Consider the following 72089-nt stretch of genomic DNA (forward strand, 5'->3'; position numbering starts at 1 on the left):
GGTTCAAATGTTGTTATTCATTCGTCATTAACTAGTGGAGGGTTTCATGACAAGAAAGAGTTATGGGATTTGAGGTCAAGGCGTTATGAATGCATTTAGGATGTTTCAGATGTGTATAATGAAATTTGTAGAAAATAAAGGATAAAAATGCACGTGAGCGTTGATTTGTTATTGGGTTTTTGGGGAAGGACTGATGTCAAAACAACTTACTTGGTTGGTATAAAATTTCTTTATAGGAAGAATAGTAAAAACATAGGTATAAACCTTTTAGAAACTTTAACAGAGAAAACTCATTTTGAGGTGGGGTTTCCTACTATTGATACTAGTAGTAGTGAGGAAACAACTGTAGAGATCTTCGATTATCATCTGACTCGTGATAAGGCAATGAGGGGGGTTGTAGCATCTCAAAGGGACGGTTATGCTTTGAATGTGGTTGAAGGGTTGTAAAATATTGAATCAAGGACTTTCAGAGACGCGTTCAAAGGCATGTGGAGTCGACGATGGTTGAACAATCATACTTGTGAGCTTGTTATATTGCCTAGGAAGAAAAAGGTGATTGGAAACAAGTGGATGCAAGTGGCGAGATCAAGGTTCAAGAGTGTCTTGAACTTGATCAAGATTATTATTTAGAGTTTCAACATGGTAGAGAGCAACATGTTAATTGATTGTTAAATTGGCATCCCCGTTGTTTCAAGCCAAGGTCGATATTGTTGAAGTGTGCCTTGAAACCTTAAGCGGTAAGAGAAAGAAAACATGTTTTGAGATTTCCAAAATTCAAGAAGCTAAAAAGGAGCAATAATGACTGGTTCGAGCAGTTCACAGATATTAGGTTTGGTCGGTTCGATTTCTGGATTCGTTTATTTAATGTTATAATATTGAATATATATTAATTTAGAAATAGTTTTAATTAATATAAAAGATATTTGTAATATTTTTATTCTAAAATTAATAGGTTTTATTTTGGGCTTTGTTGTGGATTTGTTGGGTTTTGTCAATTATAAATATGTATCTTTTCACTGTTTACAGTGTGAAAACTTTATAGCTTTAGAGAAAAAGGGATAAATATGGGTTTATAAATCAAGAGAATTCTTGTAGAGTTATCTTGAAGGACCAGACAATACTTCTTGATATCTTGGATTTGAGTGATCCATATATTAAGAGTTTGAGAGGCTGGGAAATACTTCTCGATACCTTGGATTTGTTCTTGGGCGCCTTCGGGGTTTGTTCCTGGGAACTTTAAAGGCGGAGGTTATTTTCTTGTAACTCATTTGTAATCTATTGTAACAACTTTATGAGTGCACTGATTTAGAGAGTTGCTCTCTCCCCCAAACGTAAATCTTTTGATCGAACTGGGTAAGCAAACATTATGCATTTTCTCGCCTTACTCTGTTATATTTTATGTTTATTGATTATTATTGCAGAAGACCATTTATTTTGGTTGCTACTATTATTTACCTCACATATCAAAGTGTTTATTGGAATTAAACCATGTCATTATCACAACAAAACCAAACGCCCCATTTCAAACCAATCGTTTGGGTTACACGCGATCAACATTTTCATTAATCTTTTAATGCCTTTTACTAGTATTAGATATATGTGTTTTACATTACATAAATGACTCATCTTTCAATGTTATTTATTAGTAACATTTCAATGCAATGTATAGTTCATTTGGAATGTGCAAGTTTCATGTGTTATCGATAAAGGCTTTAATTTAATTTAGTACGATAAACAATATTTATCATCTTTTATCTATAAATAATATATCATATCAACAACACATTGCATTTATTTTTTTGTTTTTCTAAACACAACTGGTGTTTTTAAAAATATTTCTCAAAATTACTTTATAACCCTCATCCAACTAAATTTCTCAAATGTCTAATAACAGGTTCGTATTCTGCTATTAATATCTGCAAATGTATTACTGTGTTTTTATAAATTTTTATTGATACACATATCTTTCATAGTTTTTCAAATTTCCTTTTATGGGAACTTCATCTTATCTCAATTCAAGTTTTGAGGATGATACTTGACTCCATCATTAACTAAATGCACTGTTAAGAAAAATAATGTTTTGGTGAAAAAAGTTAATTTTCATCTTGCTATTTTTTTTTACATTCTAACAAAAATACAACTAATTTTCATTTATAAATCTTTTTGCAGCATGTCTCAAGATCAGTTGCAAAATGTTGTTTCACCCTTGATGTTCACGAGATCATTATGATAAATGATGATGATCTTCCAATTTGGAAGACATGCAAAGTCATTCATGCCAAAAGAGATGAACATAAAAATGAGATTTACATTGATGCTGGTTGGTGCGAGTTCAAGAAAGAATGCAATATGAAAAAGGGAAACTTTGTTTTTTCCAAGTCACAAATTCACCTCACTCTATCAATGTAAAAATCTTTTGTACCTGTAACTAAGTAACTATTTCTATATGTATTTTAAGGTGTACTAATTGTATGTTTGATGTTTAAGTAAAAGACGTTGGAACAAACCGGTAGCCCATGACTTGATGAAACCGAATAAAACATTATATGAAAGCAACTTGAACAATGTTACTACCTAATCAAACAAACATAAAACATGTTAATTTAAACTATACAGTTATCTTCCTCCCACAACTTTTCCAACCATCCACCTCTTCACCTTCTACTACCACTATCAACAATTTAACATACATCGTTTCTTAAGGAAAACAAAATATAAAGCCCAACAGATCACCTTTTTTGAGTCTCTTCTCTTTCACATAATCATACCATCCATTTCCTACAAACATCTCATGTTTGTTTCGCTTTGCTATGTGTATGTCACATTCATACTTATTTCCATTATCAACATCTACAAACTCTATTCCAGTTTGGTGGATAAACACACGTTTCTTTGAAATCATTATGGGGAGTTTCTACAAAATATTACTTCAAATTATTAAACATACATCAATATTCTTGAAAAAAATCTTCTTACACTATTATCATATAACTCTTTACCAACATATTTTCTCTGGCCATAAGTCCTGAACTAATTTATCTTTCCCATTAAAACTCTTCATCATTGTTATTATCATCTTCTTCATCGGATTCAGACTCACTTATTTCTATGTCAATATTGCGTGGTTCTATTTCAGCTCTCATTAATGCAAGTATGTGATTGATGTCTTCAATATGACCATCACAACCTTCATATGCACTACAATCGGAATATTTGACAACAAATTACCAGTAATGAACTCTGACACGCAACAAAAACTTAACAATAGATTAAATATTGCTTGACAAATTAAAATTTAACAAGAATAAGAACACATTTACTTGTAGCTAGATGAAATCAATATATCAAAACCCTCGTGTTTCTCTTTGGCTTTCATTCCAAAAATGACAAAACAAACTAAACCTTACTACATTTTATACTCATTCTTCATTATTCTTATTGTGCCCAGTTGCATGTTGGAAATACAAAGCCCAATAAATATATATTCCACACATGTGACCGTGTTTCTTTCATTTTATCTATCTAATCTATTACCTATTCCATGCAAAATATTATTTTCTTATATATTTCTTACAAAAATATTTCTTTTTAAAAAACTTTTTTAACCTACCATTATAATTATGTCTTAATGCAAAATTCTATCATAATTGCACATATATTTTTTACTAAATAATTTATTATATCTATTATTCCCAAAATATATACTAATATGACCATAGAATTCTATCCATATTCACCTAATTTTTTTCTATAACTACATCTTATTACTTTATACTTTTGCATTCAACTATTAATAATATTTAGATTTTATGTTTTTGTTTTCACCATCATAAATCTGTCTATTGCTCTTTCTTAAACCATGATAATAGTTTTATTTTGATTAACAAATGCGCATACCAAATCAATACTCGTGCGTAGACACATGTTTGTTACTAGTTTGAAAATAAAAGTTAAGATTCATTATAATTTTTGTGTGCAAATAAAATAATTATTATGGGATAGATATATTCTATATATGATAAAAAAAACTAACTAGGACAAAAGTATCTCGTACAACTAAATCCTTACATAAATATAGTCTAATTTATAAATAGTGAGAAAAACCCAAGTTTCACATTGGTTAATAATAAACCCCACAAATAGTTTATATAGAGTGACATCTCTCACCTTACAAGCCGATTTTGTAGGGATGAATTAGACCAAACTATAATTCTATCATGGTATCACGAGCCTATCGATTTAGACCACCCACCATTTATTTGCGCATCAAGCCCAGTAGTGTTGGGCAAGTCTCACATATCAATAATTCGGGCCACCCACTGTTTATATCCACTCACCAAGCCCTGAGGGGTGTATTGAGAAAAAAAAATCAAGTCTCACATTGGTTAAAGATAGAGCCCATAAATAGTTTATATAGAGTGACACCCTCCACCTTACAAGCCAATTTTGTAGAAATGAGTTAGATCAAACTCTAATTCTATCAATAAAAAAATTATTTTTAATATATTTAATATTTTATGTATTTAAATAATATATAGACTAAACATATTAATTTTCAATAAATCTAAAAAAACATTTTGTTAATAATTAGAATCGAGGATGTTGTATTAATCATATGTTGTGATATTTTTTTATCACTCACTCACTTTTATCAGCATGATTCGGCTTGTCTCCTACAAAAGTACGTGAGAAAAAAATAAATATATTATATACACCTTATTCATTGAATTTTGAAAATATGATTCTTTTTTTACGATATAATTAATTTTGCCCACAAAGGATACCGTGCTTTTAAAAAAATATATTTATCAAAGTAATAATTAATTTTATTGAGATAAATTTAAAATTTGAGACTTTTTCAACTTAAATTTGTTTCTTTGGTGGGGGCTTTAGCCCCTTTATGATACACATGCATCCCCTACTATACAAAATATATAGGGCATTTCAATTTAGATGAGGTAAAATAATCACCCATAATACCATGAGTGGTATGAGTAAATTTGTGAATTTGATTGGGTTGAATAGTAGGTTATCCAATTTTATTTTATCTCCCTTTATATAATTATGGGTTAAATATACAAAACCCCCTATAATATTAGTGAGTTTTGATTTTAGACCCTGTAAAAGTTTTTTTTTTTAAATCCCCCTAACTTATCTAGATTCCCTCACCAAATGCCACTTTTCATCTAGATTCTCCATTTTTTCCAATGTGGCTTATTTGTTTTAAAAGTTTCCACCGTGGCAGTGACAACATGTTATAATATGCAATTATATTACTGTGCCTCCGTCGTTCCCCTTCTTGTTTGTGAATCTAGGGTTCTTCGTCCCCTTTCTCTCTTCATCCAGCAGTGGAACGAAAGTTTGCTAGGATTCATCGTTCCCAGTTTGTCTCTTCAACCAGCTTGTGTTCTTCGTCTTAATCATGGGTGGTAGCAACGTATTATCTGTTGGTAACTTTATTGGACAGAGCTTGCCAACATGTGGCTATAATGAGGCGATAAAGACGTGGCTATCAAACACCATTGATAACCCAAATCAATTTTTTTGGAAATGTAGAAATTTATTGGTAAGTGTTTCTTTTTGTTTGTAGCCGTATACTATTTGCAGTGATGTGTTTATGTATAAATTCTTGAAATGTATTTATTTGTTAATCATATTTGCATAATGGATGTGGATTGTTCTTGTGGGATGATGAGATGTGCGAGGTTTAGAGGAATGAATTGAATCCCTCAAGATGCTGTGAGACGACATAGGAGATTTTGAAGGACATTGTTAAGGAGAATTGGGAAGTAGAAGGCAGTTCACAGAAGATTGTAAAATTGAATAAAATGCTAGTAATGGAGAAGAAAAGGAATTATAAGTAGATGCTTGCACTTGTTTTCTCTTGGATGTTGTTTATAATAGTGTTTTCAATTGTGTTTAAGTTTATGTAATTTAGGGTTATGATTTCAAAAGTATATCAGTTAATGTAATGAAAGGTGATTTCAAAAGTGTACCTGCTAATGTAATGAAGTGTATCAACATTTTGTTTTAATAAAAAGACAATTTATGTTCTATTTTATTTAGTGCATCTTCATCAATAGTGTTTTTATGATTCCATGTTTCTATGTTGCAGTGGTATAAACAAGTTCCATAAATATGAGATTACACAGGTACACAATAAAAAAGATAGGTATGTTATATCGGTACAAACACAAACTTATCAGCATAGCTTTATCACAAGAATAAAATGACATTATCTCTGATACATCGGTACAACATTATATGTCTGTTAAAAGCATTACTAGCACTAGCACTTCTTACTAGCATAAAATAAAACATAAGTCAATACAAAAGGACATTATAGGTCTCTTACATTATAGGTCTTCAACATCAGTACAAGCATTACTTACAAGCACAAAATAAAACATAACTCCATTACAACTACTTAATCTCTGATTGTTTTATTCTTCCAAGACTTAAACACCTAGTGGACACTCCAAGCCTATAATCTTGAGCACTTGTTATTTCTTCAGGTTCTGGTATTGTAATTGGTTGTTCACCTGATCCTTGGCCTATAGTTGGCTTTTTAAGCCAGCTCAACTTTACTTTTTCACTCCTCCTCCTTGATGCAGGTACTGGTTTCTTTGCTTTCTTCTTTTTGGCTTGCTGCTGACTTGTACATCACATTTGAGGCATCACAATTACATCGTAAAACAAATCATACGCATGCTCACACACACACACACACACACACACACACACACACACACACACACACACACACACATATATATATATATATATATATATAGATATAGATACATTGCAAGTAAATATGGAGGAAACTCACATCTATTCAACATCAATGCTCAAATAGTCATAATATCGCAGCGGAACAACATCAACAACATAATCCAAGTCATACATGCCAAACGTGGGCGACTAAAAATCCAAGTTAAGTGTAATATTCAGAAATGTATTTTCAGATTAGGGTTTACTCTGTGTTAGAGCTTCCTTTGAACCTCGCCGCTCCGCCTCCATGATTCTTCACCATCATCCTCTCATCGTTCCAAGCTCTAAGCTACCATCATCATCATCGTCGTCACCTCTCACCATCTATCTCTTGGCGGTAAGTCTTGCTCTCTCTCCCACTAACTATTTTCTCTCTCTCTCTCTCTCTCATCGTCATCTCTCACCACCACAATATATAAATATAGTTTTGATTGTTGTGGTTTTTGTGTAAATTTCTGAAAGGACTTGTAGAATGCAAGGAGCTGGAAATTTCTGAAAGGATTTTTTTTTGAAGATATGCAAGGACTTGGAGAGATGCAAGGAGATGGAAAATTTCAAAATAACAGTAACTATATTATGATTCTGAACTTGTTGTATCATGTATTCTGAGTTATAGAACATGTATTTGTGGTATTGAGTTATGGAACATGTATCTGAACATGTTGTATCATGTATTTTGTTTTTGTAGTTTTTACTCAAAATATTACAACTAAAAGAGATAGTTAGCAAGAAGCTAACGGTGTAACCTTGCAAGGACTAAGTGGTAAACTAAACTTTCCAGTAGCACCAAGACATTGCATAAATCTCTCGATTATATTACCGTTTGTTTCTTCTAGTAAACGCTTCCTACCAAACGACAACAAATCCCTATGAAACACGGACACCTCTAAGCAGTGTTTTAAAAATCGGACAGGTCATCAAATCGGTGAGGGTACTGGGTCACTGGTTGAACCACTGGATCACTAGTCGAACCGCATGACTAAATCGAATTAGACCAGATAACTCGGTTGAATAAACCAGTCTCTATTGCAATACTATATATTTATTAAATCGGTCGAACCAGATGACTTAGTCTCTAAAAAATATCAAAACACCTACAAAATTTTACAATTTTAAAATATCATAATTTCACATGTTTATTTTTTACATTCAAATTATAAATATAATAATCACTCACAACAAAATAATACAAAATATATATTTAAATAAATTTTAACCCAAATCTAATGGCTAACAGTAACAGGGGAATAAGTTGTTACAAATAAGGTTTTAATAAAGTCTAATTATATTTTAATTATGTTTTTTATAAAAAAAATCATGAAAACAACGACGTTTTGTGCGGAGAAAAAGAGTATGCATTTGAACCGCCGGTTTTCTATTACCGCTGGTTCACCGGTTTTTTCCAGTTTTGGCTGGTTCTCACCGGTTCAATAGCATATTTGGTCTAGCAATCAGATCAGACCGGTGACCGCTCCGGTTCCTGGTCTGACCGGTTCGACTGATCGGTTCGGTCCGGTTTTAAAACATTGCCTCTAAGAGTAGGCGTGTCGCGGTGTCCGACACTTGTATGACACCCGTACGACTGGTGTCGGAAAAGTCATACAAGTGTCAGGAAAGTCAGAGAAGTGTCACCTAAAAAAAATATATTTTTCATTGTTTTGACATTGTTTAAATCGGTGTCGACACTCGTATACACTCATACAACACTTGTAGAACAGTTTAGACAAGTTTTTCCAAAAAAATAGTTTTCAACATACCTTACACATATTTTGGACATGTATTGAATTAATATTATCAATGAAAAATTGAAGACATTAGTTTTCATTAGAATATTTTTAACTCTTTCATTAATAGATAGATAAATGAAGCTTATATACTATCGTATATGTAGCGGTGTCGATGTCTTATGTTTTTGATATTATCGGTGTCGCAGTGTCGCAGTGTCCGTGTCGTGTCGTAGTGTCCGTGTCAGAGTCCGTGCTTCATAGACAACTCTTACACTCTCTCCTTCAAAACATCCATTTCATCCCAACTTCCTTTTTCTCCTAAACCATACGCTTGCACAAAAACATACCATTAATTAACACTGTTAAAAATAAAATTAATCAGTTTCAGTTACATTTCCTTTTCTGGTTCCTCTAATTAGTTCTTTTTAGAGAACCAAGCAGTGCAGAAAGAAAAATAATCATTGTTGTAGTACCTGAATTTTGGTGTAGTCAGTATGGTTTCAATAAATTAGGTGTATACGTTTTTGTTATACAAATTTATGTTATGTGATATCTTTCAATAATAATTACTCATTGTTAATCTTTACTTGTTAATTGTTTAATTGGTTTCTCATTTGTTAATCTTTCAATAATAATTGATTACTCATTGCTTCAGTTATGGAGCAAGACAATATAACAACAATAACACCTATTGAACCAATCACAAATCTTCCTCCTATTGGCCAAAAGAAAAGACGAGCTAATGCAAATGCTATTAGAAACAGGTTTGAGGTATAAGACCACTTTAACCTTATTCCTAATAGTGATCCCGCTACTGCGGCATGTAAGTATTGTCATTAAAAGTACATGAGTGATTCTAAGAAACATGGAACATCAAACTTAAAGAGTCATATGAAAACATGTCCTAAGTATCTGTTGAACCTGTCAACTGACCCTACCCAAACCATATTGACATTTTCAACAACTCGAGGAGTTGGATTGGTACCAACAAGTTATAGGTTTGATCCTTTAAGTTGTAGAAAGGGGTTGGCCTTTTTATCATTTTAGATGAAAAGCCATTTATTATAGTTGAATGAGAGGGATTCAAGTACTTTTGTAGGCAAATGCAATCCCAATTTACTATACCGTCAAGGAGAACAATAGCTAGAGATTATTTTCAATAATATCTTGATGAGAAAGTAAGGTTGAAAGTGTTATTTAAGTCTGATTGTAGTAGGGTGGCAATTACAACAGATTGTTGAAATTTCATTCAAAGTCTAAACTACTTGACCCTCACTGCCCATTTTATAGATATGGATTGGCAATACCAAAAAAGAATAATTAGCTTTATAGTTATCCCAAATCACTGAGGTAAAACATATGGTAAGAAGGTTGAGGATGTGTTGAAGGAGTGGGGACTGAGAAATGTTTCAACCATCACGGTAGATAATGCGACATCAAATGGCGTTACTATTAAATATTTATAGCAGAAAATAAGAAACATGAATGGACTTTTGTTGGATGGTTTTGGGTTTCACATGAGGTGATGTGCTCATATTCTGAATTTGGTTGTGCGAGATGGATTAAAAGTAGCCAGCACCTCAATTTTAAGTGTTAGAAATGCAATCAGGTTTGTAAGATCTTCACCCCCATATAACTTTAAAGTTCAAGGAATGTTTGGAATATGTCGGAATTACATGCAAGAAGTCACTATGTCTTGATGTTTCAACTAGATGGAACTCGACATATTTGATGTTAGATGCGGCTGAGAAGTTTGAATCCGCTTTGATAAGCTATAACATGAGGATGAAGACTATTAGGGTTTCTTTGAAGGTGATTCTCCCTAGTAGTAAAGATTGGGATAATGTTAGGGTTTTTATTAAGTTTTTGAAGAATTATTATGAAGTAGCAAAAGTTTTTTCTATTTCCACCAAAGCAAGCTTGCATACAACTTTTCCGTACTTGGCTGCAATTTACATTGAGCTTAAGCAATTAAACATGAACCTTAATGGATTGTTTGCTAATGTGGCTAGGGAGGGACATGTTTAATAAGTTTAAGAAATATTGGATTGATATCACTAAGATGAACCAACTCATTTATTTGGGTGTTATATTTGATCCCCGGTATAAGTTAAGATTTGTGGAATGGTCCTTTGATGATATGTATGGAAAAACTTATTAGTGGTTGAAGTTTTTCCATACATATCATCAAAGTACCATTCCACAAATCTTAAGTGTAATTCTTTAATTTATTTTGTAATATGTTGCTAATTGTTTTCTTAAAATGTTCTATAGGATTTACCGAAACTTCAACTGGGAGTAGAGCCCCGTCATCCTCTTTGGCTCAGTCACAGCCTTCTGGTTGTGCCTGAAACAAATCAAGGTTAATTATATTGTGTTTTTTACTCAATTTTTTAAAAGAAAATATGTATTATAATGTTTTCTTTTGGATTTGCAGCAACCACTTTTTTGGAGTCATGAATGACTCGTAATTTTGAATCCATGAATAACACAACCAACCACTTTTTGATAGAATATCGAGAGACTTTTGATCCAAACTTTTGAAACAATATTGTTTGTCTATGGTGAGTTTATTGTTCTGAATGCTCTTGTTTAGATTTGTTGGTAAATCTGTTGGAAGAATTCTAGTGTGCCCAGAAACAGGTTGGTTTATATTCTGGTGTGCATTTGTATTGCAGATTCTGGTGTGCCTATATGAAAACTATGTAACTTCATTTAATGCATTTGCATTGCAGTTTCTGTATCATGATTTATTATTACTTTATAATTTATATATACACCAAACTAATTATTCATCTTATCTCCAAAACAAGCGTTTCAATATCAACACATTGATTGGCCACATTCCAGTATCTCTAACAAATGTTTCTACGCTACAACTTCTGTGAGTGTTACTTCTCGATTTAGATTCTTCGGCTGATGTTTTATCCTTGAGTGTTTTTTGGTAAGTTTCTTTCACAGTGTTTTGCAAATTAAATTCAACCTTATTCTTTCAGAAAACTATTCATTCTATAGAAAGAACACGCTGCAGTATTTTTTTTATTGTACCCGAGTGTGTTTGATTTGCGAGTAGTATTGAAAGTAACATAGAATAACATAGTTTATTCATGTTTATACTAGAATAATTATTTCCATGAAATTTTGCTAATGCCATGTGTTTCACTTTACAGTTATCAAAATAATCCTCGCTTGAAACAACCGATACACACTGTGGCGAGCTGTAATTTCAAATAGAAGTTGAAATGATCAGTATGATCGTGCATAGCAATTTTGAGGCCTCACTATGCCACATATGCCATTGTTACATATGCCTCATTTAGAGGATGAGATTCAGAGGCATCAGCATCCCAATTAGCAGGACTAGAATATCTGTCTTCCTTTTTTGCATTCTGACTGGTTTTGGATATTGGTATGGATTATAACTTAATTGTCATGGCATGTTGTTTTATGGATACTATTTGAAATGCTGAATGCATTTTCTATTTGAACCATTGCATATAGCTTATTTGTGCAAGTTTGCAAGTGCCAGTTCTTTGTTCCTTAGATTTGGCATGAAGAAGTCATGGATAGGTAGCAAGGTTCGTGGCATGGCATAGTGCAACAACAACTTGAAAATATATATAAGTAGGTAGCAAAGTTCTTAGTTTATAATTTATATAGGGGAATTGAATCCTTCTTTTTTGCTGATTAATTTCTCTTAATTGCATTATATTGATTAACTTCTTGCTGAATATATATGTTGCAGGAATGAAAAAGAAATTGGAGATCTAGGAGAAAAAGAAATTGAATAACTATGATTGGTTGTGTTGTAATATTAAAGTTATATTGGTTGTACTAAATTCGAGCAAATATTTATAGGCTCAAAAACTAATATTTTGTATGGTTCTTGGATAACTTATGCTATATAAGATTTTAGTTCAATTTTAAACTGAAAATTGAATGAGCTCTAATAAACTCATGATTCAGCTCATATTTAAATTATTCTGTTTTTTTTTTTTTATAAAAATAATCAAGTATTTAGTCCCAATATTAAGCCCATTTAACAATAAACAAAAAAAAATAGGTATGTAAAAAAATATGAAAATCTTTTAAAATTGGCCCATTAGGGCCCAATACATAACAAAAAAAATGGATTTGGTCCAACAATATCTGACCTCTATACCCGAACTCGAAATTAACCGAACCCGTGAAATCCGAAGACTTAACCGGATTGAATAGGGCCATGTTCTCTCACCCGAGGGTTGGCCCGGTTTGGAGTTTTGGGCCCGAACCGGCCGAAACCGATGCCCACCCCTACTCCATATAACTTTTAAATCTTCACTGGTCTTTAATTCAAAGTTTTTGAACTTCACATTTGCTATGTTATCAATCGATGGTGAGTAATGCTTGATTTTAACCACCTTTTTGTTTTCTGGTCAGCGCAAGAGATTATATTTTATAACATTAAGAGGGGTGTTTGCTGTGAGCCTAAATTTAATTGGAGGTTTCATGCTGTTGAAATATACAAATGTGAGATACCAAAACTGAGATATTATGAGATATTTTTGTTAACAACATATGTGGCATATTTATACATTTTTAAAATCATAATAGACCACACAAAACTATCGATGCAATCACAATCCTACAAAAGTGTCGGCACAATCATAGCCATTCAAAAATAACATTATCTAATTTTTAAGGGGTGTACAAAAATATCCGATATACCCAGAATTTTAAAAACCAATTATAAATCTTTTAATACGCACCAAATATTTCAAAAATCCAATAGAAACCTATACCAATTTTTTTGTATCAACTATTATATTTTTGCGACTCAGAGAAAATTTTGTAACATGATATTAATTTTTTTTTGACACATGAAATTAATTTTAAAAAATAAAAATAAAATATTTTTGATATTACGAAAATATGTGAGAGTCTCATGTCTAATTAAATGGGTGTTAGTGATTTCTCCCAAATAAGGTCACTTAAATTGAAAGCCCAAATATTAAACTAAGGCCCTAACATTTTTCAGTCAAAGTTCTTATATTCCAATTTTTTTAAAAGTTATTTTGTCAAGATTTTTTTCCTTTAAAAAAATTATTTTAAAAACTCATTTTTATTGATAATTTTTTTAAAAAGTTTTAAAAATAGCTTTATGTTAAAAAATATTTTTAAAAAATATTTTAAAAAATTAAAATATTTTGTTATAAACAATTTTTTTAAAAATAAAACCTTAAAGCTCTTTATTATGCTCCATTATACATAAATAATTTTTTTTACACAGATAATAAATATTAAGAGCTAAATATATGTGATTGTTATATCCTTAAATTACCAATAAGACAATGTTATATTAGTGTTGAATTCTAACAAATTCTCTAATGGCAAATTTATCTAGGATATTTCTTATAACCATTATGATAGTTGTTATTCTTTTATAACATTCGTTTTTTTATATAAGACACAATTCACCTTTTAGATTTATTAGATAATTAATATATCTAGTATGTATATTGACTAGATACATTAATTGTTCAACGAATCTAGAAAAATGAATTATCTCTTATATATAGGAATGAAGGTAGTAGCATTTTTCAGCACCAATGTCGGTCTGCTTCCTTCATAAAACCACCATGCATGAACCATGGATGTATCGCTGGTTTGCAGAATAATTTATGATTAAGTTCATCTTTTCATCATAGTTTTCATCGAAAAGTCAGTTTGAGTTCAACAAATTTAAATTCAATATTTATTTTCATGCAATTTTACTTAAATAATACTATTTTTTATTGGATTTTCAAAGTAAGATTGGAAGATAGAGATCCAAGACATTACAGTTACTTTCAACGTTGCAATGATGGTGAAATTACAAGACTTGTTCCAGGAAGTACTAATCCACATCCACTTCATAACCTTAAATAAAATCTTGTAATCTAACTCTATTTGGATTTTGACTAGTTTGTGCGTAAAATTTTTTTTGGTTCTTGTGGCACTCATAATTGTAATTGTAATGTGAATTTTTAATCTATTAAATTTTTAGCTCCGACTCTAAAAGAGTTTTGTTGAAATATTATTGAGATTGATATATTATTGAGATATTAGATATAATATCAAATATAATATAATCTATAAATAATCACAGTCTGTATTATTATTTACACACACCATTATAATTTGTTGGTGCAACAATCGGGGGAGGGTCGAGCGAGCAACATTCTTACTTTTGTGGGATATGGGAGACTCACCACCAAAGCCGTCTCAAGTTTTTGGAGGCCCTGTGTAGATTCGCCGCAATTTAATCATAAAAAAAACTATTAGAGGTCCTATGTACTCACGATTTAACCTACCTGATATTTTATGAGACCCTATTTAACTATAATTTAACTCTAGAAAACTTGAGGCCCTGTGCGGTAGTCCGCTTTGCACGCCCTCAAAGACGGCCCTGCTCACCACTTGTCCATCTAAAGACTTAAGGTGACAAGTGAGTTAGTTCTCTCACTTATAAAGAGTTCAATCTTTCATTTTCTAATTAATGTGAGACTTCTTCCTCACACTTGATTCTCAACACCCCCTCAAGTGCGAGTCTATACATAATGCTCTCTCTCTCTCTCTCTCTCATGTGGAAGCTATACAAGTAAGTCGGTCCCTTTACTCGAACCAAAGACACTGATACCATTTGTTGGCGCAACAATCAGGGAAGGATTGAGCGAGGAGCATTCTTACTTTTGTGGGAGTTTCCTTTGAGCAGCACACTTTTGTGGGAGATACACCACTTGTCCACCTAAAACCTTAAGGTAACAGATGAGTGGGTTCTCCCATTTATAAAGTGTTCAATCTTCCATTTTCTAACCAATGTGAGATTTCTTCCTCACACTTGATTCTCAACACAATTTAAGTGAATATAAATCCATGTTTCCTTATTTTCTCTCTTTCTCTCCTCTCACTAAAAGTGTCTCACGCACTAACAAATTGGTATCCAGAGTTTCCGATTATTGTTCTTGATTAGGTTTTGAAGAAATTTGCATCAGAGGTCGTGTTTCCAAGGTAAGTGAATCAGCTGTTGTGAAGATGACTAGTGATAAGAGCATTGTGATTTCTATTCCAATGCTTGACAACAAAAATTAGATCCGATGGAAAAAACAAATGCAATCTTTGTTTGACTTCCATGATACCCTAGAAGTGGTTACCGAAAGTGTTCCTACGCTAGCTGCAAATGCAACTGAAGTACAGAAAACTGCCTGCAACGAAGTCAAGAAGAAAGATTGCAAGACTGCTTATTGCATTCAGACGACGATTGATGCTGCTAACTTCGATAGAATCTCTCATGCCGAAACGGTGAAGAGGCATGGGATATTCTGGTCAAGTATTATGAAGGAGGTAAGAAAGTCAAGGTTTTCATGTTGTAGACCTTGCATCGATAATATGAATTGTTGTCGATGGAAGAACACGAAAAAGTTGCAGAATATGTGTTGAAGGTCCAAAAACGCGTTCATCTCATGAAGGGTTGTGGTGAAACCATAAATGATAAGATGATAGTTGAGAAGGTAATATGAATGTTGACCTCTCACTTTGATCACATTATCATAGCTATTCAAGAATCCAATCAACTTGAAACCCTAAAATTGGAAGATTTGGTTTGTTTGTTGGAAGCACATGAAATTAGGATTATCGAAAGGAGTTCAAGAATCGATACAAGCTCTGCAGGCCCAGTCATGGAAAAAGAATGGTGGTTCCAACAAATTCAAAGGCAAATCCAACAAGACTCGGTGCAAACATTGGAAGATTTGGTTTGTTTGTTGGAAGCACATGTACCTTTTTTTAGTGATGTTTCTTACTCTTAGTATCAATGGTGAAAACATCTTCAAGTTGTATTTTATATTGTCCTCAGGCTCATTTGTTAATTTTAGCTTACCGAGAGATAATGATCATGTTGTTTGAATCTTCTTTAAAGGATTGTCTTGTTCTGACTCCATCATAAATATTTCCAATAATTTGATCTTGAGGATGATATTTGATAATTTTCCGACTCTTTGGAGGATCTTGAGAGGATGGAGTTTGTATAACCTCACTATTTTTGTTTATATCAAAATTATAGTGTTGTTCATCTTCATCATCATTTCCTTTCTTTTATCATCAAAGTCATTAAATTCATCAAAAATAACATGCACATTTTCTTCTACACTTTGATTTTTGAGATTGTATACCCTATATTTTTTGGAGGATGTAGAATATCCTAAAAATATACCTTTGAATGATTTTGAGTCAAACTTCTTCATACTTTCTTTATTTTTAAAAATATAACAATTGCATCCAAAAATATGAAAGTATGATATGTTTGGTTTTCTATTTTTCCAAAGTTCATATGGAGTTTTATTCAAGATATCTCTAATTGAAACATGATTCAAAATATAACAAGCAGTGTTAATGGCTTCGGCCCAAAATTGTTTTTCAACATTTGATTCAAATAAAAAAATTCTAGCCATTTCTTGCAAAGATCTATTTTTTCCTTCAACAATTCCATTTTGTTTAGAACTTCTTGGGGAAGAAAAATTATGAGTGATTCCATTTTGATCAAAGAAAGATTTAAAGGATGAATTTTCAAATTCTTTCCCATGATCACTTCTTACAGAAATAATGTATAAACTTTTTTCACGTTGAACCCTTTTGCAAAAAAATTTAAATGCATCCAAAGAATCATCTTTTTGTTTTAGAAATAAAACCCAAGTAAACCTAGAGAAATCATCAACTATTACAAGACCATATTTATTTCCATTAAGACTTGTAGTTTTGATAGGACCAAAAATATCAATATGAAGAAGTTCAAGAGGTTTATTTGTAAAAATTGTATTTTCGGATTGAAAACTACTCTTTACTTGTTTTTCTTTGATGCAAACTTCACATAATTTTTCTTTATCAAAATTGAATTTAGGAAGACCTTTAACTAGATCAAGAATGAATAATTTGGAAATAATCTTCATACTTATATGACCAACTCGTCTATGCCAGATCCATCTTTCTTTTTCAATGGATATAAAACATGAATTAATTGAGAGTTCATCTAAGTCTAATAAATACAAATTTTTCTTTCTTGATCCAAAGAAAATGGTTTTTCCCGAGGATGATTGTTTTACTTCACACATGTTAGGTTTGAAAATAACTTCAAAGCCACTATCACATAGTTGACTTATACTTAGCAAATTATATTTCAAATCTTCCACGTATTGAACATCCTCAATCTTAATAGAATAAATCTTACCAATGATACCAATACCTTTGATTTTGGATTTGACATTGTTTTCAAAAGTTACTAATCCACCATCTTTTTCTTTGAATGATAAGAAGCATTTTCTATCTCCAGTCATATGTCTTGAGCAGCCACTGTCCAAGTACCAAAGTTTTTTCTTGTTTGCCAGAAGATATTCCTGTATCACAAGTTAGTAGTGATTTTGGTACCCATAATGATTTGGGTCCTTGATGGTTAATGCCTTTATGAAATATTTTCTTACTATAACACTTTGATTCATGATGACCATGATTGTTACAAAAAGAACATCTTTTCTTAATTTTGTCAAAAGATTTATAATAACACTTTGATTCATGATGGTTAGGCTTGCCACAATGAGAACATCCCTTTTTGAAATTTCCAACTTTTTTCTTATGATAGCAATCTAACACAACATGTCCAATTTTTTTACCGTAAGAGCATATCTTTTTGAACTTTAAATCTTCCTTTTTAGGTACAAATTTTTTTTCATAAAGCTTTTGTTTTTGTGAGGTTCTAAAACCTATTCCAGCTTTGTCAAATATTCCAACTTGAGATCCCATAATTTTTTGAAATGTCTCAGTGGATTCCACAAAGCTAGTAAGATCATTTGTTAGTTCTTCAACTTTTGTTTTCAAAGAATTGTTCTCTTTTTGAGTTTCACAAAGACTTTGAGGATGAACCTCACTTATCCTCTCATTGAGGATCTTATGTTGTTCAGAATTGTTACACTGAGTCAGTTGCATATTTTGAATGATTTTAAGATACTCATCATTCTTAATTTGCAAATTTTCTTTTTCTTTATTTATCTCATAAAGTTGATTTTTTAGAGATAAACATATTTTAGACAAAGTGTTTGAGTCATTTAAAAGATTATCAAACTCTATTTCAAGATGTTTACATAAAGAGCAAGATTGAGAAACATCTACCTCTTCGATATATGAGTTTGTCATTAGACACATGTTGGCTTCTTTCTTTTCTAATTTTGAGGATGGTCTTTTATGCATTTGTTGAATTTCTTTTGAACTCACTAACTCGCCTTCATCCTCAACGTGTTGAGTGTAACGTTGATGCTCTGTCTTTCTATTTCTTTGGGAGTGTTTTTTATTCTTAACCATTTCATTCGAAAATGATGGTCTACTTGAGGTTCCAACTACATGTACACACTTTGTTGGTTTTGACATTTCTTCCTGGATCTTTTCCTCTTACACGGTTAAGTGCTTAAACTTAGAGTCAGAGCTCTGATACCAATTGAAGTAAATAGAAATGTCACGAGAAGGGGGGGTTGAATTGTGACCCTTTTAAAATCTAGCTTTACTTTAATAAAAAACACAACCTCTCAAGGAATCCTTGGAGAAGAATGGTTATAGTAAATATCATATAATATTTAGTGTAGTGTGTGTAACAATGTGATTAACAGTATATAATAAATAAATAGAGTAGAGTTTAAGAGAGATCACACAAGAGATTTATCCTGGTTCACCAATGTGGTTAGTCCAGTCCCCACACCTTGTGAGATTATCCTTTATTGAATCTTCCTACAACAACTTTTTCTTCTATGTATTCTTAGCCTCACCAGGCTTACACTTCTGAATGGTATAGCTTACAGACAGCTTACACAATAATTGGTTTTGTATATCTTTGTTGTGATATACTTTGTGATCTCAGGATGTTTACAATAAGTTTCTAGATACTCTCTATATGGCAGTGAGTATATGAACTGAGATTTAGAATGATAACTCTAAAATTTATGTGTTCACTATTTGGTAGTGAGTATTGAAAGTAATTTGTAGAGTGAATGATAATGTTGGCTTTATGATTTTGGCTTTCTTTGTGTGCTTCAACAAATCGGTAGTGTGAAAATAGAATGTGTCTTCTATTTATAGAGTCAAAGCTTGAGTGCAAGTACCATAATAACCCTTGAAATATTTGTATGAGAAGTACTGAGAATTACTTGAGTAATGCTGGGAGCTTTGTCTTATTCTGGCAGGACTTAGTCTTATGCTGGCAAGACTTGGTCTTTATTCTGAGTAATGCTGGCATCTGGTAATTCTGACCTTTGACCCATTCTTCAAGGACTAATTATGAGAAAGTAATTCTGGGAGAGTAACTCTGGGGCAAAAACTCTAGGACAGTAATTCTGAGAGAGTAACTCTGGGACGGTAACTCTGGGACGGTAACTCTGGGAGAAAGTAACTCTGGGATAGAAACTCTGGGATGGTAACTCTGGGAGAGTAACTCTGGGACGGTGACTCTGGGAGAGTAACTCTGGGACAGAAACTCTGGGACAGTAACTCTGGGACAGAAACTCTGGGACGGTAACTTTGGGACGGTAACTCTTGGAGAGTAACTCTGGGACAGAAACTCTGGGACAGTAATTCTGAGAGAGTAACTCTGGGACGGTAACTCTGGAAGAGTAACTCTAGGACGGTAACTCTGGGACAGATGCTGAGAATTACTCTTAGTAACTCTGAGAGAGTAACTCTTGACTTGTTCTGAGATTTATTCTTGGTAATGCTGAGAGTAACTCTTGACTTGTTCTGAGATTTATTCTTGGTAATGTTAAGAGTAACTCTTGACTTTTCATAATGTTATTCTTTTAAGGATCATAGTATAATATCTTGAGTGAGAATGAATGAACCTGTCTTATTTATTTCCACTAAAAAGCACACGTCAAATAACAAATAAGATCATAATCTTAATTATATTTACACAAGAATTTGTTATCTTCAAAACATCAAAAAGGATTTTTCCTCAACACTTATGGTTTAAAGCAGTGACTCGAGAAGAGAGTGGATTACGGATTCAGGTTGCACTTGGCACATGACTCCAAACAAAGACTTGTTCGAGGAATTATGTGATCAAGATGGTTGATCAGTATTGCTGGGAAACAACAAGGTTTGCAAGATTGCAGGTATTGGATCTGTGAGATTCAAACTCCATGATGAGTCAATAAGGTTGTTGACTGAAGTCAGGTATGTTCCTGATTTGAAGAGAAATCTACTTTCTCTTGGTGAATTCGACAAGAAAGGATATGTTTTCCAAGGAGAGAAAAATATCCTAAGAGTCATGAAGGGTTCGAAGGAAGTCTTGAGAGGCGTGAAAAAACAAGGCTTGTATACCCTCGAGGCTGAAGTTGTAAGTGGTTCGACAAATGTTGCATCCACGAAACCTTTGTCGAAGACAGAAATCTGGCACATGAGATTGGGCCATGTCAGTGAAAGGGGTCTGGTCGAATTAGGGAAACAAAATCTGCTTGGTGGAGACAAAGTCGAAAAGCTGAAGTTTTGTGAACCCCGTGTACTTGGAAAATCTTGCAGAGTGAAGTTCACCAAAGGCAAACAAAGAACACATGGATCCCTTGATTACATCCATGTTGATCTTTGGGGGCCTGCAAGGTGTCCATCACATTTAGGAGCAAGGTATTTTCTATCCATAGTAGATGATTATTCCAGAAAATTATGGGTATTTATCCAGAAGACTAAGGATGAAACTTTTGAGAATTTCAAAAGTTGGAAGACTCTAGTTGAAAATCAGACTGGCAGAAAGGTCAAGAGGTTGAGAACCGACAATGGCCTTGAATTTTGCAATGAGGCATTTGACAATTTTTGTGCTGCCTCTGGTATTGCAAGGCATAGAACTACTGCAGGTACTCCACAACAAAATGGTTTGGCTGAAAGGTTTAATCGAACTATTTTTGAGAGAGTCAGATGCATGTTGACTAGTGCCGGTTTAAAGAAGGTGTTTTGGGCTGAGGCTGTTTCGACAACAACATATCTAATAAACAAATGTCCTTCGACAACGTTAGATATGAAGACACCTGAAGAAGTTTGGTCGGGACATCCACCAGATCTCGACAAACTGAGAGTATTTGGCTGCGTAGCCTATGCTCACATTAGGTAAGACAAGGTCGAACCTAGAACTCTGAAATGCATGTTCATGGGATACCCTGAAGGAGTCAAAGCTTATAGGCTATGGTGCCTAAAACAGGTCACTGGAGGTGTATCACCAGTCGAGATGTAGTTTTCAATGAAGCTGAAATGGCTTTCAAGAAAACTGATGATGATGATGATGGTCGAAGTGCAGAAGAGCTGGAACAGGTAGAGATTCCTGTTGAGGTGGAGCATGTTGATGTTGAATTGCATATCCCTGATGAAGTCGAAGAAGCAGAAGATGCTGAGGAAGTTGAGGAAACTGACGATGACTACCTATTGTCGAGAGATAGGTCGATAAGAGTCATCAAGGCACCTCAGAGACTTGGGTATGCAGATCTTATAGCTTATGCCTTAATCTCTGCAAGTGAAGTTCTAGATGAAGAACCTAGATACTACAAGGAAGTTATGAGGAGTCAAAATAAGTCTAAATGGCTGAAGTCCATGGATGATGAGATGAAATCTCTTCATGATAATCACACTTGGGAACTGATCAAGAAACCTGCTGGGGCAAGGTTAGTCAGCTGTAAATGGATTTTCAAAGTTAAGGAGGGAATTGAAGGAGTGACGTCGAAAAGATACAAGGCAATGTTAGTTGCAAGGGGTTTCACTCAGAAAGAAGGTGTCGACTTCAATGATGTGTTTTCTCCTGTTGTGAAGCATAGGTCCATTCAAATGTTGCTTGCTATGGTGGCACAATTCGATATTGAACTGGAACAGATGGATGTGAAGACTGCATTCTTATATGGTGATCTAGATGAAACGATCCTGATGAGGCAACCTGAAGGGCATGTCGAAAAGGGGAAGGAAGATTGTGTGTTCAAGTTAAAGAGATCTTTGTATGGGCTGAAATAATCTCCTCGATAGTGGAATAAGAGATTCGACAAGTTCATGGCACGCATAAGTTTCATTAGAAGTCAGTTCGACCACTGCGTTTACTTCATATTTCGACCTGGTAATTCATTTGTTATTTTGTTGCTTTATGTGGATGATATTCTCATAGCAAGCAACAATGTTGAAGATGTGACGAGGGTGAAAGTTGAACTCAATAAGGAGTTCGATATGAAGGATCTGGGAGCTGCTTCCAGGATTCTTGGAATTGACATTCGAAGATATAGAAAGAAGTCGAAGTTATGCTTATCTCAAGAGGCATATCTACAGAAGATTCTAGAAAAGTTTGGTATGTCGAATTCGAAGCCAGTTGTGACTCCAACAAACCCTCAATTCAAGCTGAGTATTGATCAGTGTCCCAGTACTGATGTCGAAAGAGCCTATATGAATAGCATCCCATATGCTAATATAGTTGGTTCTTTGATGTATGCTATGGTCTGTACTAGACCCGACATAGCATATGCAGTAAGTCTTGTAAGAAGGTACACAGCGAACCCTGGAAAGGCTCATTGGCAAGCATTGAAGTGGATTTTAAGGTACATAAATGGGTCTCTGAATAGAGTCCTAATTTATGGTGGAGCTTTGGGTGAAGATAGTAAAGCAGTAATAGAAGGATATGTCGACTCTGATTATGTAGGTTGTATGGATTCCAGAAAATCTATTTCTGGATATGTTTTCACTATGTTTGGCACTACAATTAGTTAGAAAGCAACACTTTAGAAGGTTCTTGCTCTATCATCCACTGAAGCGGAGTATATTGCCCTAACTGAAGCTGTGAAAGAAGCATTGTGGATTGAAGGTTTTGCGAAGGAGCTGAAACTTCAAGGTCGAGGTATCACTGTTAAATGTGATAGTCAAAGTGCAATACACCTGTCGAAGAATTCAGCCTATCATGAGCGAACTAAGCACATTGATGTGAGGCTGCATTTCGTCAGAGGAGTAATCGAGCGTGGAGAAGTCCAAGTGCTGAAGGTTTCGACTGAAGACAGTGTTGCTGATACGATCACCAAGACATTGCCGAGTTGCAAGTTTTTCCACTGTATGCAGTTGATAAAGCTGCATGAAGAAAGCTAGTTTGTTCCTTTGATGTTGTAGAGTTAGATCCAAGGTGGAGATTTGTGAGATATTGGATCGAACTCTAGTATGGCCGAAGGGTAGCTTCTTGGTTCGACAGGATTAAGCATGAAGTCGAAGGTTGTTCACATGCTTGTGTCGAAGATGCTAGGGTCGTTAGCATGTTAAATTAGGTTTTAGTGTTTAAACCCTAATTTGTTAAGTTAGCTTGTTTATTAAGTTGACTTGTGTAATGGGTCTTGTGGAAAAAGCCCATTAGTTAGTATTTTAGGTTTTATTACAAATAACATACTAGTCTTTCATCACTGCCAAGCTGCAAATCCTAATTTAGGGTGAGAGAGGTTATTTTTTATTCTTGTAAACTTGTAATTTTGTTTTAAGAAAAAGTAAAAGAATAGCAGTTATAACCAATTCTTGTGTTCTTCTCATCTTCCCTAATTATTATATTTTGTTCTTGACATCGTTTTTCACAACATAAACTTTTGCATGAGTTGTATTCATTAAGCATTTGTTTCATGCCTTCAACGATTGATGAGTTCAATTCTGAAATATCTTTATTCATTCTATAGGAAAAAATAAAAAACAAATAAAAATATATTTGCTGTCAGAAAGTTTAAAAAAATAGTATATTTATTATTAACTATTAGTAAGGTATAAAAAATTAAAAAGAAATTTACATGACGACTTACATTCGATTTTTATTGTCGGTGTCATATATATATATATATTTACATGACAAATTACACCCGAATAGTTACACCATGAGTTACACTCGCTCATAACTTTATCTCAGATAATTATTTTTTAAAATCAACCGTTGGATTGAAACATACCATCTGATAGATCATACGTATAAAGTTTGACATTAATCTAATGAAGTTTGATTAAATATCTATATTCCAAATAAATCACAGATTTGAAATTTGGAAGAGAACATTTGTAGTTTTGGAAGCAAATAGAAAAAAGATAGTCTCAAATAAGCAATAATTTAAATTCTGAATGGAGAAGATATCCACGTGGCCTATTGAAGAGCAAGAGAGGTATTTTGATATTTGAGAGAATATTTAATTTTCTTATATATTGTAGATAAGACCATAAACTCTTTGTTAGACTCCATATAAAAATAATAATATTAAGAGCTTAAGAAAATAATTATTTAATTTGAGCTACAAAATATGGATAAATTATAAGGCCTAATTAATGAAGTGGGGTTTTTTTTGACATCATAGATAAGTCTTTTTTTAATATTCATTTAGCTAACCAATGTTGTACATTAAAGTCGTCATTAATTGCAACCGATTTATATATATAAATCATTTTTATATCCAAAAAGAGATGTGATATTTTTACACTCTTTTTATACACCTGGTGTATCCTACACCGTATAAAATTGCAAAGCAAAATATACTTGCACAAAAACCAAAGCATGATAAATTATTAAAAAATAAAATTGGTATCATGTATATATACTACTATAGGAATATATTAGTAGGGGGTGTTCATGGGTGCGGGTCAACCCACGAACCTGCTAACCCTAACAAACCAACCCATAAATTATTCGAATCCGTTCATTTACGAGTATATCCAACCCAACCCACAACAATTCATATAGTTTTTGTTTGGGTATCGGATTTGAGTTTTGCAACCCGCGAACTCGTTAACCCAACCCATTGATGTGATATTAGTAGTTTTTTATTAATATTTAAAATAGAAATAAAAAATTATCATATCAGTACTAACCATAATTTTTTTAAAAAAGCTTTATTCTCCACCAATAATACTACTAGATCAATGAATTTACGTAATTCTAAAACTAAATGTTGTTTCTTATTTTCTTTTGAATCTTTTCCAACTTACGTATTTTATAAAAATAATGTGTCTTATGAAATTTTATAATATTATCCAGTGTTATATGATTTGCTTCATCCATTTTGTTTATTAGAAATGAGTATAAATGTATTGAATTGTGTTACAATATTTTTAAATTATTATTTTTTAATTTAAAACACAACCCACAAACCCAGCCTATAAATAAATGGGTCGGTTCGGATCGGTTTTGATAATAAAATTGCGGGTTAGACGACGAACCCAATTCATTAAAATTTGAACAGATTGGATAACGGATTAGGCCAAATCCGATCCAACCCAACCAATATACACTCCTATATATTAGGGTTGAATTCCAATTGATTCTCCCAAATGGCAAATTTGCCTAAGATATTTCCTCTAATTATCATACTCGTTACTCTTTTAGCATTTTCTGCTTCCTTCATAAAAGCTCAAACAAATGAGTATTCACTTCAGAAATCAACATGCATAAAACATGCATGTATCAAGAATTTGCTGAATCATCTAAGATTAAGTTCATCTCTTCCTCGTAGTTTTCATCGAAAAGCCAGGTTGAGTCCAACAAATTTAAATTCTATATTTTCTATATGTAATTTTAATTTAATAATACTAATTTTTGTTGGATTTTCAGAGTAAGATTGGAAGATATAGATCCAAGACATTCCAGTTCCTTCCAACGTTATAATTATGGTGAAATTACAAGACTTGTTCCAGGAGGTCCTAATCCACTTCATAACCTTTAATAAAATCTTGTAAGCCAATTCTATTTGGATTTGGACTATTTTGTGTGTAATTTTCTTGTTGTTCCCATGGCATTCATAATTGTAATGTGCTTCTTATTTTCTTTTTTGTGTACACCTTGTCTTAGAATTGAATTTTTAATTGTTAAAATTTTAGCTCTTAAAAAGAAGAGTTTTACTTTCCAAAAATCATGGTATATGTGCCCTAATTTTAACTCTTAAAAAGAAGAGATCATTACATTCCAAAAATCATGGTCTATATGCCATAATTTTAACTCTTAAAAAGAAAAGTGCTTTACATTCCAAAAACCATGGTCTGTATACCCTAATATGGAATTATGGATGATGAGAATAAGGATTAAATAACAGTCACGGTGCCGATGCGATTTTGTAATTTAAGTTGATATAAGTGTTATAATATTAACTATGGTTGTTATCAGAGGTCATAAAATGGGCGTGATCCGTCTGACAGGCCCACACATCCGTAAAAAAAAGGTGGATTGAATTGGAATTTTGAGTCCGCCGCCCATCAAAGTTCATTCCGCCAAAGTGCGTCATCCACCAAAACTCGCTTCGTCAAAATCTGTCGTCCGTCAAAACTCGTTCTCTATTCGTTCAGACCGTTCCACCTTAACTCTGTCTTTTTTAATTAATTTTAATAATTCTAAATCTTGATAGTTTTATTTTATACATTTATAATTTTTATAAAATAAAATTTGTTAAAAATAAGTGAAAATTAACTGAAAAGTAAAAAAATGATTAATCTATAAAAAATAAATAAATAAATAGACTATCTGCCAACTTGTCATCTTAGTGGGATGAATCATATTTTATGCACATTTTTACTTTGCGGTCTTGTCCGTCCTGCTCTTTTTTTGATAGATTTAAGGTGGGGCGAACTTGAGGCAGAATGAACGGTCCATTTTGTCACCCCTAATTATTATGATATAAATTAACAAATATTTTTTCTTTTAACATAAAAGCAATGAAATAACGGTATCGATAGTTTTTTCAGAGAGACTATTTTTATAAAAACCTTTAATATACTAAAGTTTAAAGAAAATGGATCATAATACTAGATGGTCTAATAAGGATGATGACTCTAAAGTTAAAAGAAAAAGAATAATAATACTTCTCTTCATTTTTTATTCATGAAAAAGGCAAATAAGACAAATAAAATTAAAAAAATGATATAATAATTTTTTTCATTTTTGTTCAAAAAAAAAATGAAGAAGACAAATAAAAAAAAATGATCATACGTTTCTCTTTTTTCTTATTCATGAAAAAGGTGAATAAGACAAATAAATTATTTTTATGATTTGTTTTGATCCATTTCTTTTTATAAAAAATAATACATCAAAAATTAGGTGAGACAATTGCAGGTTAAAATAAATATATATATATATATATATATATATATATATATATATATATATATATATATATATATATATATATATATATATATATATATATATATATATATATATATATATATAATTCTCTAAATGTAAATTTTATTATTTATCGATAAAAATATGACAATTATACTATTTTTTCATATATTTAAAAAATATTTAACTAATACTTATTATATTTTCCATAAAAAATAATATAAATCACACTTACGAAATTGTATTTAAATTTTTTTCTATTTTTTTACCATAACAATTATAACACTCGTAGAACAATTTTGTAAGAAAGAGTTTTATTCTTAAGATTCAGTGCAGTGTTAATTGAGTTTTATTTTAATACCATGTGCACCGCACACATCGTAATAAATTGCATCATTATATTTTTAATGGAGGTGTTGGCGGATTGAGTTCCGTTTAATTTGATTAAATTTAATATTAGATTTAATCAATATTCTTTGGTTTAAGTTAATGTTTAATCTGTACTTCTAAGACTAAATTTGAATCAAATTAACCCATTTATCAATGAGTTAGGTTGGATTGGGTTCGTGGGTCACCCACTCATAAAATTTTGTATTTAATTTGAATAAAATTTATTATTTAATATTTAAAAATTCTTTTACGATTCAAATCAAGTAAAAAAATATATAAATGATGTAAAATATAATTTAAAAATTAAAATATATCTCTCTTCAAATAAATAAATTTGATCTCTCAAATATGATTTAGACTTAGACTTCTACAATTAATAAAAACTGTAATTATGTTTTAAAAAAAAAATGCATTGTAAGATTTATGCTAGATAATTTATAACTAGAATAAAATAGCAATAGTGATATAATGGGTTGGGACCGCTAATTCGTAGGTTTAAAACTTCAAACATGATACCCAAACTAAATACTAATAGGTTGGTTCAGATTGGACCCATGTATGATTGAGTTGAATAAATATAAGGGTTGAGTTGGGTGAGCGGGTTGACATGTATCCATGAACACCTCTAATTTTTAATATTATTTATTATTATTTTCTAGATTGCATTTATCCTAATAAATTACACCATTTATTATTTTGTATTTATGAAATTAACTAAAATAAAAAGTAAGATGGAATATTAAAAAAAATGTATTAAAAATAACAACATTGAGAGAATTTGTGAAATAAAATAAAAACGAAGATATATAGAAAAAGATGGTCATTCTATTCTATTCTATTCTATTCTATTCTTAGAGCATCTCTAATGGTGCAACTTACATTTGAGTTTTTTATGGGACCCACTAAGTCACATCATATTAAAAGAATTTATTTAATTTTAACTTTAATTAAAATCTGATATGGGTCCCACAACTTTGCCTCATAACTTGATTTGATTGAGTACTACAATCTTATTATAACATGACAAATTTTTTAAATATTTAATTATTAAATTAATGGTACAAGTGGAGAACTCAATAAAAGAAACTGGTCTTATGTCTATGTCAAATGTATGTTGAAAGAAAAATGATGATATATAAAAAAAAATGGCTTTTCCCTAGTTAATTTTCTGACACACTGCACCTATTTGCACCACCTACTTTGCGCCTAGTCTAATGTGCCTGAATTTGGAAATTTGGTTTTGCACTTTGCAAGGGAAAAACCCCTCACTAAATAGTAAGGTGGGAAGCCCCACGCAAAATAGTTGCGATTAACTGTTTAGTTAAGTGGGTTGGCTCCTCAGAAATTACTGTTTTTGAGAGGTTTTATTTTACATTTATGAGGGGTTTAACTCCTAGTTAAACAGACTTTTTTTTAGTGTATGGAAAAAGATGATCATTATATTCTTATGTCTATCTCAAATGTGTTAAATATTGTAGCTTATTTGTAATTTCAATTTTTTTTATTTTTTATTTTTTAAGTTTTGATTCTTCTATTTTTAAATTAATTGTTTTTTTATGACGTGACAAATAAATTGATTATGTTACAGAGATTATGTGGCATCAATGAATTTCCACCTTATTTATACTTATATTTATTTCAATAACAATATAAATTATTATATTTTATTAATTAAAAATAAAAAAATTAAACATAATTTAAAAAAATAAATTTGAAAGAATAAATTGTTTAAATTTTTATATAAATTTTGTAATAGAATTAGTGAAGTAAATCAAAATTTACATTATATATGATTTGAAAAGTAAATTATATATAATATGAATTATAATTTAAGTCATTGATTCCATTAAACATTTTATATATAATAATTTAAAATTTTATTCTTTCAGAGTTATTATTTAATTAATATAATAATTTACATTGTTATTAAAATAAAAAAATTATAAATGCGGTGGAAGTTTAATGATACCACATAACTTGTGCCACATCATAAAATATAAAATTTAAATGAAGTGGGGACTAAAATCTTGAAAAACTTGAAATGGAGGGAGCAATAAATCAGTTTTTATAATGGGAGGTTCAAAACTCAAAAAAATTCAAAATATGAGGAACAAGTTGTAATTAAGATAATATTTTGTTCCGTTGTGAGATTAGAGATTTATAATGATGTCTTGATGCGGTGAAGTAAGGTTTTGGCATAGACGGAGAATGAGTGATTATAATTATGGGTGACAAAACAGTCCTATTCGCTGGGCATGTCCGTTTTATCCTCTATTTTTTACTGGATGGACCAAGATTTTAGACATGTGTCCTCTAATATAATTGTCCCGCCTCGTCCTATCTTTTTTTCCGGACGCGGGTATTCATATAACAATTTGTAGTTTTTAGTTATTAAAGGTGCAGTGTCCGCAAGTCTGCCCTTCCACATCCTCCTTTTTTTAAGGTTAATCAAGGTTTAAAAAATATAATAAAATGCTACTTTACCCCTTGATTTCCAGCTCAACTGAGGTAGTAGGTCATTAAAAAGAATTTAAAAAGTTAGAAGTTGTTAAAATTCAGCTGATGAGATTCGAAGGCGTATCCCATAAATACTTTACACACCGGTTGTCAGCTCAACCGAGACAATAGGTAATAAAAATTTTAAAATAAAATTAAAAGGTGCAAAAATGCAGTTTCTGAGATTCGAAGGCGTGTCCCTTGAATACTTTTTCCCTCAGATGCATGCTCAATCGAGGAAAAAGGTAATATTTTCTTTAAAAAATTTAAAATGTAACACGTCTATGGTTTTGTGTTTACCAAAAGTCTTTCAAAAGAGAAAGTTTGGTTACTTGCAGGATCGACTAGATTGATCCTAGGACATATATGTGCATAGCTTTCTTTAAGTTTTTCCTAATAACAAGGGTTTCAATACTAATCTCTAAGGTAATGCAAGAAAAGTTTATATACTTTAAAGGAATATAAAGTGACTTCGACTGGAATTTAAAGTGCATGAAGATAACATGAATGTAAAAGACTTGGTATTGAATGAAATAAAGATGGTGATTCATACGTACATTTCACTCAAAAACTTTTTTCTCAACACGCTAGATACTTTCAGTAATATGAGTTTGTACAAATTGAACACACGAAATCTAATATTGAAAATCCCTATTTATAATGAAAGCGAAATAACTGTATCAAACAGTATTTTCTCCACTACTTGACACGTTTCGCCTGCATGCACTTTGCACACCATTTGGCTTCCACGCGTCCCAAAGAAGATAAGGCCAAAAAACATTTACTCTAGCCAAATCGTACGACTAACACTTGTGGTTGAAGACAGTCTTTTTCTCACAGAGTTTAAAAAACTGCTAAGTCCCCAAAATGCCACAGCGTATGTAGGAATCTCGCCAAAAACACCTAATGCTAGACTCTGTTGAAACTTCACTATAATATTTCTGTCGAACGAAATACTTAATGTCATTCAAATTCCATTAATTTATCTTGTCACTCCCAATATGCTGATATTTATAGTATGTTAAAAATACCAGCTAACAAATTGTCCCCCAAAAATGTATTTTTCAACAAAATGGAGAAATGAACATTTTTTGATCACTTTGACGCTACTGTTTCTCACTGCTATGACATCATGGTCATCATGACCACCTTTCCTCAAACATCTCATTGAGACGCGCGATTTCAAAAAAATAATCATAACTCCTTTTTTCAAGGAGTGGATGGGCCACGCTTACTCAAACCGCCTGATTCACCCTTTCAAAATCCTACATGTGTCCCATAATCAACTATCAATTATTACCATAGGAGAAGTGAAAAGTTTTTTCTCTCCACTATAAATATGCATTTCTCTACTATTTTCTTATTTTACTCTCTTTCATCACTTCATCTTCTCCAAAAACCTTCTTGTGTTTTCTTCTGTCAAAACCACAAATCACCTCTATTTTCTCTCAGATTTCTTTACCATTTCCACCACGGTAGCTTCAAAGTCCAATACTTCCAAGGGTTCTACTAATTCCAAGGAATCACTTCCTCTTGCAACCAAAACGCAGGTCCACTCATTTCTAATAATAAAGAGTATGTACCTCATCAAGAAGAAAACACGTATTTACCAATCTCAGGTATTAATTCCTTTTTCTATTTCTGGTGAAACTCGTGCCTTTATGGGTCCAATCCCTGACCCTAAAGTTGACTTTGAGAAAATGAGGGACTTTTTCCCTGCGTATCACCACACAAGAGCTACTTTCGTCGATGAGACGAAATAGTCCAAGGAAACACTGAGACTAGTGTAACAGTTTCGAAAGATGCTCCTGTCACTACCACAGAAAACCCAATAGACTTAAGTTATATGAGAAACTATCTTAGAGTGTTTCGCTCTTGCGTTTTGTTTAGAGACCCTGATAATTATCTTGAATGGCTAGAAAAAGGTCAAAACTAAGAAAGATGAAACTTGGAAGAAAATGGGAATTTATGACCTGATCTAAACGTCGAAAGTAGGTCCAAGTTATTGCCAAAACATGCTAGTCGCTTCCTTGTACTTCTGGGAGAGTACAACAAACACATTTCATCTTCCAAGTGGAATGATTACTCCTATCCTATTGGATGCAGCAACCTGGATGCAACAACCTTCACTGGCCTTCACCCAAATAGCGAAGCCTTCGATTCCAACGAGCTTATTGGTTATATAACCGACCACCATGTGACAAAGGATGACAATGTTTCAGACGCTCAACATATCACCTTCTTGACATTATGGCTGTCAAGGTGCATATTTTGTTGTAAATCTTTGAAAGTGGCGAAAAGGTTTCTTACCATGGCCAACCAACTGCACGCAGGTCATAACCTTTGGTTGAGTAAACTGATATTAGGATCTTTATATGAGACCTTAGGTTGTTCTGTAGACTCACTAAAAATTTTGGAACCGAAATAACTTCTTTTTAGTCGGGCCTTATTGGTTTCTTCAACTCTAGTTGAATGCAACATTCAAGTCACCCCTTCAAGTTCAGAAACCTGGCAACAATGAAGATTCTTGCAAACATCGAAAGGTAGAATGGCTAAGATTGCATTTGTTGACTCTTGTCAAAAAAGATCTTTACAAGAGGACTTCACTAAGTATGCACTCATGTTCTCCAAACATCATAAGTTCACTCCATCCATGGCTCCCTTCGCCAATCGAACCCATGATCCCAAGTGTTTCACTCGTGAATTCTCACCTACGAAACCTGCTAAGGCTTCTAAATCTCTGGAGATTTGGGAAGTTTTTCTTACCCCATCATTACTTTAATCTTGATCAGTGACATCCAAAGAGCAAGTCAAGATATTAAGTTATCAACCCAACTTGATTGCTCGATAATTTGGTCTCAATCAAACTATCCAAGTCACATTTCAGACGAAATCGTGAACTCTGTCTTTGTACCCTCTAGTTTTCTGAAGACGAATACTGTAAACATGTGGCTCACTACTCTTATGATAATGCCAAAATCACTTTGTTCTCCTTTCATCCATCTTTCTATTGCACACAAGAATTTGATACTTAGTGGAGTAAATACTATCCTAATTCATTTTTTTGATGTCTCCACCCTGTTCCAACATCTAACAACTACTTTTCTCTCCATATAGGAACACTTCAAAAAAGGTAAATACATGCACATCAAGGAGATCCAAGCATTCTAAAATTATTTTGAAACTGTGTATAGGCCTAACGACCTTAGTCGGCCCATTAGTGAAACTGAATCTATTTTAAAAGAAAAATTTATAAAGAAACTTCTTTATCTTAAAATTCCTTCGTATATACTAAATGAGAAGAGGTATGAGTTCTCTTTCAAATTCTATTTACCCAAATTTTAACCTTTTCCAAGTTCAGACTTCGCCTTGGCATTTCGACCTTCGTTCCCATAGTGGTTCGTATGTGGGTCATTCTTGAAGGTATTACAAAACGAAAGCCTAAAACCAGCTCAATGAGTGCTTCTGACTAAATATGACTTGCACAAAACGAAAAACAGTTAGAGGCATTTTCTGCATAATTTTTCAATACGAAAACAATCCATATTCATCCAAAAACTCCAATTTTTCATCAATTCAACTCATACAAATTATCAAAGTTATTACTACCATTCATATGTCACAAACTAACATCATCAAGCATGTCAAAACACATGGATTATACATGCATATCACATATTTGTAATTTTTATCAATATGCATACAACTTCCTCATGATTCATGTGTTTTGCGTGTATATTGATAAAAATTAAAACACATGGAAATTGTATGCATATTGATAAAAATTGCAAATATGTAATATGCATGTATAATCCATGTGTTTTGACATGCTTGATGATGTTAGTTTGTGACATATGAACGGTAGTAATAACTTTGATAATTTGTATGAGTTGAATTGATGGAAAATTGGAGTTTTTGGATGAATATGGATTATTTTCGTATTGAAAAATTATGCAGAAAATGCCTCTAACCGGTTACGGATTTTTGCATGAAGAATATTTATTAAAAAATGAAAGCCTAAAACCAGCTTAATGAGTTCCCATGTCGATATGAAGTATATTAGGATTCTTTCTCAAATCCATGAAGGTGAGGAATGTGAGGGATCTCATTCGATCAATTTATCTACCTCATGTTACTTTCACTAATGCCTCATTTGACTCTCTATCTATTAATAATGAATTAAGGAAATAAACAAATAAAAAAGGATGCCGATGAAGCAGCTGCGGCCGCTCGATAGAAGCCTTCAGAGGAGAAATAAATAGTAGTGAAGCAAGAGTACACAATGTTTAAGTACAACAACACAAAAATGTCGATAGTAAGATATAAACAAAAGCTCCTTGCTAAAAATACAAAACTATACAAAGAATATCCCAATAGAGTTTGTGCAGCGCTTTGGTGTAGTTTTGTAGAACTGATTTGTTGATTTCAAATTCTTCCAAGTTTTCCTTTTATAGCTGATGAATTGATTCGTTGGAGGGTAGAATAGGAAACACAAATCCAATTGTTTTGTCCCCAACGATCATGGTGGGAATGGCAGATAACAAGTACAAATAGGATTGTCCTTACGTCACCCTATAAGGGTAGAGGTCATAGTGTACTTTGTACTTTTATACTCACCATCTCACGCAAGCCATTTTTTATCTTTATCTTATATATCTTCACTGGCTTCTGTTTGTATGTTGATTTAAGCATGTTGTAGAAGGATTAGAACTTGAGTCTTCTTAACCTAAGTCTTTGGAGTCTTTGGAACCTGTTTAGCAGAACCTTGTCTTCAGAGTCTTCAGCACTTGGTCTTCAGAAGTGATGTCTTCAGATCTTTAGAACTCATTCAGCAGAATCTTGTCTTTAGCGTCTTCAAAACTTGGGACAACAAAAGCAAAGCTTTAGAAGGCCTCCAAAGCTTTCTTAAAAAGTCACGATCAGAATCTCTTGTACTAACGTTCCTTAGAACTGTTGCATAAGAAGCATTCCATAATCTTGACTTGCTTTGTAACACATCAAAGGTATTGTTCCAGAGTGTTGTGCCCAGAACCTGATGACATAAGATGCCTTCTTACCTGAATAAGAATCTATTTAGCAAAAGCTACACACTAGACAAAAACCATTAGAATACATAATTGTTCTCTAACATAACATGTAAAGTTATCATCAAAACTCAAGGCCATATGCATAACCAATCTTGTTCTTACAATCTCTCCATTTTTGATAATGATAAAACCATGTATTTTAATAGAACAATTCATACATGGTAATCACCATAGAACACAAATTCAAAAAACCTAATCAGCTCCCCCTGAATTTGTTAATACCCAAAATTCATGTATGCTAGTTAAGAGTCTCCAACTGAGCCCAAGACTCACAAAATAAATTTTACAGTACATAAAATTACATAGAGAATGAGTACTTCCCCATTGACGTCTCATCATATTCTGACTAGAACTGCATGGTCTTCATCTCAGACCTGGCTTACTATCAGAACACTATGAAGTATCAAAACCTGTTTAGAAACTGTCTTGATGTCTCACATCAAACATCAAAACTAAAAACTATAGTTCTTCCAAAAACTAGATCATGCCACCAAAAGGTGCAAATCATCATGTCATCAGAAGGTTCATTACTTGAATCATTGCCCTAGACCATATCCTAGACGATGTCTTTTGACCATGTCCTTAGACCATGTCTTCTAACCATGTCTAAGGTCATTTTTTCTGACCATATCTTAGACCATGTCTTAGATTATGTCTTCTGACCATGTCTTGTTCTCTTGATCATCCCCGTCTATGTAGACATAGGATACCCTATCTCTTTTATTATTCTTATCCGCCTTGGCATTTTCGGCCTTGAGGCGTTCCACCTATCGAACTTTGTCTGCCAATTGGGCTATATCTCTTAAGTATTGAATATCTAATTTCTTCCTAATGGAATAATCCAACCCACCAGTAGCTATTTCGACCAACTAATACTCAAGCACTTGTGTGAAAACATCTTACCTTTAGAAAATAAAAACTATTTAGATAATCATATATTGGCTCTATAAATTTGCGCTTAATGATATCCAATTCTTTTAAGCTAATATTCAACTGCCAAGCGAGTCCAATCATGGGTGGAATATGGAGGGAGTGTAGTGAACCATGTGAAAACGTTCTTCGTCAGAGAACTGGGAAAATACCTTAGCCCTAAGTTCTCATTATTCGCTATGTACCACGCCTCAGTCAAATATTTTGCAATATGTTCGACTTTGGACTCGCCAATATCACCCGAAAATTTGGTGAATTTTGGGACTTTCCAACCCCTTAAGAGTTTTGTCTGTAAGGCGTACTCTGACTTGGGAATCATAATTTGGCCTCTGCAGGCCCACATTCATCCCATTCTCGCCATTATTCTTTTGATAATGGCTGCCAAATTATTCTCTCTTGCCATGTAGTCTTGTCGAATCTGCTGTATTACTTGATCGACATCTCGACCCTAGGCCCTTGTTGTTCACCCACTCTGGGTGCAACATGTTGACCCAGTTTTACATTTTGTTCTTTAAGGACCACTTCCTTATTTGGCACAGGCCTATTAACTTGTGGTCTAATTTCTAGTCAAACTAGTGTCTGAGGAGCACCAAAAAAGTCAGTGATCCTCCTCAATTGAGTCACAACGACCTGATTACATTGATTCATGCTTTGAATCAAAGGGTTGAATATATCATCCATTTGTAGAGTGAGTAAATTTACCATTTCATGGTTACTATCATTCATTTGTTGTCTCATCACTACCATGGAGTTTGTGGTAAATCTTGACATTGTTTGGGAAGAGTATCCCATTCCCAAAGGTTGGTGTTTTGACCAAGATTGTTTATGGCCGATTCTGACTGTTGCAATGGCGAATAAGCATTTGCTGCATTGTTAACAAATGTCGATGTGTTGTTCTGCAACCCTGCCATCATTGAAGATGTATGTAAGAATCTCGCCAAAAACACCTAATGTTGGACTCTGTCAAAACTTCACTACAATATTTCTGGCGAACGAAATACTTAATGTCATTCAAATTCCATTAATTGCCCTTGTCAGTCCTAATAAGCTAATATTGGTAGCTAGTATGTCGAAAATACTCGCTAACAACTTTACACCTCAATTTTTTGTTAGCTGAGGTGAATGATTTATCATAAAATATATTATTAATAATAATGAATCACACAATTTATTGTTTACGGACAACGAACTAACATTTACATTAATTTATAGTTGATCTATGTTATAATGATCCAACAACATTATATTAGTATTAAAAATAACATCACAATCCAAAAATAAAATACTTATTATTGCCAATTGGATCCTCTTCATTGTAATTTGTTTTTTAAACATGGATACTTAAAAGTTAAAACTGCATTTTTAAAGGAAATTTTTTTGAAAACTTTATTTGCATAAAGAATTCATGAGATTAAGAAATCAAATACTAATTCTCGAGTTTCGGGAGGCTATATATAATATAACATGCTGTTGTTGACCCGCGATTAGCGTAGAGCATATACATCACATGTCTACTTAAATTTCTATATCAATCAATATACATTATAAAATGTACAAGGGGGCTATTTCAATATTATCAACATATAGTACCTTTTAGATAACTACCACCAAAACTAATTAACTTCACTTAAAAATTAAGAAAGGAAAACTAAGAAGATATGGACTCACAAACCTCTCAAAAGCTTCCAGCCATAGACTTCACCAACATCAACTTAGCCAATAGAGAGTTGGTTAAGTCCCAAGTCTACCAAGCACTAGTAGAATATGGTTGTTTTGAAGCCACTTTTGATAAAATTCCTTTACACCTTCGCAAAGCCATGTTTGATGCAATACAAGAGCTGTTTGATCTTCCTCTAGAGATTAAAACACTCGATGCATGTAAGATGAACCATCAAGGTTATGTTGGGCAAACTCCTGTAATACCACTTTTTGAAAGCCTTGGTATTGACCATGCAAATATTTTCCAGAGAGTGGATACCATAACCAACACCTGGTGGCCTCAAGGAAACCCTAGTTTTAGGTACGTTTACATTTATGAATTATAACTAATGTTTTTATTTTTAGCCATTTATTTTGAGTTATTTTTGCAGCAAAACTATAAATTCCTTTAGTGTGAAGCTAGCAGAGTTGGATGAGACCATTAGGAAGATGGTTTTGGAAAGTTTGGGTGTTGAAAAGTACATAGAAGAGCACATGAAGTCAACTGATTACCTTCTCCGAGTTATGAAATACAAAAGTCCACAAACCAATGACAAAAAATTAGGCCTGGTGCCACACACAGATCAGACCCTTGTGACCATATTGTACCAGAATCAAGTGGGGGGTTTAGAAGTAATGACAAAAGATGAGAAATGGATAAGCTTCAAGCCTTCTTCTCCACATAGCTTCCTAGTTTTAGTCGGTGATTCATTTAAAGTAATTTCCAAACTACAGCTGTTGTCAAATTTACACTGCGACGACCGCAATTAATGTCATAATATCTGTATAGACCGATATCGCGAAAACCTTAATACGACCGCGACCGTTTTTTAAAGTCCTGGACTAAACTGAGGTAATAGACATTTAACTTTTTGTTAATATTGTTGTGGTATGATTTTGCAGGCATGGTCAAATGGGAGGTTGCATTCACCATTCCATAGAGTGATGATGAGCGGGAATGAGACAAGATATTCTTTAGGGTTGTTCACTCTCCCAAAAAAAGGATGTATTGTTAATGCTCCAGATGAGTTGGTGGACGAGGAACACCCTTTGCTCTTTAAGCCTTATGATTTTGTTGAGTTTCTAAACTATCGTTACTCCGAAGAAGGTTTTAGAGATCCATTTTCTCTACGCACTTACTGTGGTGTTTGACCTTATAACTTATATCGTTAGTACTGTATTGAGATAAAATTGGTTTTGTTTTGTCCTAAACAATTTACCTTAGATTGGATGCTAGTATATGTTTGAAGTCATTGCGATTGTAGCGTGATTTTGTCGTGTTGTGTTCAAAGATCTCCTAGAAGATTTTCCTTTGCCAAATAAAACCATTTTGTATATTACATTATTTATATTGTCAATCGTCATTCCCCATTATATATAAATAGAGTATTCAAGTTTTTGGCATCCAACTTGCATGCATCTAAATTGTCGGTTCAGTTTGTAAGCTAAGCTTAGTTAAAAATTTATTTTGGTTCGAGATCAGTTCGGTTCCAGATCTCAATTAAGTTCGTGAGTTCAATTCGATTTAAAAGTTCATTGTAGTTTGAGATAAGTGTGGTTAAAATCTCATATTGGTTTTTGTGGTCAGTCTGGTCAAAACTTCGGTTCGGTTCGTGAGTTCAATCCAATCAAAAGCTCATCTGGTTTGAGATAAGACAGTAGAAAATTTCGATTTAGCTTGAAGACTAACCATTTCAAGCTGTTGTTTAGAAAGAAGACTAACCGCTTCAATTTGCTTTTTGGAAAGAAGACTAATCGCTTCAATAAGGTGTTTGGAAAGAAGACTAACTGCTTCTCGCCATTGTTCGTCATTTGATTGGAAGTTAGCCTGAAATTTTATTTTCCTTGTATAAGGGGGTTTGAGAGTTTAACCTATTAAAAGCTCTTAAGAATTACTAGATGCTCTCAAAATCAAATCTTGGGGAAATAACTGAGTCTTCTTGAGTGGACTTGTATAAACTTTTGGTCACTTCTCTTTTCATTAACTCTCTATTTTTCCGCATATTTACTTTCCACTGCTAATCTTTTAAAAAAATAATAATATGCTTTTAAACTCTGAAAAATAATCACAAAAAGTTTTCAAACTATAGTTTTTCTAAAACCCACAATTCACCCTACTCTTGTGTGTGGAGTCACATGTCAAACATAGGCGCCATGCTGCTAGTAGAGGTCAACACCTCTACATGGAAAAGAGAACGCTTCAATGAAGAGGACAACCAGACCGGGTTAGAAAGTGTGGCAAACCTGGTCGAAGAAGTATGAGAAATAGCTTTCATTCAAGAGTTTGCAGCGATGCAAAGAGCATAAAGAAGGTACAACACTAAGGTATGACAAAGACCGATGGAGAGCTTAAAGAAAGTGGCAGATCCGACAAAGAAAAAAAACCACATCCCAATTGGAAGGACCGTACACGGTACTACAAAAGTTGTCCCATGAGGCTTGTAAGTTGGAGAGCTTAGAAGGAAAGGAAGCTCCCAGAACTTAGATTGCGGCGAGCTTCAGACATTACTTTAGTTAAAAAGACTTTTCAATTGTCGAGAATAAATTGTATAAGTGTACTTCAAAAATATTGAATAAATTGCATCATGTGGTAGCATCGTTTTCCCTACAAGGGCATGGATTTTTAATGAGGCATCCTTGGTGTTTCAATAAATTCATTTTTTTCAGGTATCAATGGAGAAAGCATCGGAATCCATTGGGTTCTCCGAGGAGTTAAACCTAAATTCTCCACAAGGGGAATCTATCGGAATCCACTAAGCTCTCTGTGTCGTTTAACTAGATACCTCCTCAGGAGGCATTAAGTAGAATCCACCGGGCTCTCCGAGTCGATTGACCTAAAACCTCCACAAGGGGCATTGACCGGAACCCACTAGTCTCTCTGAGTCATTTAACCTAAGACCTCCATAAGGGGGCATTAATTAGAACTCTTTAGTCTCTTTGAGTCATTTAACCTAAGACTTCGAAAGAGGGCGTTGACCGAAATCCACTAGGCTCTCTGAGTCGTTTAACTCAAGATCTCCATAAGGGGCATTGACAAGAACCCCTGGACTCTTCATGTCACTAAGTCTGAAACTATCACTAAAGTGGGGAAATACAAAGAGAATAAACAACTTTTATCTAAATGTCATAAAAACAAGCATACAAGAAATATGGAAATTGAAGAAACAAAGAAAAAAATCATTCTGCAAAAACTTGATTAAAATAATGAGGAATATCATTACATAAAACCCTTAAAGTGCAACAAAAAAAAACATTAAGCACAAAAAGGAGAAATCTAGGTTTGAAAGGCAAGCACCATCGTCTTCTCGCCTCTCACCTCCTTGGTATTGCTCATCCCAGGCTCCTAATTCTCAAACATTTTTGGCTTCAATAGAGGCAGCATCAGCCCCAAGAGTTGGCTCTTGGTCATTTTCCTCCACCAGGTGGCCTTCAACCACTACCTTGAAATAATCCAACATCTATTTGTCGTTTACAAAGTCCTAAACATATTTGGTATATACAACAATAGCTTCATAGTGGTATAAAAGGAGGAATATTGGCATACATATTAAGGGGGTGTTATTTTGCATAATGAAAAAATATGAGAAGGAAGAAAAAGGGTTTCCCCAACAACATGTGTATTAGAACCAAAATGAATACGACTGACAAAATGGTAAGATTGTGTTGTATATGTCGTCATCCTAGACACACATGGAAATATTGTCCCAATGTTTGAACAAGCTTTCCTTGATAATTTGTGATTTTGTTAAAAAATTTGTAACCTTAGCATTTAATCCATATATAATGACTTTTGGTTACAACAAAATAAACCCTATAATAACAACACACGAACATAAACACGTCTAAAACAACAATACAAATAACAAATAAAAAGATTTAACACCATAACATATCTAAGAGATTACAACAACCAGAACAATATCATGTGATGCACACATTAAATCCTTAACATCATTGTCATCTTTAACTAGCACATACATACGCTAGGTATCATCATTTTCATCTGCAATAGAGATGTACAAAACAAGTCTCTCAATACTTGTTATTATTTCACCATCATTAATCTTTTGGTCTAACCAAAGCTTCAAGTTCCTCTCAATTTGCTAGAAACTCCAGATGTTCTAAAAGCGCTTCTTCATCGGAGGCTTGATTCTCGAAAAAACAAGCATGCTCATTTCTTTTAGTAAGCATGTTAGAACAGGTGAGGAAAAAATTAAGGAGAAAATGAGAAGAGATGTGAAATAAATGGTGGAATGCACACCAATTTATATTTAAAAAAATATATGTAACACATAGGAACCAATTGAATTGGCTACTGCTCTTACTTTTGAAATGATGTCGCCAATTAAATTGGCTACACATAGTGTGGTCGCCAATTCAATTGGTTGTTGCTCTTACTTTTGCAATGTTGTCGGTCAATTGGATTGGATAGTCCTCTACAACACAATTTTTTTTGTTTGAAACTTGTGTATTTTGAAAATTTATTAAAAACATGGTTATTTGAATATTTTTATTGAAAAACATGGTTATTTGAAAAACAAATCTATGTTTGAAGTCATTGCCTTTGTCGTGTACTCGTGTTATGTTTAAATATCTCCTAAAAAAAAATTCCTTTGAAAAATAAAACCAACTTGTGTAATACATTATAGCTTTGAAAAATAAAACTTTGATGTCATAGTATAACCTAAGGCAATAAACATTAAACCTTTTGTTAATATTGTGGAGATTATCTTAAATAAATATTTTCATTTATAAGTGTTGAGGAGTCTGGAGAAGGCGTAAGCAAAATGAACTCAATTTTACAGGACCACAAAAGTATAAAATATCACTTCTCCTTCTAAAAGCTTAAGACATCAGGTATATAGATCACATATGTTGGAGTATGTCATTAAACTTTAAGTGATGAAGAGAAATATATCATATTTTTATATTGCAAAAACCATAAATCCGCCTGGAAGTCGACATACTTGTGAGGGAAGCTGGCAGCAGGGCTGGCAACAGAGTTGGCTTGGCGTGTGAAAGATAATCGTGATATAAAATGTACCCAAGATAATGTATTCATTTTAACAATATTAATATTTACTAATTAAGATTAAGTTTTAACATTATATTAAATTTACCAATATGCAATTTTACTTCAACTACTGTGTAAGATTTATATGTAAAAATATTAGGACATGTTTAAACGAGTTTTAGTTTTTAATTTTTAAAAATTATTTTATAAATCAATTTTAAAAGAGTTATGAAGAAAAAAACAAACTAATATATATTTGGTAATCCTACTTTTAAAACCAATTTTAGAGTTTAATTTATTTCTGCAATAATGGATGTCACCAATTTTGCTAGTATTGCTAATCAAGAAACCAATAGTGCTTCTAATCACTTTTCGACATATTTCAAATGTATTGTTGCATGAAAAGTGAGAAATTCCAAATTTCCTATTATTTCTTGTACCACTATTTTATAAAGTTTATTCATTTGAGATGAAATTTAAATACTGTATGACTTATTGACTTGGGACAAGCTTACTGTTGGTAACACAACTTATTCAGTTTAATACAAATAGTCATGATGCCTAATAATCTTCAACTAAGTTTAACAAACATGTGCAAAAAATTTATCATCATTAGGTTTCACATCACTTGTGATTTGAAAGAGAATTGTTTTACAATTTCTGATATTTTACAACATCCAATGTTAAAGAAAAGTGAAATGCAAATAACAAAAATGTACATAACCTACCAAAACTAGACCCAAAAAAACTGATGCACCATAACATAGCATCAGTTTATAAAACAATGTATGGAATCAATCATTCAAGAATTTGTGAATCCCTGTGATCACTATGCATGTGGCTCCCGTATTGTGTGTGCAACTCTGGACGAGGAAATAAAAGTTTGAGACGGAAAGCATCGACTCCATTCAAATAGTAGTGAAAGAGACGTTTAGCTCTAATAAAGCCAAGACGACCGTAGAGTGCAAGTGCTCCTTTATTTGTGACCTCTGCTTCCAATGTAACCTATAACATAAGATCATGGACTGTGTGAAAAGATAGATGTGTAAAACATATAAAGGTAATGGAAATTGATTATGGGTAAAAGTATTGTATAAAGAACGGGTTAATAATAGTCGGTACTTGGGGGGACAAGGTTGTCAAGCTTAGGGGTGTTCGCGGTGCGGTTTGGTTCGGTTTTGAGCATAAAAGTCATCCTAACCGCGAGATAAAAATGCATGCGGTTCGGTTTGGTTCGGTTAATTTTTAAGAAGTCATCCAAACCAAACCAAACCAAACTAATGCGGTTAGGTTCAGTTCGGTGGGTTGCGGTTTACACCATAAAATAAAAATGTACTGAAATAAAAAAAAAAGGAAAATAATTCATTGTTCCTTACATATATTAAATATATTACAGTACCATTAAAAAGAAGTTTTTCATACTAATTACACCAAAATAATTCATTCTTCCATATATGTATTTTACACCAAAATTACTACCATATAAGTGTATCATGTATTTTACAGTACCATACTATGTACTTTACATATACTACATACTAAATTACTAATATAACTTCAGTTATTCATACTATATACTATATACAGTTTTTCATACTAATAAACTACATACTAACTAATAAACTACATACTACATATACAAATATCAGATAACTTCAGTTCTAAATATTAATACAACATTACAACTTCAGGACTAAATATTATCAGTACTACATATATACCAAATGCTTCTCTATAATGAGTGAGAGAGAAATCAGAGAATGAAGTTGAAATGTTGAATAGGAAGGAAGAATGAAGGAATAGTGAGTCACGTGACGTGAGTGTACAATATTGCAATTGGATTGAAAATATAATAAATTAATTATAGAAATTCAAAAGTTTAGTTAAATATGCGGTTTGGTTCGGTTTGGTTCGGTTTTGTGAAATGAAAACCGCAAACCGAACCGAACCGTGCGGTTTGGCCCAAAAATCATCCAAAACCATCCAAACCAAACGCGGTTTTTGCGGTTTTCGGTTTGGATTGGTTCGGTTTGCGGTTTTCCTTTTGGATTGGTTCGGATACGATCACCACTCAAGCTCAAGGATCTATAAAAACTCGTAAAAATCACTTAGACTCAAACTCGTAGATTTATAAGTGTTTACTCAATACAGAATCATGTTTTAATTTTTAACATCTACCATAAAATCTAAACACAATTTACTCCATGCTTAGTAAATAAATACTCAACATTATACCATAGCAATAAAGCAAACCCACTAACAAAATTGAAGTATTTTGCAAGAACCAATAAATCAAACAATGATGAGTTCATAGATCCAGACCAGAACACTAAAATACTATCGCAACTCAATTGGTATCAAACTCACAAATCACAAGATAGGTTCACAAATAAGTATATAAAAGGAGCATGACAAGTTTGATATCAACGGATAAATTGAAAGATCACAAGGCTCAAATCTACAGAAGATTGGGTTAAAGAACAGGTATCTTTGGGAAAATATATGTGAAGAAGATGATAGTTTCACCTATGGTGACCAGGACATATGCGAAGAAGACCCATAGAAACACGAACAAGAAAGGGATTTGAGAAAAAGAAGAATCTAATAGTTAGAAAAATCCCGGATTGCCTATTAGATACTGATTAACAAAACAGCCATTCCCATCCTCCGAACTTTCGTTACAAAGAATATAACAAACCTTCACAAAGTTTCATTTACAAGTTTGTCAAAACAACCAACACCAAAACTAAAACTACAAGACATTGGCATACAACTAGACAAGAGACAAGTTTATATCAACTTCTAAGTTCTAACTTATCGAAGCTTTTCAATCGAGATCAACAATTTAGAAATCAAAACTATTTATGTCAATTTTGTTCTCCACTAAATGGTTACAAAACTAGTTAACCCAATATGTATTCTAATTTCATTGAACTATACATACCTCATCACAGCCAGATTCCATCATCACCTTGATAGACCTAGTAACAAGTTCTGTAGCTGCATAAAAACCAATCAAAACCCAAAATTCAACATTTTTCTAAAACTCCTCATAATCACATAACAAAAACCCTCAAATAAAAACAGAATTTTTACCAATGCCTCTTCCTCTGTAGGGTTTGATAACAACAAGCATAGCAATGTATCCTCTAAAAGTGTTCCGATGCTCCCCCATTTTACACACCACCGTACCCACACATCTACCCTTATGAAATGCCTAAAACAAAAACCACAGAAATTGAAGTGATTAATTAACGAAAAATTGAGAAACGACCCAGAGATTAAAAAAGTGAAAAGGTGAGAAATTTGGAACCAGGAAAGAAAGATGAGGCCATAGATAGACGAAGTAACGATAAGTGAAGATGGAGTAAGGTTCGCTGAGTTCTTCGTCGACGAGGTTCATGATAAGAGGGAGGTGGTGTTCGCCGCCGTAACTGATGTATTCGATGTCGGAATCATTGAAATCTAGTTTGGAGATTTCTGGTTCGTCTTTGTTGGTACTTTCCATCTCTTGTTTTTCCTTGCAGCTGTTCTTTGGTTTTTTTTGCAATACAAAAGATGGGTTTTCTGGGTTATATTTTCACTAAAATTTACAAAATAATCCTTCTATTTCATTTATAATATTAAAAAAATTGGACAGTAATTTACCTTTTATATAACCAAAAAAGAAAACAGAAATTATTTAGAAAATAAAGTTTCATTAGTATTAGCCAGTAGCAAAGAGATGATTCTAACAAAAGGCTCCAAGATGAGTACGCCGCATCATTATCAGTTTCATGTTTTGTTAGGTAGTCAGCACAAGTAGTTCTATCCCTAAGAGTGAATATTTGAATTTGCCATTCCTTAAAAAGAAGTTCTTTAATGTTGTGAAGAATTGCGGCATAGTGATGTCAATCACTAACAAACTTTAAAATAAGTTAGATAGCAGAGCTAAAGTCAGAATAACACATCAGGTATTTGATGTCGAGTCCTTAGGCCATACGCAAACTATGATATAGCGTCATCAGTTTGATGTTGGAATAACCAATATTACCCGCAAAATCGTGAACGCTAACACGATCAGCATTTCGAATCAATCCACCAAAACTCAAGACGTCAAGATTACCAAGGTTACTACCATCAATATTCAAAAGCACACTACTACCTTTGTGTGCATTCCATGTGATCGTTCTCGTTGGATGAAACATATTGTGCTTGAGAAAACATTCAACTAACAGATTAACGTAATTCATTGTGATGAGTTTCAAAGTATAGAAAGATACCACCCGATTCGCAAAACACAGTTTGCTCCTATCGCGCCACAACCACCAGCAAGCAGCCAAAAAGATAGAGTCTCCATTAATGTCAGGTTTAATCCAATCATATAAAGCATCTCCTTGGAGGAATAGTGGGTCCAAGAAGCCAATAAATTTCCAAAAACGAGTAGCAAATTCACAGTCTGTCAAATAGTGTAATGTTGTCTCAACATATTGATTGCATCTAGGACAGTGATTCGTCTAGAGCATACCACGATAACACAACATTGATCTCCTAGAAAGGGACTTAGGTAAAGTCGTTTGAATAAAGAATTTCACATTCTAAGGAGTAGGAATATGCCACACCCACTTCCAAGAGTTATTGTATGTTGTATTTTGAACAAATTCAAATTTGTTGAGCCAGTTATAATCATCTCGAGGAGTATAAATACCGTCTAAATTTCTTTTTCAAGTCAACCGAGCAGGAACCAGAGAATTAAAACAAATGGGAAGCATTTTTAGGCGGTCACAAACAACCGCAGGAATATTACTATATGATGAATTGAAGTTCCAATTTCCATCCAAGTAAACATCATTCACTCGCATTTCCATATTGTGGATATCTACATAGAAAACATGCTCCGCTAATTTCTCTATCCCTTACCAATTGGAAAACCAGAAAGAGGAGTTCTCATCCTCCAATCTAAATTCAAATTCATCTTTAAGAGCCGAGAGAACTTTCATAATGGTATTCCAAATAACTTATCCTTATTTCTTTTTCATATTAAGGAATGTTTCCTCACTAATGTACTTATGCTTCAAAACTTGGACCCATAGGGAATCACAATCACGGTGGAGATCTCAAACCAACTTACCTAACATAGATGTATTCGTCTTTCTTGCTTTCCGGATCTCAAGACCACCGAGCTTTTTAGGCATAATGATTTTATTCCCGCTAACGAGATGCACACCAGAGTTTGAATTACCTTTCCATAACAAATTCCTAGCCATCATATCAATAAAATCACAAGTTAGTTAGGGTAGCCAAGCCACTTGCATATAATACTTTGGAATAGAGTTTAGGACAGACCTAACCAAATTCAAACGACCAACATTGTTTAACAATTTATGTTGCCAAGATAATAACCTCTAACTGATTTTCTCCTCTAGGAACTTAAAGTCCATGCGTTGAAGATGATCATGCAACACAGGGGAACCTAAGTACTTCTCTAGAGTTAGAGTTTGCTTGATACCTATGCAGAAGACAATTAAATCCATTTTAATTATCTTAGTGGTAGCAGAGAAGAACACCTTTGATTTAGCAATATCCACTTAAAGGTCGGAAAACATGGCAAAACAATTTAAGGTATCTGAAATGATTCATGCCTAAGAGTTAAAAACCTTCTAAAAAAGAAGAACATCATTAAAAAATGAATAAAGGGGGTCCATTACGAGATAACTTGGCAGGTTTCTAATGGCCTTTATCGACTAACCTGAGGATTGTTTGCGACAAGAATTCCATTAAAATAAGCTCATGGTTCTTCCGCAGATGAAGCTTGTGGTTCTTCTGATGGGCTCCAAGTTGTTGGTTCTCCTGCCATTGAAGCTCGTTCAGATTCTCGCACCATTGATGTTTAACCTAAAAACGTTCCTTTCAATATTCAGAAGAATTCTTAAGCATGAAGAATAAACGTGAAAGAAGATCACATACATCATTAAATAAATTTTGTTCTTTCTTTAACAAAATTTACATTAAAATGAGATTTTTTTGACAAAACATTAAAATGAGATTGAAACTCTGATATTGATATTAAAAAAAAACTGATCATTTTGTCACTATTTCAAAGGGTCACGTAGAGCCATTAATTTAAGAGTGTGTGTATATATATATATATATATATATATATATATATATATATATATATATATATATATATATATATATATATATATATATATATATATATATATATATATATATATATATATATATATATATATATATACACACACTCTTAAATTAATGGCTCTACGTGACCCTTTGAAATAGTGACAAAATGATCAGTTTTTTTAATATCAGAGTTTCAATTTCATTTTAATGTTTTGTCAAAAAAATCTCATTTTAATGTAAATTTTGTTAAAGAAAGAACAAAATTTATTTAATGATGCATGTGATCTTCTTCCACGTTTATTCTTCATGCTTAAGAATTCCTCTGAATATTGAAAGGAACGTTTTTAGGCTAAACATCAAACACTTTATTTCTCAATCAAAATTGTTGGTGATTTTAGTATCATCAATGTATTTTGGTAGTAATGTGATTTATTGTAGGCCGATGCAATTATGCGTTAAGCTTGAAACGAGTTAGGGTAGTGCGGAGTGCATGCTCGTAGAGCCAAACGTGCAATTGAATACGAATAATAGAAACGGGGTTCCAAGGGGCGGAGCCCCTGGCGGGGTGCGGGGCAGCGCCCTGCGGGGGTCCAAGGGGCAGCACCCCTGGCTAGGTCAGCGGGCGGGGTGCGGGGCAGCGCCCCGTTCGAAAAATTCATTTGAATAGTTGCACCCTTTCCCAACCGACATAACCGTTTTACCGAACAAATGTGTCGTTTCCCAACAGACATAACTGTTTTTATCGAACAGGTGTGTCATTTCGGTTTATATTGTTGATCTCCTATATAAGGAGTCATTTGGCCTCAGTTTCGGATACGAAAAACATACTTCCTCTACATTCTGATATGTTCTCTATTGTCAGAAACAGATTGTTCTTCGAGAATTATCCCCGCAAAGATTTCGTGAACCTAGACAAGAATAGGGTCGAAATACTTTGTTCGGAAAGTGAACGAACACGATTCTTGAAGATATCCAGGATTATCATACCTATTTCTAACAAACGAACAAAGTATTTTTCTGATAATCATGGCTGGAGGAGGAAGCACCGTCAAGGAGATGACTAAACGTTTCGGAAAATTGGACAAGTTTCAAGGACAAGACTCCTGGCGTTGGCAGAAGAAGATGCATTTCATGTTGACAACGTTGAAGGTGGTGCACGTCCTGTCTACACCAATTCCAGAACTTGAGGAGGATGACACGGTTGAAAATCTGAGACGCCGATCAAAGTGGGAGAACAACGACTACATATGCAGAGGGCACATTCTTAACGGTATGTCTGATCCCTTATTTGATATTTACCAAAACGTGGAATCTGCAAAGGAATTATGGGATTGTCTCGAAGCCAAGTACATGGCAGAGGACTCATCCAGTAAAAAGTTCCTGGTGACCGATTTCAACAATTACAAAATGGTTGAATCGAGGTCTGTCATGGAACAATTCAATGAACTCCTCTGAATCCTTGGACAGTTCACACAACATGGATTGAAGATGGATGAAACAATATCTGTCTCAAGCATCATAGACAAGTTGCCTCCTTCATGGAAGGATTTCAAACACAATCTGAAACATGGAAAAGACTAATTGTCTTTGATCCAACTTGGAAGTCACTTGCGCATAGAGGAATCTCTATGAGCGCACGAGGATAACAAAGGAAAAGGCAAAGAAATTGCTGGAACCTCGGTTAATATGATCGAAGAGGGTGGTAAGAACGATAACAACAAAAACAAAGGAAAGAAGCGTGTTTTCAATAACAAAAAGGGCAATTTCTGTGTTAACAAGAAACCGAAACTAGAATGCTGGAAGTGTGGCAGAACAGGCCACTTCAAGAAGGATTGTCGTTTCGGCAAAAAGCACGACAACACGAATGCAAGTGGTTCAGGAAAGGGGTCTAAGGACCAATCCGAAAACCAAGGTCAGAAATCAATTTGTGATTTGAATAGTTTGATTAAACATTCGGTTTCACTAACTTCTGAGGCGTTTTATGTGCAGGATGATGCTATCGCATGGTGGATTGATTCTGGCGCCACAACACATGTTTGCAAGGATCGTTTCTGGTTCAAGACTTTTGTTCCAGTGGAAGATAGTTCTATTCTATACATGGGAGATGATCACTTCGCTCCCGTTGAAGGCAAAGGAAACGTGGTGCTAGAATTCAGTTCTGGAAAGACTATTACTTTGTTTAATGTATTGTATGTTCCTAAGTTACATAAGAATTTAATTTCTGGTCCTGTATTGAATAAGCTTGGATACAAGCAAGTGTGTGAATTCGATAAATATGTTTTATCGAAGTCTGGTGTGTTTGTAGGATTTGGATATTATAATAATGGAATGTTTATGATGAATTTGAATGGAGTTCCTAAAGATTCTGGTTCTATATTTATGTCTTCTTCGAATGTTATCAATTTCTTGTTATGGCATGCTCGTCTAGGACATGTACATTATAAAAGAATGCATGAAATGTCTAAAAACGATTTAATTCCTGTTTTTGATGAAAATAACGAAAAGTGTAAAACTTGCATGTTAACAAAGATCACTAGGCAACCTTTTAAAAGTATAACAAGGAAATCTGTCATTCTTGAATTAATACATAGTGATTTATGTGATTTGCATGCTACTCCATCATTAGGGAATAAAAAATATTTTGTCACTTTCATAGATGATGCATCTAGATTCTGCTATGTTTATTTGTTGCACGCTAAGGACGAAGCCTTAAATAAATTCAAAATTTATAAAACTGAAGTTGAAGTGCAACGGAATGTGCTGATTAAAACATTACGTACCGATAGAGGTGGTGAATATTATGATCCTGTATTTTTCCAATCCGTAGGAATCAATCATGAGACTACAGCACCTTATACACCTCAACAAAATGGTGTGGCTGAAAGGAAAAATAGAGTTCTTAAAGAAATGGTAAATACCATGTTATCTTACTCTGGTTTGAGTGAAGGGTTTTGGGGAAAAGCTATGTTAACGACTTGTTATTTGTTAAATAGGGTTCCTAATAAAAGGAACAAGATTACCCCATATGAACTTTGGTATAAGAAAAGACCCAACTTAACATTTCTACGTGTTTGGGGTTGTAGGGCCGTGGTTAGACTCCCGGACCCAAAAAGGAAAACTTTGGGTGAAAAGGGTGTAGGTTGCATCTTTGTTGGATATGCTGAACACTCCAAGGCTTATAGGTTTTATGTTATAGAACCTAATGACTCGATTTCTATTAACACGATTATAGAATCAAGAGATGCCATATTTGATGAGAATTGTTTCTCTTCTATACCTAGACCAAAGATATTTATACCTAATTCAGATGAATCTCTAAGGGATGATCATTCAAATGATGTACCAAGTGAGACACTTGAACCCCGTAGAAGCAAAAGAGCTAGAAAATCTAGATCTTATGGATCTGATTTTCAACTATATTTAGTTGAGGGATCAAAGGATCAGATTGAGACCTAATACTATTATTGCTATAGTATAGAGGAGGATCCAAGAACGTATGATGAAGCTGTGAAATCTCGAGATTCTGTCTTTTGGAAAGAAGCAATTGATGAAGAGATTGGTTCTATCATGGAAAATAATACTTGGGTATTATCTGATTTACCACCAGGCTGCAAACCATTGGGTTGTAAATGGATCTTCAAAAGGAAGATGAAAGTCGATGGTAAAATTGACAAGTTTAAAGCTATATTAGTTATCCAAGGCTTCAGACAAAAAGAAGGGATTGATTATTTCAATACCTATGCTCCAGTTGCCCGTATCACTACTGTTAGATTGTTGATTGCCTTGGCGGCTATTCATAATCTAGTGATTCATCAAATGGATGTCAAAACAGCATTTCTGAATGGTGATTTGGAAGAAGAAGTGTATATGAAGCAACCTGAAGGATTTGTAATGCCTGGTAATGAGCATAAAGTGTGTAAGCTAGTTAAGTCGTTGTATGGGCTGAAACAAGCTCCGAATCAGTGGCATCAAAAGTTTGATGAGGTTGTTTTGTCTAATGGTTTCATTCTAAACCAAGCTGACAAATGTGTATATAGTAAATTTGATACATCCGGTAAAGGAGTTTTCATTTGTCTATATGTTGATGACATGTTGATCTTTGACACCGACCAAAATCAAGTTGATAAAACAAAGAATTTCTTGTCATCAAAGTTCTCCATGAAGGATATGGGAGAAGCAGACGTTATTCTTGGTATTAAGATTAAACGGGAGAATAAGGGGATTGTAATTACGCAATCTCATTACATTGAGAAAATACTCAAGAAGTTCAATTATGAAAATTGTTCTCCAGTAAGTACTCCCATGGATTCGGGAGAAAAGCTTATGCCAAATACAGGTAAACCTGTGGATCAACTCGAATACTCAAGAGCTATAGGCTCTTTGATGTATGCTATGATTAGCACTAGACCGGGTATTGCTTATGCGGTTGGAAAGTTGAGCAGATTTACTAGTAATCCTAGTAGACATCATTGGCATGCGATAACTAGGGTATTCAAGTACTTGAAGGGTACTATGAATTATGGATTGTCATATATGGGATTTCCTTCGGTGTTAGAGGGTTATTCGGATGCTAGTTGGATAAATAATGTTGAAGATTCATCCTCTACAAGTGGATGGGTGTTCTTGCTTGGGGGAGGTGTCATCTCATGGGCTTCCAAGAAGCAAACATGTATAACTAGTTCCACAATGGAATCTGAGTTTGTAGCATTAGCTGCTGCTGGTAAAGAAGCAGAATGGCTAAGGAACTTGGTATATGAGATTCCGATATGGCCTAAACCGATATCACCAATTTCTATCCGTTGTGATAGTAGTGCCACACTGGCTAAAGCATATAGTCAAATATACAATGAAAAGTCTAGACATTTGGGTATTAGACATAGTATGATTAGGGAATTAATCATGGATGGGATGATATCTATTGAGTTTGTTCGGTCGCAACAAAACTTAGCTGACCACTTGACGAAGGGGTTAGCAAGAGACTTAGTGAAGAAGTCGATAATTGGGATGGGATTAAAGTCCATTTAAATCTATTAGTTATGGTATACCCAATTCCCTTCTAATACAACGTTATAAGCAGAATTCAATGTGGAAAGATCATAGTTAAAGATTGGAGCAATTGTGTTTATCTTCCCAAGGTATGTGCTCAGACCTGCAAGTGATGGCTAGGTTGAAGTATATCTTCTTAATGGTTCTTTTGAAAAATTGCTAATGCAGGTGCAAGATTAAAAGGATCACCTATGTGAGCATGAAGTTTTGCCGCTTCAAGAAGCTTGGACTTGGCTTCCTATATGATTATTAATGGATAAGGACACATGGCTTGTAAAGTGTCAAGTATGAATAGTAGAGTATTGCAAGAAACATATGTGTACTATATCTTTAGATATTCAAATGGATTGACGGGTTCAATCATTGTGACACCCCGATTTTCGAGTATTTGGAATGTGTATTTGTACTAAGATGAAAATTCAATCGCAAGACATTTTCTTCTATGCATTGTTTGATCGTTATACCTGTAAGTAAATCAAGGATTATACTAAAATGGGGGGAGTTTGTTGGTGATTTTAGTATCATCAATGTATTTTGGTAGTAATGTGATTTACTGTAGGCCGATGCAATTATGCGTTAAGCTTGAAACGAGTTAGGGTAGTGTTGAGTGCACGCTCGTAGAGCCAAACATGCAATTGAATACGAATAATAGAAACGGGGTTCCAAGGGGCGGAGCCCCTGGCGGGGTGCGGGGCAGCGCCCCGTCGGGGTCCAAGGGGCGGAGCCCCTGGCGGGGTGCGGGGTAGCGCCCCGTTCAAAAAATTTGTTTGAATAGTTGCACCCTTTCCCAACCGACATAACCGTTTTACCGAACAAGTGTGTCGTTTCCCAACAGACATACATGTTTTTACCGAACAGGTGTGTCATTTCGGTTTCTATTGTTGATCTCCTATATAAGGAGTCATTTGGCCTCAGTTTCGGATACGAAAAACATACTTCATCTACATTCTGATTTGTTCTCTATTGTTAGAAACAGATTGTTCTTCTAGAATTATCCCCGCAAAGATTTCGTGAACCCAGACAAGAATAGGTCGAAATACTTTGTTCGAAAAGTGAACGAACACGATTCTTGAAGATATCCAGGATTATCATACCTATTTCTAACAAAAATGTCTCTTCTTGCTTTAAGTTTGTGCTTTGTTTTTTCAATGTTGGTTGGTTATGAAGCTCGTGGCGGTTCTGGTCGAATGTTGGCTAGTTATGAAGCTCGTTGTTGTTCTTATGAATTGGTTGGTTATGAAGCTCATGGTGGTTCTTCCAAATTGTCTAGCCACAAAGTTTGGTTGGTATCCATTAAGTCCCAGGCAAGCTTTCCTTGTCGCAATCCTAGTCAAAATAATATTAGATTTAAGGAAAGCTACCTAGATGTCGAGAGCTTCAGTTTGGTTTTCATGTGAGGAAGTTGGAAATCCTTTTTGAACCAATTTGGTCCATGGTTTTGATTGATAAATGAGGCCATGTAAGAGACGAATGTGGCACAATCTAGATACATAAAGAATTTTTTTTGAAGGCTTATTCAATCGATATGTCAATATCTTGCGGGGTTAGTAAAGCTAGTTTACTACCTTCGACTCGTCTCCCTTTAATTTGACTTGTTAAAGCATATGAAATAGTAACATTCAATGAAGGTTCAAAAGTGTCATTAAGAAAAAGTTGCAAAAGCCAAATAGGACCATAAATCATAAAATTTTCATCAAGATTGGAAATGTTTCTTAGTTCTAGAGAAGTAAGTCCTAAAGCCTCATAGAGACTACCCAAGATCAATATGATGAGACAAACATTTTCCCCTCGTGAATTTGGGTGGCTAAAGGTATAAACTTCTTAGCTACTTAGAGAGAGCTAGAACAAAAAATGAAGTGAAATAGCCAGAAGATGAGAAAAGATATGTGATCACAATTAGAGACATCCTTAGTCTGTTCATGACGGTATTTAATATATGCATTAAAATTAGGATGGGTGAAGTAGAAAATAAGTTTGGTTATGTTTTTAAGATTAGGGTCGAAAGTGTCCCATGTTGGTCGAATACCAGTAATAACTGTAACATCCCGATTTTATTAATATTTTTATTAATTATATTAGTAATTATACTATTTGGTATTTTTAATAATTATTTATTTAGTTATTATGTGATATAATAATTATTTGAAATATTTAATTGTATATGTGTTTGTATTATTTGGGTTAATTAAGTTGTATGAGAGATATAGTTAATTGGGCCTTAGTAGTAGAAACATAATAGATGGATTATGGGTTAAGTCCATTAAGAGAAAAGAGATAGTAAGAGTAGAAAATTAGGGTTTTAGAGTTGGAGTCTCATAACTTATTTTTGGGGAGAAAGGAAAAATAGAAAAGAGAAGAGAAAGAAGGGAGGAGCACTTGAGAGAAGAAGAAAATTATGGAGGAAGCCTTAATTTTCGCAGCAAGTTTCAGCATAGAGTCACCTTGGCAAATCGGGTATATCTCTCAATTCAACCGTTGGATCATTATGGTACTTGGACACAACGTTCCAGACTCGTAGAGGTAACTTCTGACCGGAGCGATTTTCGTTTTGATGATTTTAAGTTCGTCTGACAAAGCGATTTCCGAACAGGTTTTTGGTGCGTCTCTGCACGTTGTTAGAAAAGATTTTCGGAGAAAAGTTGGAAGCGGCGGCATAAGCTATGGCAACCGGGAGAGTAGAGAAATCTCATATCCAAGGTAAGGGTGGGGTTCGAATTATATAACCGGGAATATGATGATTGTATTAGGTGTATTTAGTTATCCGAAATTAATTGAAAATTATAGAGGTAGTTCGTATATGCTAGTAGGTGATTGTAATCGGCTTGTTTTGTGAATTATGATAAGTACGTTGTGTTGTTATTTCTGTGTGATTTATGAGCGATGTGTATATTGTTGTTGTTTTATGCGAAATTGAAGTATGTTTCAGTGACGATGTATACCTCTATTTATTGGTATAGCGACGATATAGGCTTATGCCTTTTGTGACGATGATGTTGTTGTTGTTGTATGTGTTTGTTGCATTCATATACATATGCATTTTGGCGATGGCCTGGATTGGCAAATTAGTGACGAAGGCTTATGCCTTGATGCCTCGGTTTAACTGGCAATTAGCGATGGGGGCTGAAGCCCTGGGTACCACATGCATGGTCATAGTTGTGTCGCATTTTGAGTCGTTGTGAAGTTAATGTTAATATGAGTTGATGTTGATATAAGTTGTGTTGGTTTGAGTTGCGAAATAATTATTGTAATTATTGTGATAATAGTTGTTGTTGATGGTTGTTATAATTGTTGTTATAACTTGTTGCTAGATGTTATTATAACTGTTGTTTGAAGGTGGTGATAATCTTATGATCTGATCTAATATATTAATTATCATACTTTTGTTTATATTTTTCGATATCTCACCCCTTCTGAATGATGTTTCCCTTACCGTGGGAAACTGACAGGTACTCAAGATAGCGGTGGAAGTTTTGAAGTGATTTTATGAAGTCCTTAGTTGTTGTTAGTCGAGTTGGTGTCTTGCTCTGATACGTAGCACTCGGGGGGATAAAACGATTGTTTTAATTTTTATTTCTTTTGCTGAATTTTTATATGGTTTTGGTTTAAATTGTAACTTAAAGTTACCGTGCAATGATGCTACGACTTGAATTGAATATTTATGAAGTTTGTTGATTCCGCTGCGAGTTAATTATTGAATTTAAACAAAGTGATTTTTTGTAATGATTTGATTATCGTTTTAAATTTTTGTGCTATGTATCTATGTGAAGGAAAATAAGCCGTAACTGTTTTTGAAATGACGAATATGTGATACCTCAAATGATCTTGTTTAGAATTTATACTCTGATTTTCCGTATAATTATCGGTTAGAATTGGGGTGTTACATTAAGTGGTATCAGAGCAGGTCGGTCCGTCCGGCCAGAGTCATCTAATTGTTGTTTATCCCTTAGTACGCGACAAGTGTGTACAACACTGTCGGTACTTGTTGTTTTTTATTGCTTGTTGTAGGAGTTGGTTTGGAACTAAGCGGGGAAGAAGCTGTGCTTCTCGGTTATGATTCGGTTGTAAGTTGTTGGTGCTTCGGTAGCGAAGGACACCTGAATATGGAAATAAGAATTGTGTATGTGTTTGGTGTGGAATAGGTTGCTGAGGATGATGAAGTGAGATTGTATAACCAGATGTAAGCAAGTGGTAGCTATTGCTACGTTGTAAGATGTTGTTTCAAGATATTGCTAAAATGGTTGGCAAGTTAGTAAGGACTATGTTGCAATCGTATTAGAAGAGTGATGGTATAAGTACTAGATTTAAACTATGACCGGGTTGTCGTTTGATCGAAGGATTGGATGTGAAGGATGTGTTAAGTATGGTGATGTCGTATAGATTTTCGAGGACGAAAATATTCTAAGTGGGGGAGAGTTGTAACATCCCGATTTTATTAATATTTTTATTAATTATATTAGTAATTATACTATTTGGTATTTTTAATAATTATTTATTTAGTTATTATGTGATATAATAATTATTTGAAATATTTAATTGTATATGTGTTTGTATTATTTGGGTTAATTAAGTTGTATGAGAGATATAGTTAATTGGGCCTTAGTAGTAGAAACATAATAGATGGATTATGGGTTAAGTCCATTAAGAGAAAAGAGATAGTAAGAGTAGAAAATTAGGGTTTTAGAGTTGGAGTCTCATAACTTATTTTTGGGGAGAAAGGAAAAATAGAAAAGAGAAGAGAAAGAAGGGAGGAGCACTTGAGAGAAGAAGAAAATTATGGAGGAAGCCTTAATTTTCGCAGCAAGTTTCAGCATAGAGTCACCTTGGCAAATCGGGTATATCTCTCAATTCAACCGTTGGATCATTATGGTACTTGGACACAACGTTCCAGACTCGTAGAGGTAACTTCTGACCGGAGCGATTTTCGTTTTGATGATTTTAAGTTCGTCTGACAAAGCGATTTCCGAACAGGTTTTTGGTGCGTCTCTGCACGTTGTTAGAAAAGATTTTCGGAGAAAAGTTGGAAGCGGCGGCATAAGCTATGGCAACCGGGAGAGTAGAGAAATCTCATATCCAAGGTAAGGGTGGGGTTCGAATTATATAACCGGGAATATGATGATTGTATTAGGTGTATTTAGTTATCCGAAATTAATTGAAAATTATAGAGGTAGTTCGTATATGCTAGTAGGTGATTGTAATCGGCTTGTTTTGTGAATTATGATAAGTACGTTGTGTTGTTATTTCTGTGTGATTTATGAGCGATGTGTATATTGTTGTTGTTTTATGCGAAATTGAAGTATGTTTCAGTGACGATGTATACCTCTATTTATTGGTATAGCGACGATATAGGCTTATGCCTTTTGTGACGATGATGTTGTTGTTGTTGTATGTGTTTGTTGCATTCATATACATATGCATTTTGGCGATGGCCTGGATTGGCAAATTAGTGACGAAGGCTTATGCCTTGATGCCTCGGTTTAACTGGCAATTAGCGATGGGGGCTGAAGCCCTGGGTACCACATGCATGGTCATAGTTGTGTCGCATTTTGAGTCGTTGTGAAGTTAATGTTAATATGAGTTGATGTTGATATAAGTTGTGTTGGTTTGAGTTGCGAAATAATTATTGTAATTATTGTGATAATAGTTGTTGTTGATGGTTGTTATAATTGTTGTTATAACTTGTTGCTAGATGTTATTATAACTGTTGTTTGAAGGTGGTGAAAATCTTATGATCTGATCTAATATATTAATTATCATACTTTTGTTTATATTTTTCGATATCTCACCCCTTCTGAATGATGTTTCCCTTACCGTGGGAAACTGACAGGTACTCAAGATAGCGGTGGAAGTTTTGAAGTGATTTTATGAAGTCCTTAGTTGTTGTTAGTCGAGTTGGTGTCTTGCTCTGATACGTAGCACTCGGGGGGATAAAACGATTGTTTTAATTTTTATTTCTTTTGCTGAATTTTTATATGGTTTTGGTTTAAATTGTAACTTAAAGTTACCGTGCAATGATGCTACGACTTGAATTGAATATTTATGAAGTTTGTTGATTCCGCTGCGAGTTAATTATTGAATTTAAACAAAGTGATTTTTTGTAATGATTTGATTATCGTTTTAAATTTTTGTGCTATGTATCTATGTGAAGGAAAATAAGCCGTAACTGTTTTTGAAATGACGAATATGTGATACCTCAAATGATCTTGTTTAGAATTTATACTCTGATTTTCCGTATAATTATCGGTTAGAATTGGGGTGTTACAATAACAGCAACTTCTTAAAGAGCATGTATAAGGATATTGGGATTGTACTTTGGCCCAGTTCTTGATAATTGATTTAGGTCGAAAATGCGTTGTTTTTTTCCAGCTTCCTTCTTTCTTCTTTTCTACTATATTAAGCCAATTGAGATATGTTTCACTATTGGTGGAATTAGAAGAGCGAAACACATGATGGGGTTGTTCCATAAACCCCAACTCAAGGCTCCCGTCCTCAAAGGCACGAGGTTTACAATTAGATGAACAAGTGAAGAAATCTACAAGTTTATCAGGTTTCATAGATTTTCTGGGCAAAGGACCCAGAAATGCATGGGTCTTACGTGCAATAGAGAAAGGAATTAGTACATGGGAAGCCCAAATGAGGGCCTTTTCTTTCTTCATTGGTGGTTCCTGAATGTAGATTCGACCATTAAAATATATAGGGCTTGAAATATCAGCAATTGAAGGAATTGGAGGTTATTTCGCTGTACCAAAAGTTGAAGCCATTGTTTTGTTTTGGAAGTTGTTTCGTTGCGCCAAAAGAAGAAGCCATTGTTTTTTTTTTTTGAACTTGATTAGAAGATGAAAATGGAAGTTGCAAGAAATAAGATCTTTAGGGTTCAAAAGAGAGAATCAATGTTGTGAAAAAGAAGAATGAATTGAAAGAGGAGTTATATATTGTTTTGAAGTGAGACCTTTCAGTTTCTCCCTCTAAAATTAAAACCCACTAACGTTTTAATAATTTTTTTTGTTAAAATAATTAATAATTAAATGGTTTAATGTGAAAAATAAAGTATTAAGCTAGAATAAAATTTTAAGGAAAAGATGTACAATAGTGAAATTAAAATAAAAATAAATAAAACTTAAGGTAAATGATAAAATTTGAAGAGGTTAAAAAAGATTTTTTATTACATATGTATTTATATAAAAGTGGAAGAGATATATGGTATGTTTGTTAAAAATAGTGGTTGGCTCATAAGCTAGCTGATAGCTTATAGCTGATGGATGATGACTGATAACTTATAACTTATGGCTGATGATTGAGACTGATAGTTGATAAGCTAATTGAAATGTTTGGTAAAATTAATTGTTCAAGTAACTTATAAATGTAAAATGACATAAAAGATATTTAAAACATAATTATTATATTTTAAAATACAATAAATAATGAAGGATAAAAGTGGGATTTTATTAAAATAATAAGGATAAAAAAGGAAGAAAAATGATAAGTTATAAGCTAAAACGCTATTTGAAATAAAGTCTGGAAAATAAGCTATAAGCTCAAGATGAAAATGAAGGATAGAAAAACACTTAGAAAGGGGGGGATTGAATAAGTGTGACTTTAAATCTTGGACGATAAAAATAAATGCACAAATATTTTTATCCTGGTTCGCTGTTAACGAAGCTACTCCAGTCCACCCCCGCAGAGATGATTTACCTCAACTGAGGATTTAATCCACTAATCGCACGGATTACAATGGTTTTCCACTTAGCCGCAACTAAGTCTTCCAGAGTCTTCTGATCACAACCTGATCACTCCAGGAACAACTGCTTAGTTCACTCCTAAGACTTTTTCTAGAGTCTACTGATCAACACGATCACTCTAGGCTTAGTTCACTCCTAAGACTTTCTGCTCAGCCAACTGCCAAGACTTCCTGCTCAGCCAACTGCCAAGACTTCCTGCTCAGCCAACTGCTAAGACTTCCTAGAGTATACTGATCAACTGATCACTCTAGTTCCTTACAACTTAATGTAATCTATTCAAGAGTTTACAAATGCTTCTTAAAAGCGATAATCACAACTGTGATATTTCTCTTACAATTTAAGCTTATTCTCACTAAGATATTACAACAGCAATGTAGTGAGCTTTGATGAAGATGAAGATTCTGAGTTTTGATTTGAACAGAGTTTCAGCAAGTTAATTTGAATTGTATTGGTGCGAAATCGTTAACCTTGCTTCTCATCAGAACTTCATATTTATAGGCGTTGAGAAGATGACCGTTGAATGCATTTAATGCTTTGCGTGTTCCGTACAGCTTTGCATTTAATGTTATACGCTTTTGTCAACTACCTCGAGCCTTGTTCACGCTGTGTCTACTGACGTAGCCTTTAGTAGCTTTAACGTTCCTTTTGTCAGTCAGCGTAGTCTGCCACGTGTACTTCCTTCTGATCTGATGTTTGTGAATACGACGTTTGAATATCATCAGAGTCAAACAGCTTGGTGCACAGCATCTTCTGATCTTCTGACCTTGAAGTGCTTCTGAGCGTGATACCATCTTCTGATCTTCAGTGCTTCTGATCTCATGTTCTTCTGATGCTTCCATAGACCCATGTTCTGATTCTACTTCGACCATCTTCTGATGTCTTGCCAGACCATGTTCTGATGTTGCATGCTGAACCATTTGAGACACATCTTCTGAGCGCTGAATTATGCGTACTCTTTATATATATTTCCTGAAAGGGAAATTGCATTTGATTAGAGTACCATATTATCTTAAGCAAAATTCATATTATTGTTATCATCAAAACTAAGATAATTGATAAGAACAAATCTTGTTCTAACAATCTCCCCCTTTTTGATGATGACAAAAACATATATAAATGATATGAATTTGCGATCAGAAAGAGTAGACGGCAAAAGACAAATTACACAGCTATAGCATAAGCATATGAATATGTCTCCCCCTGAGATTAACAATCTCCCCCTGAGATAAATAATCTCCCCCTGAAATAAATACTCGAAGAACTTTGATAAAAGACTTCCCTGATTATTTCGGTAGAGACGATCATATAAGCTTCTGCCTTCAGAGAATTCATAGCTTCTGACTTCTGCTTCCATTGGACAGCTTCAGAACTTGAATTTCTTTGATCTTCAGAACATTCACAGCTTCTGACTTCTGCTTCCATTCAGGACAGCTTCAGAACTTGAATTTCTGGATCTTTTGGAGCATTCACATCTTCTGATTTCTGCTTCCCTCGGATAGCTTCAGAACTTTGAATGTCTACCAATCATCACTTCATGCTAGATTTGTATCAGAACATTGTTGAATGTACCAGAGCATCATCTGAGCATCTCTACATCCTGAAATGTTACAGAACAAAAACTAAACGACAAAAGTCAGCATGAACGAGTTAGAACATAAAATGTATATTCAAATACATGATATGTATCAGAGCCAAATGTATTAGAGCATTTAGGCTAAAAACATGTATCAGAGCAAAATAATGTATCAGAGCCATAACATTATATGTATCAGAGCAAATAGAATTTTGTCATAACAGGATAGACAATGATATTCAAATTCTATTATCAGTGCTTCTGATTCATTCTTCTTTCTTGCTTCTGATCTCTGAAGCTTGACAGTACTCAGCTTGCTTCAGTTTCCATGGTTTTGCTTCTAGTGTTTGCTTTGAAGATTCACTTCACTTCTTTGTACCTGCAAAACACTTAAACCATATAGAACTTGCAGTTCTTGTTAGTGAATGTGTGGGAGCCTTTACCCAGCAACTGATAGATTTAATCAAATCATTTATCATTTATCTTTCTCCCCCTTTTTGTCATAACATCAAAAAGAATATATAAAAAGATTCAGATGTATAAAACGACAAAAGAAAACATTTACTGGAATGTAAAACACAAAGAAACTTTTTCATTGATCAGCAAAAGAGGATTACAAGAAGAATGCAGGAAAACAGATGCAACAAGGAAAGGAAACTACAAAGACCAAAAGACTAAGATCCTAGCCTACGCAAAATCCGCGCCAGAACATCATGAATCCCGTCAGTGCTTGTAGCTTGCCTTGTCATGAAGGAACGAAACTCAGCATTGGCTGCTTCTTGCGCGTCCAAACGAGAAGCCAGCATAGCTTGATTCTGATGAAGAGTTTCCAAGGTCTCCATCAGAGCTGAGGTTTCACCAGAAGAAGAAGCACCAGTATTTCTGCCCAGAGGGACAGCAATCTCAGCAGGGTGATCTTCTGGAAGATCTTCAGCTTGTGCATCTCCCATTTCCTCATCTGAGTCTGACTCAGAAGGAGCCTTGGCATATTCTGGTTCAGGCAGCTCAGAAGTTCCATCTTCCAATGCTTGAAGAATAGCTGCTAGGTTTGTTGGAGGAGTAGGACCAGCAACTTCAGCACGATAAACCACTACTGGAAAGACCATGTGAGGTGCTTTTTCAGAAGGGTTCATTCTGAACCAGTTGAACAGCCACTGAAAATCTCCAGTCAGCACAGGAAACCAGAGCACAGAAGATCGGGGTTTCCATACCACGATATCTCTGCAGAGATTTTCTTCTTCCAACTCATCTGCAGGTATCTTCTCTTCAAGAACACTTCTGTTCCTGATGAGACAGTGGTGGCTGCTCTCACCAACTTCCAACCGGAGACCACGAACACCAGGAGCTTCAGACATAATCCTTCTCTGAGTGTCTGTAGCCTTCTCCAGAAAATCCTGACGAAAGGTATTCCAGAGGTTGTTTGTAGCATACTCATCCAGATGATTAAGGTGAGCAGCACCAAGAATCTCCAACCAGCCATTTACATCAGCATGTAAAAGCTCCAGATATGTTTGAGTGGTAGGGGTTGGAGGGTTGACAGTGAACCTTGCGTCGGGAAGAACAACACTATAGGGATTGGGTGTTCTGGTGGGAAAAGGATATGAGAGGGATGAAGAAATATCTGATGGAAGGGTTAAAGGAGAGGAGATATCAGATGGTGAAGAAGGTGGTTCCGAGAGGATGAATGAGGAGGAAGAGGTGGTGGAGGTCTTTGAAGAGGGAGGTGATTGACGGGAACCGTCAAAGGGTTGATATACTTTGAGAGGGTCATGGGAGATCCTTACTCTTTTAGATTTGGTTTCTGGTTCAGCAGATGCTTTTCTCTTTTGATTCCTATCATTGTCTTGATTCCCAGAGCTTGACGATGGATTCATGATGAATTTTCAGATATTGGAAACTGCTAGGGTTTATGATATGAAAAGAGAGAGAGATGAAAAAGAAACCAAATGCAGAGAGAGAGAAATATGAGAGGGAAAAGAAACGTTTGAAGAGTATATAAAAAAAAACTGAAAGAGAGTAAATGATGAAAAGCATTTAATGTTACGTGACATGAGGAGAGATAATAATGACAAAAGACGTGATTTGCACAGTTACCTAAGTAGACGTCCCCTCAACTGCACGCACGCTTGTCCAGGAATAGTGAACACGTGTTTACCATCTGGATAGCTAGTTACAGCTGTTTTGCTTTAAAGAGAGATTCTGAATCAACTTAGACACTGAAACGTTAGTAATAACTGAATCACAATTTCTAATTGATTTCTATCAGAACTTCTTAACAAAAAAATTCATATCAAAGGATACTCATACGTAAGAATTTCTCATCTTCTCATTCTGAGCTTGTTTCTGAAGACCCATTTTGTACCGATTATATTGAATCCATCTGGTCTAGGAACAAGATCCCAAATATCATTCCTTGTAAACTGATTTAGTTCTTCTTGCATAGCAATTATCCAGTCTGGATCTTCTAGAGCATGATCAACAGAAGTTGGCTCGATCAAAGATACAAGACCTAATTGACAGTCTGCATTGTTTCTAAGGAATGCTCTTGTTCTGATTGGATCATCCTTCTTTCCAAGAATGACATCTTCTGAATGACCAGAGATGAGTCTGGATGATCTTCTGACAGATGGTTCTTCAGAAATACTTAGATCCTCCAGAGAAGCTGATACTTGATCTTCAGATTCTTTGCTTCTGAGAATCTCTGCTTCTGATGCGTTGCTTCTTGGCTCAACAACTTCTGATATGTCAATATCACAACCTGCAAAATTATCAACTTGCTTTGGTTTTTCAGAACCAAGCTTATCATCAAACCTGATATTGATTGATTCTTCTACAACCAATGTTTCAGTATTGTATACTCTGTAGCCTTTTGAGCGTTCAGAATATCCAAGAAGGAAACACTTTTGAGCTTTGGAATCAAACTTACCAAGATGATCTTTAGTGTTTAGAATAAAGCACACACATCCAAAAGGATGGAAATATGAAATGTTGGGCTTTTTATTCTTCCACAATTCATAGGGAGTCTTATTAAGAATAGGTCTGATAGAGATTCTATTCTGAATATAACATGCAGTGTTTATTGCTTCTGCCCAGAAATGCTTAGCCATATTGGTTTCATTGATCATGGTTCTGGCCATTTCTTGAAGAGTCCTATTCTTTCGTTCTACAACCCCATTTTGCTGTGGAGTTCTAGGACAAGAGAAATCATGGGCAATGCCATTTTCTTTGAAGAATTCTTCAAAGGGTCTGTTCTCAAATTCACCACCATGATCACTTCTGACCTTTATGATTTTACACTCTTTTTCAGATTGAATCTGAATGCAGAAATCAAAGAACACTGAATGAGTCTCATCCTTGTGTTTCAAGAATTTTACCCATGTCCAGCGGCTATAATCATCTACGATGACTAATCCATATTTCTTTCCTCTGACAGATGCTGTTTTGACTGGGCCAAACAGATCAATGTGCAAGAGTTCTAATGGCCTTGAGGTAGAAACAACATTCTTAGACTTGAATGCAGGTTTGGAGAACTTGCCCTTCTGACATGCTTCACAAAGAGCATCTGATAGGAATTTCAAATTAGGGAGTCCTCTGACAAGATTCAGTTTGTTAATCTGAGAGATCTTTCTCAAACTAGCATGACCTAATCTTCTGTGCCAGACCCACTGCTCTTCAGAAACAGACATAAGACAAGTCACCTTCTGACTCATAAGATCTTGCAGATCTGTCTTATAAATGTTGTTCTTCCTCTTGCCTGTAAATAGGATTGAGCCATCCTTCTGATTTACAGCCTTGCAAGACTTTTGATTGAAGATTATATCATAACCATTGTCACTTAATTGACTGATAGATAAGAGGTTATGAGTTAATCCTTCTACAAGAAGTACATTAGAAATGGAAGGAGAGTTACCAGACTTTATAGTTCCAGAGCCAATTATCTTGCCCTTCTGATCTCCTCCGAACTTGACTTCTCCTCCAGACTTAAGCACCAGGTCTTGGAACATAGACCTTCTTCCTGTCATGTGTCGCGAGCATCCAGAGTCCAGGTACCATGACATGTTGTGCTTTGTCCTTCTTGCAGCCAAGGATATCTGCAATAGGAATAATCTTATCCTTAGGTACCCACATTTTCTTGGGTCCTTTCTTGTTAGATTTTCTCAAGTTCTGTTTGAACTTGGATTTAACATTGTAAGCAATAGGAGGAACAGCATGATAATTCTTAATGTGAGTTTCATGATATTTCCTAGGTTGTGTCACATGCTTCTTAGTGTGTGTAATGTGAAAACTCTGTGCATGTGAAGTGTGCCTAATATCATGAGAGTGGCCATACTTGAACTGATCATACAATGGCTTGTATGTAATTTTAATTTCATCAACAGGTTCAAGTTTGTATGGGGTTTCACCCTCATAACCAATGCCAACTCTTTTGTTTCCAGACACAGCATATATCATAGAAGCTAGCTGACTTCTGCCAATACTTCTAGATAAGAACTTTCTGAAACTTAAATCATATTCTTTCAGAATATGGTTCAGACTAGGAGTGGATTTTTCTGAATCAGAAGGAGATCCAACATTATTGGATAATTTTAAAAGTTTTTCTTTTAATTCAGAATTCTCCAACTCAAGCTTCTTTGTTTCAAATTCAAATTGCTTTTTCAGCTTTTTGTATTTGAGACTAATCTGAGACTTGAGTTCCAGAAGTTCAGTTAGACCGGAAACTAACTCATCTCTAGTAAGTTCAGAAAATACCTCTTCAGAATCTGATTCTGATGTAGATTCTGATCCGTCATCTTCTGTCGCCATCAGCGCACAGTTGGCCTGCTCATCTTCTGAATCTTCTTCTGACTCATCCCAGGTTGCCATAAGACCTTTCTTCTTATGAAACTTTTTCTTGGGACTTTCCTTTTGAAGATTTGGACATTCATTCTTGTAGTGTCCAGGCTCATTGCATTCATAGCACATGACCTTCTTCTTGTCAAATCTTCTTTCATCAGAAGATTCTCCACGTTCAAATTTCCTTGAACTTCTGAAGCCTCTGAACTTCCTTTGCTTGGTCTTCCAGAGTTGATTTAGCCTTCTGGAAATCATGGACAGTTCATCTTCTTCTTCAGATTCTGATTCTTCAGGATCTTCTTCTCTGGCCTGAAAAGCGTTAGTGCATTTCTTGATATTTGATTTTAATGCAATAGACTTACCTTTCTTTTGAGGCTCATTTGCGTCCAGCTCTATTTCATGACTTCTCAAGGCGCTGATAAGCTCTTCCAGAGAAACTTCATTCAGATTCTTTGCAATCTTGAATGCAGTCACCATAGGACCCCATCTTCTGGGTAAGCTTCTGATGATCTTCTTCACATGATCAGCCTTGGTGTATCCTTTGTCAAGAACTCTCAATCCAGCAGTAAGAGTTTGAAATCTCGAAAACATCTTTTCAATGTCTTCATCATCCTCCATCTTGAAGGCTTCATACTTCTGGATTAAGGCAAGAGCTTTTGTCTCCTTGACTTGAGCATTTCCTTCATGAGTCATTTTCAAGGACTCATATATGTCATAGGCCGTTTCCCTGTTAGATATCTTCTCATACTCAGCATGAGAGATAGCATTCAGCAAAACAGTTCTACATTTATGATGATTCCTGAAAAGCTTCTTTTGATCATCATTCATTTCTTGCCTTGACAGCTTCACGCCTCTGGCATTTACTGGATGTTTGTAACCATCCATCAGAAGATCCCATAGATCACCATCTAGACCCAGAAAGTAACTTTCCAGTTTATCTTTCCAGTATTCAAAGTTTTCACCATCAAATACCGGCGGTCTAGTATAACCATTGTTACCGTTGTATTGCTCAGCAGAGCCAGATGTAGATGCAGGTGTAGGTATAGTCCTTTCACTTTCATCAACCATCTTTTAAATGAAGCGTTTTTCTCTTCCTGAATCTTTTCTAAACACGGTTAAGTGCTTGCACCTTAGAACCGGCGCTCTGATGCCAATTGAAGGATAGAAAAACACTTAGAAAGGGGGGGATTGAATAAGTGTGACTTTAAATCTTGGACGATAAAAATAAATGCACAAATATTTTTATCCTGGTTCGCTGTTAACGAAGCTACTCCAGTCCACCCCCGCAGAGATGATTTACCTCAACTGAGGATTTAATCCACTAATCGCACGGATTACAATGGTTTTCCACTTAGCCGCAACTAAGTCTTCCAGAGTCTTCTGATCACAACCTGATCACTCCAGGAACAACTGCTTAGTTCACTCCTAAGACTTTTTCTAGAGTCTACTGATCAACACGATCACTCTAGGCTTAGTTCACTCCTAAGACTTTCTGCTCAGCCAACTGCCAAGACTTCCTGCTCAGCCAACTGCCAAGACTTCCTGCTCAGCCAACTGCTAAGACTTCCTAGAGTATACTGATCAACTGATCACTCTAGTTCCTTACAACTTAATGTAATCTATTCAAGAGTTTACAAATGCTTCTTAAATGCGATAATCACAACTGTGATATTTCTCTTACAATTTAAGCTTATTCTCACTAAGATATTACAACAGCAATGTAGTGAGCTTTGATGAAGATGAAGATTCTGAGTTTTGATTTGAACAGAGTTTCAGCAAGTTAATTTGAATTGTATTGGTGCGAAATCGTTAACCTTGCTTCTCATCAGAACTTCATATTTATAGGCGTTGAGAAGATGACCGTTGAATGCATTTAATGCTTTGCGTGTTCCGTACAGCTTTGCATTTAATGTTATACGCTTTTGTCAACTACCTCGAGCCTTGTTCACGCTGTGTCTACTGACGTAGCCTTTAGTAGCTTTAACGTTCCTTTTGTCAGTCAGCGTAGTCTGCCACGTGTACTTCCTTCTGATCTGATGTTTGTGAATACGACGTTTGAATATCATCAGAGTCAAACAGCTTGGTGCACAGCATCTTCTGATCTTCTGACCTTGAAGTGCTTCTGAGCGTGATACCATCTTCTGATCTTCAGTGCTTCTGATCTCATGTTCTTCTGATGCTTCCATAGACCCATGTTCTGATTCTGCTTCGACCATCTTCTGATGTCTTGCCAGACCATGTTCTGATGTTGCATGCTGAACCATTTGAGACACATCTTCTGAGCGCTGAATTATGCGTACTCTTTATATATATTTCCTGAAAGGGAAATTGCATTTGATTAGAGTACCATATTATCTTAAGCAAAATTCATATTATTGTTATCATCAAAACTAAGATAATTGATAAGAACAAATCTTGTTCTAACAGAAAAGACTGTTACCGAACAGATCTAAATTATCATATGAGCTTATAAGCTATAAGCTCAAAATTATGTCTTACCAAACAGAGTCATACTATGCACATTACTAGGAATAATTAGTAAAGAATAATAAAGGTTGATTGTGGAAGAAAATATAAGGTAAAATATATATTTGCTAAAAATGTGAACTTTGTTTTCAAATAGCTAAAAAATAGGTAATCAAAAATTGTGTTTACCAATTCACCAACCCCATATTTCTGAAAATTTTACTTGCCACCCCCAAATTATACCTCGCACCCCATATTTCATTATTTCATAAATGTCCTTGGGGAAGTGGGACAATTTTTCCGAATGAAATTTTCGGTAGAGTATATGACATTTTCGGTAGTTGAAATTTTCTGTAGTGCATTTGAAATTTCAGGTAATGGAATATTTTTACCTGAAATTTCAAATTTACCACTGCATACCGGAAATTTAGTGGTATACTGAAATTTCCAGTAGTGTACTCATTTGGATTTTTTCAATGATCAAGATTTTTCGACATGTTTGGAGGGTTTTGCTTGCATCGACAAATTTGTATGGTATAGAATGAATCGTCATTTATATAAATAAGGACATATGTTATAGAGAAAGACATCTCAAAAAATATCTTTTCCTTAATTTCTGATAAGGCGGAAGTGTATTTCAACGGAAATAACCCTCATGTTGAATTCAAGCTTCTAGATGGCGCCACATCCCACGCCAACTTGACAGACAAGTTGAATGAGTTGATGCCTAATACCGATAATAGAACGGTGAGAAAGATGGAGTTTCGTGAAGATTAGATTAATAGTAATGGAAAGGTGAAATACAACCTAATTGAGTTGAATACCGACGAAGATGTCAAGGCCATGTGGAAATCATTTCGCCATAAGATAACTAAATGTCTGATCGAGTTGGATGCGCAGATAACAAGATCTGTCGACGACATAACAAAGATTTTGAAACATCCAGAGTCATCTGGTAGTACCTAGGTTTTCATGTTTAGTGTTTTTTAATTTATGTTTGTTGTACTACTTTATGTCGTGTTCATCTTTGAATCGTGTAATCCCCAAAATATCATGCAATAAATAAG

At 34.2% G+C, this 72089-nt stretch overlaps 2 protein-coding genes and 1 long non-coding RNA gene across 3 annotated transcripts; 2 read left to right on the top strand and 1 right to left on the bottom strand.

The window, feature by feature from the left end:
* Positions 1–25779: 25779 nt before the first annotated feature.
* Positions 25780–26422, top strand: LOC131612270 (uncharacterized). The gene is made up of 2 exons (XR_009287332.1): positions 25780–26044; positions 26125–26422. It is a non-coding gene; the product is annotated as an uncharacterized LOC131612270 (long non-coding RNA).
* An 11696-nt stretch (positions 26423–38118) lies between these two features.
* Positions 38119–40738, top strand: LOC131612271 (probable 2-oxoglutarate-dependent dioxygenase AOP1). Its single transcript, XM_058884077.1, has 3 exons — positions 38119–38550; positions 38621–38945; positions 39132–40738. Exons 1-3 carry the CDS (start codon positions 38189–38191, stop codon positions 39378–39380), a joined length of 936 nt encoding a protein of 311 aa, XP_058740060.1. The 5' UTR covers positions 38119–38188; the 3' UTR covers positions 39381–40738.
* Positions 40739–43835: 3097 nt separating this feature from the next.
* Positions 43836–46812, bottom strand: LOC131612272 (N-alpha-acetyltransferase MAK3). Its single transcript, XM_058884078.1, has 4 exons — positions 46556–46812; positions 46339–46459; positions 46187–46242; positions 43836–44247 (listed from the first exon to the last, which is right to left on the bottom strand). The coding sequence occupies exons 1-4, from the start codon at positions 46748–46750 to the stop codon at positions 44041–44043; spliced, it is 579 nt and encodes a 192-aa protein (XP_058740061.1). The 5' UTR covers positions 46751–46812; the 3' UTR covers positions 43836–44040.
* Positions 46813–72089: the final 25277 nt, after the last annotated feature.

This window comes from Vicia villosa, linkage group LG6 (genome assembly GCF_029867415.1).
Source record: "Vicia villosa cultivar HV-30 ecotype Madison, WI linkage group LG6, Vvil1.0, whole genome shotgun sequence".
Classification (NCBI taxonomy): Eukaryota; Viridiplantae; Streptophyta; class Magnoliopsida; order Fabales; family Fabaceae; genus Vicia; species Vicia villosa.

Bases quoted from the DNA above. Each gene is read 5' to 3' on its own strand.
- LOC131612271 (XM_058884077.1), top strand. From the start codon at position 38,189: ATGGACTCACAAACCTCTCAAAAGCTTCCAGCCATAGACTTCACCAAC. The intron at 38,551-38,620 runs GTACGTTTACAT...TTATTTTTGCAG, and splicing joins CAAGGAAACCCTAGTTTTAG to CAAAACTATAAATTCCTTTA. The intron at 38,946-39,131 runs GTAATTTCCAAA...ATGATTTTGCAG, and splicing joins TAGTCGGTGATTCATTTAAA to GCATGGTCAAATGGGAGGTT.
- LOC131612272 (XM_058884078.1), bottom strand. From the start codon at position 46,750: ATGGAAAGTACCAACAAAGACGAACCAGAAATCTCCAAACTAGATTTC. The intron at 46,460-46,555 runs GTTCCAAATTTC...TTTTTGTTTTAG, and splicing joins GGCCTCATCTTTCTTTCCTG to GCATTTCATAAGGGTAGATG. The intron at 44,248-46,186 runs GTATGTATAGTT...CTTATGTTATAG, and splicing joins TGGAATCTGGCTGTGATGAG to GTTACATTGGAAGCAGAGGT.